General features: G+C 50.1%; 3 protein-coding genes across 4 annotated transcripts; all 3 read left to right on the top strand.

Moving 5' to 3' along the window:
• Positions 1-26,241: 26,241 nt before the first annotated feature.
• Positions 26,242-28,962, top strand: LOC134352702 (gastrula zinc finger protein XlCGF9.1-like). 2 transcript variants are annotated; one of them, XM_063060101.1, is made up of 2 exons: positions 26,242-26,332; positions 26,981-28,962. In XM_063060101.1, the coding sequence occupies exon 2, from the start codon at positions 27,093-27,095 to the stop codon at positions 27,657-27,659; it is 567 nt and encodes a 188-aa protein (XP_062916171.1). In that variant the 5' UTR covers positions 26,242-26,332; positions 26,981-27,092; the 3' UTR covers positions 27,660-28,962. The 2 variants fall into 2 exon arrangements, with proteins under 2 accessions (XP_062916171.1, XP_062916170.1); XM_063060100.1 differs by lacking the exon at positions 26,242-26,332 and adding an exon at positions 26,564-26,746.
• Positions 28,963-36,573: 7,611 nt separating this feature from the next.
• Positions 36,574-45,431, top strand: LOC134352699 (gastrula zinc finger protein XlCGF7.1-like). The gene is made up of 2 exons (XM_063060096.1): positions 36,574-36,701; positions 38,598-45,431. Exon 2 carries the CDS (start codon positions 38,749-38,751, stop codon positions 39,676-39,678), a length of 930 nt encoding a protein of 309 aa, XP_062916166.1. The 5' UTR covers positions 36,574-36,701; positions 38,598-38,748; the 3' UTR covers positions 39,679-45,431.
• A 12,542-nt stretch (positions 45,432-57,973) lies between these two features.
• Positions 57,974-66,744, top strand: LOC134352694 (zinc finger protein 664-like). Its single transcript, XM_063060082.1, has 2 exons — positions 57,974-58,176; positions 58,732-66,744. The coding sequence occupies exon 2, from the start codon at positions 58,840-58,842 to the stop codon at positions 60,247-60,249; it is 1,410 nt and encodes a 469-aa protein (XP_062916152.1). The 5' UTR covers positions 57,974-58,176; positions 58,732-58,839; the 3' UTR covers positions 60,250-66,744.
• The last annotated feature ends 4,717 nt before the right edge of the window (positions 66,745-71,461 follow it).

Genomic DNA, 71,461 nt, shown 5'->3' with positions numbered 1-71,461 from the left:
TTCAAAGACTCCTCATCCCATGTTCTCGATACTTATTGCTTATTTATGTATTATTATTATTTCTTTCTTTCTTCTTGTACTGGCACAGTTTGTGGTCTTTTGGTGAGTTGTTGAACGAGCAAGTTAGTGCGGTCTTTCATTAACTATGGTTATTATTCTAGTATGGATTTATTGAGTATGCCCACAAGTAAATGACCCTCAGGGTTGTATGTGGTGACATTTATGTACTTTAATAATAAATTTAATTCGAACTTTGAACAATAAATATACTTTGAACTTTGAATAATAAATTACTTTGAACAATAAATGTACTTTGAACTTTGAAGAGACCACACTGTTGCTCTACTGAGGTGGTGACGAGGGATCACTGGATGGTTTAATAACCTCATGACTGAAGAGAAATAGCTGCTCCTGAACCCAGGGGAAAGGGACCGCAGGCTTCCGTACCTACTGCCCGAAAATTGTCGCGAAATCATGGTAGGGCCCCATTAGTGGGGGAACTCAGATGATGGACTTTGCCTTTTTGCATCAAGAGGGTGGTAGTTGGACAATGAGGGAAGTAAAAGAGGTGATCAGTTCCTGGAGGCTGATAGTCTTGCGGATGCCTAAGAAAGTGAATATGCTATGGATTATGTGGATCCCAGTAACAAAATCATGTTAACAACAGGAATTCTGCAGATGCTGGAAATTCAAGCAACATACATAAAAGTTGCTGGTGAACGCAGCAGGCCAAGCAGCATCTGTAGGAAGAGGTGCAGTCGACGTTTCAGGCCGAGACCCTTCGTCAGGACTAACTCAGGCCTGAAACGTCAACTGCACCTCTTCCTACAGATGCTGCTTGGCCTGCTGCGTTCACCAGCAACTTTGATGTATGTTGTTTGTAACAAAATCATGTTCATCGTTTATGTGTCATGGAAGTTGTTGTTTAGGGTGGCAATATAGTGCAAGTCATAAATATTTATCTAAGTTATAACCGTGGTGCGTGGTCAAGTGGTTAAGGCATCGGTCTAGTGATCTGAAGGTCGTGAGTTCGAGCCCCAGCCGAGGCAGCGTGTTGTGTCCTTGAGCAAGGCACTTAACCACACATTGCTCTGCGACGACACTGGTGCCAAGCTGTATGGGTCCTAGTGCCCTTCCCTTGGACAACATCGGTGGCATGGAGAGGGGAGACTTGCAGCATGGGCAACTGCCGGTCTTCCATACAACCTTGTCCTGGCCTGCGCCCTGGAAACCTTCCAAGGCACAAATCCATGGTCTCATGATACTAATATATACATATTACTATATAATATATATAAATAACTGTGGCACGGTAGTGTAGCGGTCAGCACAATGGTTTACAGTACAGGCGACCGGGGTTCAATTCCCATCGCTGCCTATAAGGAGTTTGCACGTTCTCCCTGTGACCGCGTCGGCTTCCCGCGGGTCCTCCCACAGTCTAAGGATTGGTGGGCTAGTTGATCATTGTAAATTGTCCCATGATATGGGTTATTAACTTCAAACTTTCTGCATTTTCACTCAAAGAGTTGAACTGCACATGCATATAATGAGAGCTGTATAACTCATCCCCTTCTACCTTAGACCACAAACTTATCAATCATCCCTGCTGTGGACCACTTCTACAAAGAAGGGATCCGTATGCTCCACGACCGCTGGACTAAGTGTGTACATGTAGGAGGGGACTATGTTGAAAAATAAATGTGCTGGGTTTTCTAAAATTGACTCCTTCTGCCTTAGGCCACAAACTTATCAATCACCCCTCGTATGTCCATTGGAGCCTCCTTAGCAGGCTGATCGGAATGCCGTCTGCCAATCAACTGCAGGATCATGAGGAGACCAGGAGAGTCTGCTGGTGATGTAGGTGACAAGCTACGTCAAGCTGTCGACCACCTCCAACCCTGTTCCATGGCGAGGATGGATTTGTGTTCACCCTTCTCCTTCCTTAGTCCAACACGCAACACTTTTGCCTCGTTGAGATGATGATCCAGGGTGTTGTCCTGATCCCTGACAGCAACAAGCTTAACGGCGTTTGTCACCCCACCAAATTCCATGACAAATGTCTATGGGATGTATGGCAGCACCTCTGCCTCCTTACACAATCCCAACACACAGGAGTTGAAAGGTTGTGGACACAGCCTGCTCCATCACGGCCACACCCAGCATAAAGAAATACCCCACCCACTGGAAATTCCCTGCTCCCTCCTCCCTCCCATCAGGCAGAAGCTACAAAAGCCCGCAAGCTCAAAGGGAAGGACAAGGGAACACAAACCGATCCTCATAGAGGGATCAGAATTAGAGAGAGTGAGCAGTTTCAAGGTCCTGGGTGTCGACACCTCTGCGGGTCTAATCTGGACCTAGCATATCGATGCAGCTATAAACAAGGCAAGACAGCGGAGTTTGAGTTTGGAGTTTGAGGAGATTTGGTTTGTCAACCAAAACACTCCAAAACTTCTACAACTGTACCGTGGAGAGCAGTCTGACTGGCCGCATCACTGTCCGGTGAGGGTGGGTGGGGGGAGGGGGAGGGGGAGAGCTACTGCACAGGATCGAAGCACGAAATGGCACACCCTGACGCCTTCACCATCATTTTGGGGGATTTTAACCAGGCCAGCTTGAAAGAGTCTCTAAATAATTACCATCAACAAATCATCTATAGTACCGGAGGAAACAACACACTGGACCACTGTTACACCACCATCAAGAATGCCTACCGTGCTATTCCACAACCACACTTTGGGAAGTCTGATCACCTGGCTGAACTTCTACTCCCTGAATATAGGCAGAGACTGAAGACTGCAGCACCAGTAGTGAGGACCAAGAAGGTATGGACCAGGGAAATACAGGAGTGCTTACAGGACTGCTTTGAATCGGTGGTCTGGACCGTATTCAGGGATTCATATTTGAATCTGGATGAGTATGCCACAGTTGTCACCAACTTCATTAAAACCTGTCTGGATGAGTGTGTGCCTACAAAGACTTACTGTACATTCCCAAACCAAAAGCCACGGATGAACCAGGAGGTGCATCATCTGCTGAAGGCTGGATTTGTGGTATTTAAGTCTCCCGACCCAGGTCTGTACAAAAAAACCAGGTATGACTTGCAGAGGTCTATTTCAAGGGTGAAGAGAGAATTCTGAACAAGGTTGGAGGCAACATCGAATGCACGTCTATTCTGGCTGGGTTGGCAAGACATTACTTCCAACAAAGTGAAACCCAATAGCATGAATAGCAGTGATGCTTCACTACCAAATGAGCTCAACGCCTTCTATGCCTGATTTGAAAGGGAGAATATAACTACAGCTGTGAAGATCCCTGCTGCACCCAGTGACCCTGTGATCTCTGTCTCAGAGACTGATGTCAGACTGTCTTTCAGGAGGGTGAACATTTGCAAGGTGGCAGGCCCTGATAAGGCTGGTAAGGCTCTGAAATCTTGTGCCAACCATCTGGCGGGAGTATTCAAGGACATTTTCAACTTCTCACTGCCACTTGCTTCAAAAAGGCATCAATTATACCAGTGACTAAGAAGAGTCATGTGAGCTGCCTTAATGACTATCGCCCAGTAGTACTCACATCGACAGTGATGAAATGCTTTGAGAGGTTGGTCATGACTAGACTAACTCCTGCCTCAGCCAGGATCTGGACTCACTGCAATTTGCCTATCGCCACAATAGGTCAACGGCAGATGCAATCTTAATGGCTCTTCACACGGCCTGAGACCACCTGGACAACACAAACACCTTTGTCAGGATGCTGTTCATCAACTATAACTCAGCATTCAACACCATCGTTACCACAATCTTGATGATAAGCTACAGAAGCTGGGCCTCTGTACCTCCCTCTGCAATTGATTCTCGACTTCCTAACTGGAAGACCACAGTCTGTGTTATTGATGACAATATCTCCTCCTCGCTGACAATTAACACTGGTGCACCTCAGGGGTGCGTGCTTAGCCTACTGCTCTACTCTCTGTATACCCATGACTGTGTGGCTGGGCATAGCTCAAACACCATCTATAAATTTGCTGATGATAAACCATTATTGGTGGAATCTCAGATGGAGGTGAGGGGGCGTACAGGAGCGAGATTTGCCAACTAGTGGAGTGTTGTCACAGCAACAACCTTTCACTCAACATCAGTAAGATGGAAAAGCTGATTGTGGACTTCAGGAAGGGTAAGACAAAAGAACACATACCTGTTCTCATAGAGAGTTCAGAGGTGGAGAGAGGGAGCAGTTTCAAGTTCCTGGGTGTCAAGATCTCTGAGGATCTGACCTGGTCCCAGCATATCGATTATCATTAGGAGTTTGAAGAGATTTGGTTTGTCACCTAAAACACTCGAAAATGTATACCAATGTGCTGTTGAGAACATTCTGACTGGCTGCATCATGGTCTGGTACGGGAAAGGGCGGGGAGGGTGGTGGCTACTACACAGGACCAAAAGAAGCTACAGAAAGTGGTAAAATTAGTCAGCTCCATCATGGGTACTATTGGAAAATGTAAGTGCATACATTGTATTTTCTACAGTATTACAGTATTTACTATGTAACCACTGTTAGCTCATTAGAAGGTATTCACTATGCAGCCATGACTTTTGACCTGTTCACTATTAATTCATGAGAGAACTAGAACGAAATCAAGTAGAAAGATAACGGTGGCGGGTAACTTGATGAAATTTGTGGCAGTATGTCGATGCAAGACTAATTAAGAAATAACTGTGGTTAGGGATGAGAAGACATATGCTCTAAAAATGTAAACTAGGACGTAATTAAGTTGGGGAGTAAAACAATAGTGGAAAGTCAAGAGCGGATATATTGATGATATGTAATCACAGGCCGATTGGATATGATAATGTAGCTAGATAGGAGAATTGCTATAAAAATGCGATGTACAAAGATCGGCGGACAATCGGCGACTAGTTCACTGACTGTCTCAGCTTTGATTTGCAAATTTGAGTTTAAAACTTCTTAAAGAATTTTGTGCATCTCCTTGTCGTTTGTGAGAAACGAGAAAGCACGACAGTACCAGCCTCCATAGTATCCAAGACATCTTCAAGGAGCGGTGACTTAGGAAGGCGGCGTCCATCATTAAGGACCCCCACCACCCAGGACATGCCCTCTTCTCACTGTTATATCATTAAGGACCCCCATCACCCAGGACATGCCCTCTTCTCACGGTCAGGAAGGAGGTACAGGAGCCTGAAGGCACACACTCAGCGATTCAGAAATAGCTTCTTCCCCTCTGCCATCCGATTCTTAAATGGACGTGGAGTCCATGATAATACCTTACTTTAAAAAAAAGTACATATTATCTCTGTTTTTGCACTGTTTTAATCTATTTAATATACATTTATATTCTTGCTGTAATCGAACTATTCTTTCTGTATTATTATTGGGCTGCTGCTGAAAGTTAACAGATCTCACGATATATGCCGGTGATGTTAAACCTGATTCTGAAGAATATGCCCCCAGGTTCAAACAGGGTTCTAATCGACCCTCATGCCCTCAGTGCCGCGGGTAATGATTTTAAAGCCCACTTTCACCGTATCTCGGCAATGGGTCCCCTCGGTCCTGGTTACGCCCCCTCGGCCACCCCATTGGGCAGACGGCAAGCTGCCAATCAGGAGCTATGGAGACGTCACGGGGGTGGGACGGGCGCTCGGGTCACGTGGGCGGCCGCTCGGGCCAACGGGCAGCGGCGGCGCCTATTTCCCAGTGCCGCGGCCCAGCTGCTCGGCGCTTCGCACCGGATTCTCCCGCGATCCCGCCCCGCCGCCGGGGGCGGCTGCCTGCACCCGAGTGCCGTCGGCCGAGCACGCGCCGGAGCGGGCGACCTCGGGCGGACGTGCGCCCAGACAGCCGAGCATGCGCAGTGGCATCGGATCAACCTACGTTACGTGGCTCGGAGGGCGCTGGCTGATCAGATAGAGCGGTTTCTCATGCCCCGATGACTTGTGGGATGAGAATCCGCCATCCGCCTGCTGCAGAAACCCAAACTTTTCGTCACAGCCTGCGCTGTTTGTCCTTTTGGCTATCTGGGATTTTGCTGAGATAGACTCCCTTTGTACGACCATCGCCACACCAGCGTTGGGACAGAGAGAGTTGAAGCCAAACACTCACACTGAGATCTTGCAGAGTGACTTGACAGCGGCCACCGCCTGATGGGAGAAAAGCCTGACGACGTCCCTGTAGTCAGACCTGCCTTCGAGGGCGGCGAGGCTGTACAGTGGATCGCACCTGCCCGGGAGGGCCAGTTGCCCTGCACGCTATGCGGGAAGGCGTTCGCTAACCAGTCCAAGCTGCGCCGCCACTGGCTGGTCCACACCGACGCACGGCCCTTCATATGCGCCGACTGCGGTAAGGCTTTCAAGAGCGGCTCGCAGCGATCGCGGCACCAGCGGATCCACACCGGCGAGAGAAGCTTCATATGCACCGACTGCGGCAAGGTCTTCGCAAACTGCTCGCTCCTGCAGGCGCACCGGCGCACCCATACCGGCGAGCCGCCCTTCTCCTGCATTGACTGCGGTAAAGCCTTCAGCCACTCCTCGCAGCTGCAAAGGCACCGACGCACCCACACCGGCGAGCGGCCCTTCTCCTGCCCCGAATGCGACAAGACCTTCGGCCACTCGTCGCACCTGCACAGGCACCGGCGCACCCACACCGCCGAGCGGCCCTTCTCATGCCCCGACTGCGGAAAGGCCTTCTTCAGGTCCTCTGACTTGCTGGAGCACCAGAGGGTCCACACTGGGGAGAAGCCCTTCGTCTGCCCCGTATGTGGGAAGGACTTCGCCCGGTTGTCGCAACTCAGGGCCCATCGGCGGATCCACACGGGGGAGAGGCCCTACGCCTGCCCCGACTGCGGGAAGAGGTTTAGCAGGGCTTCCATCTTATTGCAGCACCGGCAGGTCCACACCGAGGAGCGGCCCTTCCCCTGCCCCGACTGCGGCAAGGCCTTCAAGAGCCCCCTGAACCTGAAGCAGCACCATGTGATCCACGCCGGGGAGAGGCCCTTCTCCTGCGCCGTCTGCGGGAAGGCCTTCGCCCGGTACTCCAACCTGCAGGCCCACCGCCGGGTGCACACCAGGGTGAAGAGGTTCGCCTGCCCCGAGTGTGACAAGGCTTTTGCGCACACCTCGAACCTGCTGGCGCACCGGCGCATCCACACCGGCAAGCGGCCCTTCTCCTGCTCCGAGTGCGCCAAGACCTTCATCTACGCCTCGCACCTGGTGGTGCACCGGCGCACCCACACCGGCGAGCGGCCCTTCGCCTGCCCCGACTGCGGCAAGGCCTTCACCCACTCCTCGCACCTGCAGGCGCACCGGCGGATCCACACCGGGGAGAAGCCCTTCGCCTGCCCCGTCTGCGGCAAGTGCTTCACCCAGTCCTCGCAGCTGCAGACCCACCAGCGGACCCACACGGGGGAGAGGCGCTACACCTGCTCCAACTGCGGCAAGGCCTTCGCCCGCTCCAACAACCTGCGGACGCACCAGCGGGTTCACGCCGAGGAGACGCCCTCTCCCGCTCCTTGTACCTGCTGACGCACCACACACCCACCTCAACCAGCGGCCCCGAAGCTTCGCATGCCCCGACTGCGGCACGGCCTTCAACTCCTCCCGGCTCCTGCCCCACCGGGCGGCCACGTCAGGGAGAAAGCCATCGCCTTCCACCATCGCGGTAAGGGGCTTCCTTGGGATGGTCACCGCTCCAGAGCCACCGGCAGACCCGCACGGGTTAGAGGAGTTTTGGCTGTCCCGACTGCGGGAGAAGGTCTTCACTCGGTCCTCCCAACCCTTGGCCCACCAGAAGGTAGGGTCATCATTCGGGCGAGGGTGTGGAGTTTCCTCGGGATTTCCTCTCGGCTGCTAGGCTGTGTTTCCCCCGCATTCCACAGGGGTAGGCCGCACACCCCCGCGGCGTAATGGCTGAGAATAAAACCCGAGGAGGGTGTGGTGTAAAATAGGGCGGGGGGAAGACTGCACATATCACGGATATGTGCCCCGGCCGGCCGTTAGTCAACTTTGTGGGAGGAAGGAGGCGGGATCCCGGTAAACGTGAGGAAGGCACAGGTTACAGAAAGTAGCAGGAGCACAGACCCTTCCGTCCGCATTGTTGTGCCCTCGCCTAATCCCTTCTGCCTCTCTAATGTCCAAATCAAATCCAAGTTTAATTATCATTCAACCATACATGAATACAGCCAAACGAAACAGTGTACCGCTGGGGCAAAGGTGCAAAATATAGACAGCACATGAATCAAGGTAGCAAGCAAAGTAAAACAGTCACGCAAAATACCCCCCCCATACTCTCAAGTCCCAGAGCGACACGTCGTGCAGATTGACCATGCGGTGTGCACACTGCCAGCCAGCTTGTCGTTCCACTGATCGAACACTGGAGGGCAGCAAAGACGGGAGAGGCCAGCCACCGACCCGAGCATGGACGCCGTGCCACGCCACCTCCAGCGGTCCCCGCTCCTGGACCGCAATAGTAGGCAAGCCCACGGCTTGAGGCCCAGTCCGTGCTACAGACGAGGCCACGCGGCGACCCAGCCGCCTGTCGCACCACCAAACGCGGTTAGCAGGCCTGCGGTATCTTGTATTATCACTGACCAACGGGGTCTTGCGACCGCGAGAGAACTGTCCGAGACACTTCCCCACGGTTCCACTGCACACACTAACTCGGATGCCTTCCTGTGGCGGTTCCTCCAGCACCCAATCCAGCTCCTCCGACCCATGAGTAGCTCGCCGATGGGGTAGACTGGCAGGCCCCAAAGTTCTTGGAGTCCAGTACCACCTTTCAATCATTAAAAAGTCATTTAACAAAGGGGGGAAAAAATCACCTTTGGTTGGCCCCCCTGAGAGACTGCTACGTCCACATGCACTGCCATCTTACCGGAAATACCTGGTCTGAACTCCATCCGCCACCTCCCAGCCCAGCTCCGTGTCCTATCGATGCCCTGTTGCATCCGCTACAAACTTCTCTGCTGTTCACAGAAGCACCAGTATTTGTGTCGGCTACCCGCATTTCCTCTTCCCCGTCCAAGTCATGTTTTGGGGTCATCACCCCTGGGTTGCAAACAGGCGGGTGAACGGGTGACTGTCAGGAGAGGGAAAGGAGTTGGGTAGCCCCATCTGTGGGTGCGACAGGGACACCTGGGTGGTATGCTGCCCAGGTGCCAGACACAGGGATGTCTTGGATTGGGGCCATGGTATTCAAAGGGGAGGGTGAACAGCCAGGTAAATTGGTGCACCGACATAGGCGGGAAAGGTGAGCAGGTTCCGAAGAGAGATCTTGGGGAGCTTTGGAAGAAAGTTGAAAAGCAGGAACACTATATAACCATATAACAATTACAGCACGGAAACAGGCCATCTCGGCCCTTCTAGTCCGTGCTGAACTCTTACTCTCACCTAGTCCCACCGACCTGCACTCAGCCCATAACCCTCCATTCCTTTCCTGTCCATATAGCCGTCCAATTTAACTTTAAACGACAACATCGAACCTGCTTCAACCACTTCTGCTGGAAGCTCGTTCCACACAGCCACCACTCCCTGAGTAAAGAAGTTCCCCCCATGTTACCCCTGAACTTTTGTCCACTAGGTTAGTAATCTCTGGGTTGCTGCCTGCATCACACGTCAGTAAGAACAGAATGATTTGGCAGGTGGACATGTGGCTGAGGAATTGGTGCAGACTTGCGGATCATTGGGACCTCTTCTGCGGAAGGTGTGACCTGTATATTAAAAAAAAGGGGGCGGGTTACGCCTGAACCATTGCGGGTGGCATTGCTAGAGTTGTTGGGGAGGGTTCAAACAAATTTGGCTGGGGGGGTGGTGGTGGTGAGAACCAGGGTTATAGTGCTGAGGATAAGGTGGTTGGTTTACAAACGCCAACCACGTTTGGTGGTGCAACAGGTGGTTGGGTCGCCACGTGGCCTCGTTTGTAGCAAGGACTGGGCCTCAAGCCGTGGGCTTGCCCACTATTTCAGGGCAACTTGTCGCAAGGAGAGGCTGGTGACAGGGCAAAGTTGGAATGAGTTGCAGTGTAAAAGGTGGACAACATTGAAATGGGTGAATACAGGACTGAAAGTGTATTTGAATGTGTGCAGTTTATGGAATAAGGTAGATAAACGTAGGCATAGTTACAGGTCGGCCGGTGTGACATTGTGGGCATCACTGAATCATGGCTGAAAGGAGATCATAGCTGGGAGCTTGATATCCAAGGATACACGTTGTATCAAAAGGACAGGATACATGTTGTATCAGAAGGACAGGATACACATTGTATCAAAAGGGTAGGCAAGTAGGCAGAGGGGGGTGGGGTGGCTCTGTTGGTTTTTTAAAAACAAGAAGAAAGCAAATCATTAGAAAGAGGTGACATAGGGTCAGAAGGTGTTGAATCGTTGTGGATAGACTAAGGATCTGCAAGGGTAAAAAGACCCCGACAAGAATTGTATACAGACCCCCAACTAGTAAAGATATGAGATGGAAAATGCAATGTTTTGATGGTCATGGGGAATTTCAATATGTAGGTAGATTTGGAAAGTTGGGTTAGTACCGGATCTCAAGAGGGGAAATTTCTGCAGTGCCTACAAGATGGATTTTGAGATCAACTCTTGGTTGAGCCTGCTAGGGGACCAGCTATTCTGGATTAGGTGTTGTGCAATGAACTGGAGTTGATTAGAGAGCTGAAGGTAAAAGATCTTCAGGGACCAGTGATCATAATATGATGGAATTCACCCTACAGTTTGAGGAGGAGAAGCTCAAGCCAGTTTTATCAGTATTACAATAGGGTAACGGGAATTACAGAGGCATGAGAGAGCAGCTGGCCAGAATTGATTGGAAAAGAACACTGGCAGGGATGATGGCAGAGCAGCTGTGGCTGGAAATTCTGGAGACAATTCAGAAGGTGCAGGATAGATACATCCCAAAGAGGAAGAAGTATTCTAAAGGCAAGATGACACAACCATGGCTGACAAGAGAAGTCAAAGCCAAAGAGATGGGGTGTATAATTGAGCAAAAATTATTGGGAAGCTTCTAAAAACCAACAGAAGGCAACTAAAAAGTCATAAAGAAGGAACAGATGGAAAATGAAGATAAGCTAGCTAATAATAAAGAGGCCAGCAAAAGTTTCTTTGGTTACATAAAGTGAAAAGAGACAAGAATATATATTGGACCGCTGGAAAATGATGCTGGAGAGGTAGTAATGGGGGACAAGGAAATGACGGACCAACTGAATAAGTATTTTTGCATCAGATTTCACTGGGGAAGACATCAGCAGAATACCAGAAGTTCAAAGGTGTCGGGGGGCAGAAGTGTGTGAAGTTGTCATTTCTTGGGAGAAGTTTCTGTGTAAACTGAAGGGTCTGAAGGTAGGTAAGGCACCTAGACCACATGGTCTACAGCCCAGGGTCCTGAGAGAGCAGGCTGAAGAGATTATGGATGCATTAGTGATGATCTTTCACGCTTCTTGTATGGTTCCGGAGGACTGGAAGAATTGCTATTTAAGAAGGGAAAGAGGCTGAAGAAGGAAATGATAGGCCAGTTGGTCTGACCTCCGTGGTTGGGAAGACATTGGAGTCGATTATTAAGGATGAGGTCTCAGGGTACTTGGAGTCACCTGATAAAATAGGCCAAAGTCAGCATGGTCTTCTCAAGGGAAAATCTTGCCTGACAAATCTGTTGGATTCTTTGAAGAAATAACAAGCAGCATAGACAAAGGAGAATCAGTTGAGTTTGTGTACTTGGATTTTCAGAAGGCCTTTGACAAGGTGCCGCACATGAGGCTGCTTAACAAGGTAAGAGCCCATTGGTGTTACAGGAAAGACACTAGCATGGATAAAGTGGCTGATTGGCAGGAGGTAAAGAGTGGGAATAAAGGGAGCCTCTTCTGTTTGGCTGCAGGTGACTGCTGGTGTTCCACGGGGGTCTGTGTTGGGACTGGTTCTTTTTACATTATATATCAATGATTTGGAGGATGGAATTGATGGTTTTGTTGCAAAGTTTGCAGACAATATGACAATAGGTGGAGGGGCAGGTAGTTTTGAGGAAGTAGAGAGGCTACAGAAGGATTTCGACAGATTAGGAGAATGATCAAAGAAATGTCAGATGGAATACAGTGTCGGGAAGTGCACTTTGGTAGAAGAAATGAAAGGGTTGACTTTTTCTAAATGGAGAGAAAATACAAAGCACAGAGGCACAAAGGGACGTGGGAGTCCTTGTGCAGGATTCCCTGAAGGTTAATTTGTAGGTTGAGTCTGAGGTGAGGAAGGCAAATGCAATGTTAGCATTAATTTCAAGAGGACTAGAATATAAAAGCAAGGATGTAATGCTGAGGCTTTATAAAGCACTGGTGAGGCCTCACTTGGAGTATTGTGAGCAGTTTTGTGCCCCTTATCTTAGAAAGGATGTGCTGACATTGGAGAGGGTTCAAAGGAAGTTGGTGGAAGTGATTCTGGCATTTTATTCACTGGAATCTGAAGATCGAGGGGTGACATAATTGAAACCTATCGAATATTGCAAAGACTCGATAGTGGATTTAGAGAGGATGCTTCCTAGGATTGGAGAGTCGAAAACCAGAGGACACAGCCTCAGATTGGAGGGGAGTCCTTTTAGATGAGGTGGAATTTCTTTATCCAGAGGGTGGTGAATGTGTGGAATTTGTTGCCACAGGCAGCTGTTGGAGGCCAGGTTGTTGGGTGTATTTAAGGCAGAGGTTGGTAGATTCATGATTGGTCAGGGTATGAAGGGATACGGGGAGAAAGCAGGAGACTGGGGCTGAGAGGAATATCGGAACAGCCATGATGAAATGGACTCGATGGGCCAAATGGCCTGATTCTGCTCCTATATCAGATGGTCCATTATAAAAATTGCAACAGAATTAGCGGAGAGCAAGTTAATTACTGGCAACATATCGGGAATGCAGCTCCCGTCCCGATCCATCAGTCGTGGTCAGACGTAGTGAATATCCCTCCACACGGACCACTGGCACACTCCTGGGCCACTCTTCCCCCCGCTTCTGACTTTCACCCCTCTCACCCCTTCTCTTCTCCTCCCCTGAGCTCTTCATGGGCTCATCACCTGCCTCGGGCCTTTCCTTCCCTTTGTTCCCTGGTCCGCTGTCTGATCCCCTTGGGTTCCTCCTCCTCCAGTCCGTTACGTCTTCCAACTGTCGTGCCTCACTCCTTCATAACCCATCGCCCATCCCCTCACCTTCCCCAAACCCCCCCCCCGACCACGCCATTTCACTTTGGCTTCTGTCGCTTTCTTTTCTAGCCCCGTGGAAGCTTCTTGGCTCGAAACGTCGACTGTTTATTTCCCTCCCCCCCCCACCCCGGATGCTGCCTGACCTGCTGTGTTCCTCCAGCTTTGTGTGTGTGTGTGTGTGTGTGTGTGTGTCGGAAAGTTTCGAGAGTCTGCATTCTCTGGTGTTTATGAATCCCCGCCAGGTCACCCCACTCGGCCTCCCGACACTCCAGGGAAAACAGTCCCAGACTCTCCAAACCCTTTCTGATGCCAAGCCCCCCCGCCCCAGTAAATCTTCCAGCTTAAACTTGTTCTTGTTGTGAGGTTGGAACTGTATACAGTACTCCCAAGTGCAAACTCTCCAACAGCTTTTTACCATTGTAAAACTAAAGGGTTGGCGAGGGGGGGGGGGTGTTGTGGAGCAAAACAAAATCTAAACTTGTGTGCTGCACACTTTTCTGGTACAGTTGTTGGTGGTTGGTTCTGTCGCCGGATGATTGAAGGGAAGTAGCGGTTTCTGAAGCTGGTGCTTTGTGCCTCGAGGCTTCTGTACCCAGTGCCCGATGGGAGTTGCGAAAACGTGGCATGGAGCCCTGGGTGAGGGACGATGGCCTCGTTTAGATGGGAGAGATGCATTTAAACGCTTTAGATTTCGGCAGCACCGAGAGGGTGGAAAGAATCTGAAAACAGTGACTGGTTCAGGCATCTGAATCAGGTGACTGATGCCAGCTTCAGAGTTAGATTTACCGTCACTGGCATGCTGTATGGCAAGAATTTGATTACTTGGGGCAGTCGTGCGGTGCAAGACAGACATTGCCATCGCTTAGAATGAAGATAAGTCGTGCAAAAGAGGAATAGGCTGAGTCGTACAGGTGGTAGGCTGTTTAGAACGGAGTTGAGGAAAAACTTTTTCACCCGGAGAGTGGTGAATATATGGAATGCTGTGCCCCAGAAGGCTGTGGAGGCCAAGTCTCTGGTTGCTTTCAAAAAAGAGATGGATAAAGATAGCGGAACCAAAGGTTATGGGGATAAGGCAGGAACTGGATACTGATTGTGGATGATCAGCCATGATCACAGTGAATGGTGGTGCTGGCTCGAAGGGCCGAATGGCCTACTCCTGCACCTATTGTCCATTGCCCTGATTGGCGAAAGTGGCTGTCGATCAGCAGCCATGCGCCGGGAGTTAACATCAGAAATAGGAGCAGGAGTAGACACATGAGTCTCTTAAATATCCCCAACGTATCGGTCTTTCACACACCTTTCCCCACTGGCGCTGCCTCCGTCTGGAACTCTCTTGACTTCAGTAAGGCAAAGCACATCACCCTCCACCAACGAACACAACACACCATGTGTGTGGCACGTCTCCTAGAACACCCAGCAGCATGAACCTCGCACCCTCTCTCTTAATCTTTCCTATAATGAGGCAGCAGGAGCTGTACCCAAGATACTCCAAGCATGGTCTAAGGGGAGTTTTATCGAGCTGCAATGCAACTTTGCTGATCCTGAAATAAATCCTCTGACCAATGAAGGCTAAAGCACTATTCGTAGTCAGCCGATCAACTTACACGGCAACTGTAGGGGATCTCTGAATGTAGAGCCAAGACCCCTTTGCTGCTTCCCTGCTAATGATCCTGTGTTTAACCCTGTCCTCTGTCTTCAGATTCGACCGTGCACACCGCATTGCTTTGCATTTTTCTGTCTTAATCTTCATCTGCCATCTCTCAGCCCAGCTCTGCATCTTATCAACGACCTACAACGATCTTCTACACCGTCCACAACACCAACACGTGTGTCACCTGCAAAGCTACAAGCCCACATTTCTCCTTCCTTATCCAAGCCTTGTATAAAAAAAAATCTCCAAAAGCAGGGGTCCCAGAACAGAATGAGTGGAGAGGTGGTGAATTTACTGGCAGCAGATCCGGGGTGAAGCACGTTCAGGGCAACCACTCAGACATAGTGGAGATCCCTACATGCTGTCCATTCAGAAAAACCCTGGGGTCCTGCCCTCCAAATATCCATATTTGCGACCCCTGCCCCGCCCTCCAAGTATCCCATTTGCGACCCCTGCCCCGCCGTTGCGTGGGAACCAACGGCCAAGTGGTGTCCAACGCGCAGGTGATTTAGCGTGGAGCTGGGGCCCGGACGTCTGAGCACGCGCAGCTTTCGACGGGTTCCAGGGGACGCCGGCTGATCAAGCAAGAGAAAATCAGCAGACGCTGTAAATCCGACCAGCACGCCCAAAACGCTGGAGGAGCTCAGCAGGCCAGGCAGCAATGAATCTGGCTTCTGGTGACGAGCGTTGTGGGATGTTCTGTGGACGAGCAGAATTCCTGGGGCTACGTCCAGATCTCTGCTGAATATTCTTGATGCAAGTGTTCTTGAATACTTCGATTTCAGTGCCTGTATTTGCCCCCTGCCCCCTTTAACATTTCAGCTTGGTGTGCCTTTGAGAAGCAGACAAAAGGGAAATTCGCTGGGATGGGAAAGAATTAATTGGATTTGGGGCTCGGGACCAATTTAAAAAGTGAAATTTGATTCGAACCTCGGCACCTTGTTATAAGTTTTGATTTATAACTGAACATTTCCATTCGAATACTTTTTTAAAAAATTGTAGGCGTCAAGCCATCCAGACAGGTCATGCCATACATAGTGGTAAAATAGAATTATGTGCTACAATTACGGAGGAAGGCTATAACGTTTATCACTGTGAATGTAGGCAGATGTAAATAAAAATCCTGCAAATCTCCCAGTGGCCACACATTTTAATTCCACATCCCATTCCCATTCTGACATGTCTATCCACGGCCTCCTCTACTCTAAAGATGAAGCCACACTCAGGTTGGAGGAACAACACCTTATATTCCGTCTGGGTAGCCTCCAACCTGATGGCATGAACATCGACTTCTCTAACTTCCGCTAAGGCCCCACCTCCCCCTCGTACCCCATCTGTTACTCATTTTTATGCACACATTCTTTCTCTCTCTCTCCTTTTTCTCCCTCTGTCCCTCTCACTATTTGCCCATCCTCTGGGTTTCTCCCCCCCTCCTTGTCTTTCTCCCGGACCTCCTGTCCCATGATCCTCTCATATCCCTTTTGCCTATCACCTGTCCAGCTCTTGGCTCCATCCCTCCCCCTCCTGTCTTCTCCTATCATTTTGGATCTCCCCCTCTCCCTCCCACTTTCAAATCTCTTACTAACTCTTCCTTCAGTTAGTCCTGACGAAGGGTCTCGGCCTGAACCGTCGACTGTACCTCTTCCTACAGATGCTGCCTGGCCTGCTGCGTTCACCAGCAACTTTGATGTCTGTTTCTGCAAAGTGAAGCTGCTTTCAAACGTTCATGAAATGAAAAGTTTCTGAATAGCAAAAAAAAATCACTATAAAGAGCAGTAAACAGTAAAGAGTTAAATTAAACCAGTATTTAGTGTGACCAGCCTTTGCCTTTTAAAACTGCATCAGTTCTCTGAGGTACACTGGTGTGCAGTTTTTATTTCATTTTCAAATTTTTATTAATTATTATTGAAAATCAACAACAAAAAAAAAGTTAAAATAATCAAGTCAACATATCAATATGTATAATAAGAGTTAAACTATCAACCAAGCTGAACAGTATATCAGTAATAATAGAAGGTGTGCATTTTAATAGGAAAATCGGCCGGTGGTTGTTCCGAGCATCTGGGAGAACTTGCCACAGCTCTCCTGCAGACTTTGGCGGTCTCGCTTGCTGCCCTCTCTCCAGGTAATCCCAGACAGCCTCGATGATGTTGAGATCAGGGCCGTGTGGAGGCCGTATAAAAGATGTAGTTAACCTCAGACTGTTGCACAGTACTGAAGAAGTTTTCTGTTTGTCTGTTCAGGTATCAGGCACTCTGCTGGGAAAGACTCCCTTCACGTCAGCGTCACAGAGCTCGAACAGTGTGACAGGAGAGAGAAGGCTCCGGCCACACACAGTCGCATCGAGGTCTGGCAGAATGAGTCGAGAGCGCTGGTATCTGACGGACGGTGCCCCCTGCCCGCTGGGAGGAGAGCCCGACGACGCCTTCGCCTCCGAGCACAGCGGGTGTGTACGGAGGGGTGTGTACGTTGCCCGGCACGCTATGCAGTAAGGCCTTCGCCCGCCTCTCACACCCGCAGGCGCACCGGGAGGAGCCCTTTGCCCGCCCTCTCGGTGGGAAGAGCCTCACCCAGTCTTCGCGGCTCCAGAGACTCCAGTGCACCGTGTGGGGGAGAGGCAGGGCCCGGGCTCTGAGCGTGGCGGGGTCTTCGCCTGCTCCCTGAACCCGGGTTCGCGACGAGGAGCTGTCGGTGCCGGAGAGGCAATGCCTTCGCCCACCCCTCGAGCCCGCTGGAGCATCGGCGTGCCCGCGCCGGCGAACGGACCCGTTCCTGCCCCGGCTCCAGGACCACCGGGCGCAGACCACGCCGGGGAGAAGCCCTCCGCCCTCCGCGGGCCGGATCATCGCAGCTCCAGAGGCCAAAGTGTGGACCCTCATGCGACGGAGGTGCTCTGCCTGTCCTGACTGCAGGAGACCCCTCACTCACCGTCGCTGGGTGTGCTCTACAGTCGGGGGTGGGGGGGCGTTGTGTGCTGTGTGTGTGTCAGGATGGGGGGAGAAGTTTGTGTGCTTTCCTGGTGGCCCTGTTCTTCCCCTCAGCTGCGAGTTTTCTCCTGTATTATATTGAGTTTATTCCCCCCTGATAGAATCGTGAGGGGGGTGGGGGTAATGATGCAGGTCCGCGTCAGTTCCTCCTTTGGACTGTGCCTCTGGAAGTGAACTTTGTGGGAATCGGGAGATAGGATCCATCGGAAGACGCAGGATAGATACATTCTAAAGGAAACCATGGCCGACAAGAGAAGTCAAAGCAAAAGAGAGGGGATATAATAGAGCCAAAGCTAGTGGGAAGTTGAGAGGACTGGGACGCTTTTAAGAAGGCAACTGAAAAAGTGATTATGAAGGTTAATACGAAAGTAAAGTAGCCAATAATATTAAAGATGATACCGAATGTTTCTTCAGGTATACGAGGTGAGAGTAGACATCGGACCCCTGGAGAGGTAGTAATGGGGGACAAGGAAATGGCAGTGGAACTGAATATCACGGTTCACTGTGGCAGTCGCAAGTAGTATGCTGGACAGGCGGGAGAAGTGAGTGAAGTTGCCGTCACTAGGGAGAAGGTGCTTGGGAAACTGAAAGGTCTGCAGCTAGATAAATCACTAGGGCCTGAGGACACAGCCTTAGAACTGAGGGACAGCCATCTAGAACGGAGATGAGGAGGGATTTCTTTAGCCAGAGGGTGGTGAATCTGTGGAATTCGTTGGCACAGGCGGCCGTGGAGGCCAAGTCATTCCATGTATTTAAAGCAGAGGTTGATAGATTCTTGTTTGGTCAGGGCATGAAGGGATTCGGGGAGAAGGCGGGAGATTGAGGCTGAGAGGGAAATGGATCAGACATGATGAAATATTGAAGCAGACTTGAGGGGCCAAATGGCCTAATTGGAACATAGAAAATCTACGGCACATTACAGGCCCACAGCATTGTACCGACCGTGTAACCATGAAGCTGCCCACAATTTCCCAACTGCACAGCCCTCCATTTTTCTAAGCTCCATGTACCTGTCTAAGTCTCTTAAAAGACCCTATTGTATCCGCCTCCACCACCGTCACCGGCAGAGCATTCCACACACCCACCACTCTCTGTGTGAGAAACTTCCCTCTGACATCCCCTCTGTACCTACTTCCAAGCATCTTAAAACTAAGCCCCCTCGTGTTAGCCATTCCAGCCCTGGGAAAAAGCCTCTGGCTAGTCACACGATCAATGCCTCTTATACACCTCTATCAGGTCACCTCTCATCCTCCATCGCTCCAAGGGAGAAAAGGCCGAGTTCACTCAGCCTGTTTTCATAAGGCATGCTCCCCAATCCAGGCAACATCCTTGTAAATCTCCTCTGCACCTTTTCTATGGTTTCCACATCCTTCCTGTAGTGAGGCGACCAGAACTGAGCACAGTACTCTGAGTGGGGTCTGACCAGGGTCCTATATAGCTGCAACATTACCTCTCGGCTCTTGATCTCAAGTCTCCCATGTCTCATGGTCTTAAACATGGCTGGCCGTTACGGATTACAGCACTGCTCTGGCCTTTTGGCCCACAATGTTATGCTGTGCCTAATCCCTTTTAAAGTTGTCTGCAGTATCTGCCATCCCTGTGTAAATAAAAACGTTCCCCACACATCTCGTTTGAATTTGCCCCCCCCCCCACCTTAACTCCGTGCCCTCTCGTGTCTGACATTTCACCCTGGGGAAAAACACTCTGGCAGTTCCCTCAATCTGTACCTCATGATCTTCTAACCCTCTGAAGGCCTCCCTGCAGATGATTGTCTATCTGTGCCTCTGATAACCTTAGAAAATTTGAGGTTTCCCTTCGTCGTCCGCTGCTCCAGAATCACAGTCTCCATTGCCGGTATCTGAAACGTCCCAGAGTCAGTTGTGCTTCCGTGCCAAGCATAAAGCCCAGGACAACAGTGACTTACAAGATAATAGTGCAAACAGCAATCAACAGTTAGCATAACGATCACGTGTGCAAACGCCAATAATCAAACTTAAATAAATGTGAACATATGAACAGACTATAAGTAATCTTCAACAGAACGAGGAGAGAAGGAAAGACCATTTAACAGATATTGTGAAGGGATATTTAGGGCATTACACCTGAGTGAGTTTTATTGAGAAAATGGATAGCTACAGGGAAGAAACTTTGGAAATGATGTGTAGTGCCAGTGGTGATGGACTTGTGGAGTCTCCCTAATGGCAATTTGGTGACTGCTAGGGTGGGTGGAGTCAGCAGTAATTTTTCAAGCTCTTCGCTCTGGTGATGAACAGGTCTTTTAATATTGGTAGCTGATCTTCTTCAATGAGTGGGTACTCTCTGCAACCTGGACTTGGAGAGGGTGGAGGCAGCAGGAAACTGAATGGTTAGAGATGGTCACAACACTCAATGCTGGATGAGTAAAAATTCATCAGGATATGCCCTGAGATGTTAAGTTTCCTAAGCTGGTGTAGGAAGAGCAATTTCTCCTGGGCTTTCCTGGTGATGAGTGTAAAGTGCTTGACCCACCTCACCGGTAGACCCAGGAATTTGAATGACTCAGCCACAGACGCAGTCTGACCATTCATTTCCAAGGGGGCGGGGGCAGGTAGGGTATTGTCGGTGGAAATCGATCCTCATTTCCACTGTCTTGTTAGCATTCAGCTCCAAGTTGTTACGAGCACATCGTGCTATGAAACAGTCTACCTCCCTTTGGAAACAGGTCACATCGTTATTAGAGATGAGACTAACTGCACTTGTGTCATCCACAAACTTTAGGATTTTAATGGATTTGTCTGTGGAGGTACTGTCATTCGTATAAACTGAGGGGAGGTGGGATGAAAGAAATGCATCTTTACCACCCCCCTCCCCCCGACTTTCCGCAGGGATTGCTCCCTCCGTGATTTCCTTGTCCATTCGTTCCTCCCCACTCATCTCCCTCCCAGCACTTATCCTGGCAAACAGCCAAAGTGCTTCACCTGTCCTCGGGGTGGAGGAGCTGCACCTTATATTCCATCTGAAGGCATGAATATCAATTGTTCTTTACGGTTTAAAAAAAAAATCCTCTCCCCATCCCCTCTTCTATTCCCCACTCTGGCCTTTCACCTCTTTTTGCCTGCCATCAGTTCCCCCCGGTTCTCTCCTCCTCCTTTCTCCTACGGTCCCCTCTCCTCCTTCTCCAGCCCTTTACCTTTCTGGCCCACCTGGCTTCACCTGTCACCTTTCAGCTAACCTACCTCCCCTCCCCTCCCCCACATTTTTATTCTGGCGTCATCCCCCTTCCATTTCCGTCCTGAAGAAGGGTCTCGGCCTGAATTGTCCACTGCTTATTTCCCTCCACAGACGCTGTCTGCCCTGCTGAGTTCCTCCAGCATTTTGCATGTGTGTTGCTCTGGATTTCCAGCATCTGCAGACTTTCTCCAGTTTATGTTATGCTTATAGGCATTGGATTGGACAATTGGGAGCCCAGCTTTACGTACTGAAGGTTCAAAGGTTCATTTATTAAAGCTTGTATGCAGTACACAACTCTGAGATTCGTCTTCTCCAGATAGCCAAGAAACATAGAAAACCTTGGAAGTCAGTTCAAACAGAAACGGCAGTCGTCGTCCCCCCCGCACAAAAAAAGAAAGACAACATGACCATAAACCACCACACACACACACACACACACAAAACTGGGAAAGTGCACAGTCCAACTCGGTAAACACAGAACCTCATTAAGTTCCTCTGACATCATTGAAAGAAAGAGACGCCGGTGGAACGGGCAGGCCTACCCTCAAGGCACAGCGAGCTGCTACACAGGATCCTACTCGGGCAGCAGAGCGGTCCCGCCAGGCAGTTGGTGCTGAACCCTCGCCTTCCATATTCACCTTGATGTTTCAGTCTTCCTCGGCACTTTAGTCGGTGACAGGGAGACAAACTTTGGCTCATGCCTGCTTCCTGGCAGGAAGTGTGTAACCCACTGACAGGTACTCTAGGGTATGGCTAGTTGGGGTAGTTTACTGTGGTGCAACTCCAGAGCAGTAGCGTTGAATCAACAAACGAGATCCTAACTTGGGTGTTGGGGAGTTCAAATGTTAAAGACTATAATGAAGCCACAAGTTAACTGTATCCTCCATTGAGAGCTTTGCTCCATAAGCAAATTATAGTGGGTCAGGGAGAGGATCAGTAATGGACGTAATTTAGGCCAGTATCAAACATTCAAAGGTTTTCATAACTATTGAAGTCAGAGCAACTGTCCTACAATCATTAAGTCCAGGTGATCTTGTTTTTCTTGGGAACTGAAACAGTTTTGGGAACTTTAAGGCAATCCAGAGGCCTTCATAATTGCGGGGAGGTGTTAAATATCTCAGTGAAGACAGGTACTGGCTGATGTTACCTTATATTCTGTCTGGGTAGCCTCCAACCTGATGGCATGAACATTGACTTCTCTAACTTCTGCTAATGCCTCACCTCCCCCTTGTACCCCATCCGTTATTTATTTATATACACACATTCTTTCTCTCACTCTCCTTTTTCTCCCTCTGTCCCTCTGACTATACCCCTTGCCCATCCTCTGGGTTCCCCCCCCCCTTTTCTTTCTCCCTGGGTCTTCTGTCCCATGATCCTCTCATATCCCTTTTGCCAATCAACTGTCCAGCTCCTGGCTCCATCCCTCCCCCTCCTGTCTTCTCCTATCATTTCAGATCTCCCCCTCCCCCTCCCACTTTCAAATCTCTTACTCACTCTTCCTCCAGTTAGTCCTGACGAAGGGTCTCGGCCTGAAACGTCAACTGTACCTCTTCCTAGAGATGCTGCCTGGCCTGCTGCGTTCACCAGCAACTTTGATGTATGTTATTGGCTGATGTGCACGGTGCCTTAGAGACACCGTCAGGGCCTACAGCTTTCCTAATGTTCTGCCTTCCAAATTTCACGGGAAGTATAGGGTGGGATGGAGGGAGGGGGCAAGGGAGGAAAGGTGAAGTGCGGGGGTGGTGTTGGAGTGGTTGTGGAAGGCAGGGGGAAGTGGGCTCAGCATATCACGGTCAGAGGGAGTGAGAAGAGATAGACGTTGATTGTCCTTATCGAACCAGCAATAAAACTGATTGAGCTGATTGCACGGGGTAGGGGAGGGGGGGGCTTGGAAGCACTTCTGCCAGAAGTTCCAGAGAACGTAACCCATGTTTTTGCAACCTGCCGGTCTCGCTGACGCCCTCCAATCCTCCCAGGGTCCTGATGAACTTCATCCGCACCCTCTGCAGAGCCCCCACGCCCCTCCTGGCAGTCACAGGTTGGGATCTGGACTCTCAGTGACGAGACAGGACTGACTGATAAAGTTCTGGGCTGGGATACTCTGGGACCCGGAGGGTGGGAGAGGTGTTGGTTGTGGGGGCGCCATTGGATTAGCCCTGGACGTTATCTGTGGTGTGTTTTGTCAGTGTTGGCCGTGGGAAGTGGGTGAAAATCTGGGCCATATTATAATGCTGTGGTTAAAAAATAATAAATCAGTGTTCTTTCAATGATACAGTCTGTTTATTCCAAAATTAGAACAGCAGAAGCCCTTTAGCTCACAATGTTGAGCTGACATCGATCAACCTAACACTTCCCTGCCACACAGATCTCCAACTTTCTTTTCTTGTTGCTGGACACGAGTCTCTTAAATATCCCCAACGTATCGGTCTTTCACACACCTTTCCCCACTGGCGCTGCCTCCGTCTGGAACTCTCTTGACTTCACTAAGGCAAAGCACATCACCCTCCACCAACGAACACAACACACCATGTGTGTGGCACGTCTCCTAGAACACCCAGCAGCATGAACCTCGCACCCTCTCTCTTAATCCTTCCTATAATGAGGCAGCAGGAGCTATACCCAAGATACTCCAAGCATGGTCTAAGGGGAGTTTTATAGAGCTGTATTGCTGACCTTGAAATAAATCCTCTGACCACTGAAGGCTAAAGCACTATTCGTAGTCAGCCGATCAACTTACGCGGCAACTGTAGGGGATCTCTGAATGTAGAGCCAAGACCCCTTTGCTGCTTCCCTGCTAATGATCCTGTGTTTAACCCTGTCCTCTGTCTTCAGATTCGACCGTGCACACCGCATCGTTTTGCATTTTTCTGTCTTAATCTTCATCTGCCATCTCTCAGCCCAGCTCTGCATCTTATCAACGACCTACAACGATCTTCTACACCGTCCACAACACCAATACTTGTGTCACCTGCAAAGCTACAAGCCCACATTTCTCCTTCCTTATCCAAGCCTTGTATAAAAAAAAATCTCCAAAAGCAGGGGTCCCAGAACAGAATGAGTGGAGAGGTGGTGAATTTACTGGCAGCAGATCCGGGGTGAAGCACGTTCAGGGCAAACACTCAGACATAGTGGAGATCCCTACACGCTGTCCATTCACAAAAACCTCCCGGGATCCCTCCTCTCTTTCTCTGTTCCCCAAACTGATTCTGTTCTCCCCTGGCCTTATCACCTCCGTCTGGTTCAGAACATATAACCGCCATATGTTGTTTTTGCAGGAGCAGTACCATGCAATGTAGCGAGGTAGTGTTCATGGGTTCAATATCCATTCAGAAATCAGATGGCAGAGGGGAAGAAGCTGTTCCTGAATCGCTGAGTGTGTGCCTTCAGGCTCCTGTACCTCCTTCCTGATGGTGGCAATGATGGGGGTTGTTAATGTGTTAATGATGGACGCCACCTATTTCAGGCATCGTTCCTTGAAGATGTCCTGAATACTGTGACTGAAGGTGGAGCTGACTGAGTTTACAGATTTTTGCCCCCCCCCCTCAGGTGATGTAGTGCACCTGTGGAAACCTGCCAGTGTACCGCATACATGGCGTGTTGTGCTTGTTGGTGGAGCCTTATTGAAGTCAAGAGTGCTCCAGACAGAGGCAGCGCCGGCGGGGAAAGGTGTGTGAAGGAAGAGGCTGGTTCAGTGGTCGCCTTCCCCAAGCCCAGGAAAAGGAATACGCTGTGGGCTTCAGGATCAGATTCACGTTCATTGTTAGAGGTCGTGAATTGTTGTGTTTCGTGGCGTCGCGGTTGCCATCGGTTACAATAAAATATTCTGCAAAAGAGGACTATGGAGAGGGTGTTCATGTTGAAATGAGAAACGGCCTGTGCTGGATGGAGTGGGTCCTCAGTTCCTAACAGTAAGGCCACAGTCAGTCCGTGTGGGCAGCAACGTCTCTAGTTCCATTGTGCTGAGCACTGGCGCTTCCCAAGGATGTGTGTTCATCCCACTGCTGGCGCAGGATCCAGCTCACCTGGGTCATCAAGTTTATGGATGATACAACAGTGGTTGGCCTCATCAAGAACGATGACAAGACGGAATATAGAGAGGAAGTGGAGCGGCTGGTGGATTGGTGTGAGAAGAACAACCTAAGCCTGAACGTGGAGAAGACATTGTGGACTTCAGGAAGGTGCAGACAAACCATCCCCCTCCCGAATACATGGCTGCTCCGTAGAGAGTGTTACGTGCGCCGTTCAGAGGTTTAAAGGTCCAATTTAATGTCAGAGAAATGTATACAATATACATCCTGAAATGTTTTTTCTTTGCAACTATCCACTAAATGAACGACAGTTGAATGTTAGAACCCCAAAGTCCTGCCCCCCAGCTCCCCTCCCTCCCGCGCGTAAGCGGCAGCGAGAAACGATCCCCCCCTCCCCCCAGGTTTCTGGAAGCTCACATCCCCGATGACTTCACCTAGTCCCTTAATATCACCTCCCTGAAAAAAAGGGCCAGCAGCGTCTCCACTTCCGAGAACACCGAGGCAAGCAAGGCTCCCCCCCCCCCCCCGCATTTTAACTGCGTTTTGCAGGAGCACCACTGAGAGGTCCGGATAAAGCTGCTACGGCAGCAGCAGAGCATCGGACCAGAAGTCCCTACAAAGGACTGTGAGAACGGCTGAGGTGATCGTACAACACCCGTCAGGGAGATTTATCAGCAGCGTTGCGTACAAGGATCCCACCCGTCCATCCAGCCTCCTCTTTGACTTTCTACCATCGGGCAGGAGACTCCGATGCATAAAGACAAGAACGGTCAGGGTGGGAGACGGTTTGTATCCTCGGGCCATTCGGCTTCCGAACCCCCTGCCACATCGTGTTCGAACTGTCACTGGTTAATCTGTTCCGAACTTTACAATATTTAATCTAGTTAGTTATTTATGTGTGATTCATCTGTGGATTTAATCCTCACCTTTATAAATTATCACGTTATGTGTACTGCTGTACTTTACACCCTGGTTGTCTGGTTTCTATATACATTATATGGTTATTATCATTAATTGACAATAAACTTGACGGCCCATTGATAACTGAATCGACCCCGGGGTCCAGGTCACGCCCCAATTAGCTGAACAAACAAAGGGGCCGAGTCCTCCCGGCGCTCCGATTGGCCAAGGCGACCGTCCATCAGGAGCCATGCGGCGGGAGTCGCGTGACGTCACGACGCGAGGCCGGGGGCCGCGGTCACGTGGGCGATCGATTCGGCCAACCAACCGGCAGCTGCGGCGGCCGCTTCCCGACCCGCGGCTCATCTGGTCGGTGTTTTCTCCCCAGCCCCCCCCCGGCCAACGGACTCCCACCCCGTTCTCCGCCGGTCGACTCGCGCCCGCTCCGTCCTTGTGAGAGCCTACAATCGGGGGGGGGGGTGTGCACCGCGCAGGCGCAGAGCCTTTGATGTAGAGTGGGTGGGGGGGGCGCCTTGATCGACGGCGCATGCGTAGTGCGGGCGGCGGGTCGGGCGTCACGTGACCCGGAGGGCGCTGGCTGATCAGATAAAGTTGCTTGATGGCGCGGCGCATTGTGGGATATGTGTCCGCAGGAGGCCGGAAGCCCCGGCTCATTGTCAGGTCGTCCTGGGCGCAACTTGTCCCGGGACCTGGGTTTCTGCCGCTCGCCAACCATCCAGCTACACCTGCCTTCCAGAAATATAAAACCTGCCCGGCCGCAAGGTAGTTGGGGAAGGGGCTGTCTGGGTTTGGGACTCGGAACCATTTAAAAAGCAATCTTGGATGCGAACTTCGGCACAGGTTTATCAATACACGCCATAAAGATTCTGTGTGTGCAAACCACCCAGGCAGATCAGGCCAGGCATGAAGTTGTAAAATGGAGCTGTGTGTTACAGTTACAGGAAATTATCAAAAAATTTACCGCTGTCATTTAGACGTGACTTTTTGTCCTTTCAGGTAGGCGGCACTCCGCTGGGAAAGACTCGCTCTGTGTGTGTCCCTCTCCACGCCAGCGCCACAGAGCTTGAGAGAAAGTAGAGGGCAAACGTTCACATCCAGACCTTGCAGAATGAGTGAGGAGAACCAGGATCTGACTGACAACGACCACTGCCTGATTGAGGAGAAGCCCGACGACGTCCTTGTGGACATCCCTGCCGCCGAGTGCGTCAAGACTGTACGGAGGGGCAGACCCGCCGGAGATGGCCCGATGCCCTGCACGCTGTGCGGGAAGGTCTTCCCCTACGAGTCCATGCTGCGGCGCCACTGGCTGGCCCACACCGAGGCCCGGCCCTTCATCTGCGGCATCTGCGGCAGGGCCTACAAGAGCAACCAGGACTGCACGAGGCACCAGCGCATCCACACCGAGGAGAAGAGCGTGGCCTGTCCCGAGTGCGGCAGGGCCTTCACCCACTTCTCGCACCTGCAGGCCCACCGGAGGATCCACACCGGGGAGAAGCCCTTCTCCTGCCCCGTCTGCGGCAAGTGCTTCACCCAGTCCTCGCAGGTCCAGAGACACCGGCGCATTCACACGAAGGAGCGGCGCTTCACCTGCTCCGACTGTGGGGAGGTCTTCGCCCGCTCCAATAACCTGCAGATGCACCGTCGCGTTCACGCCAAGGAGACCAGCTTCGCCTGACGCTGGCCCGGCAACTTATCCGGCCGGCGCGCGCCACGCCAGCGACCGACACTTCTCCCGCGAGGCCCTCACCGTCTCCTCCCAGCTCCTGAGCGCACCAGGCCTGCCTCATCTGCAGGAGGGGCTTCACTGGGTCGTCCCGGCTCTGGACCCTCTGGCATAGAAGCATTCTGAATGACGAGACTGTGGGAGGGCCTAGGCCCAGTCCTCTCACCGCCTGGCCCGCCAGCGGACTCATCCCACCGGGTAGGGTGGACGTGATTCTTATTCGGTTGGGGTGGGCTGACGTCTGCTTCCGTCCACCCTTGGGTCTGTATCTGAGTTTGAGCGCTCCGCCGGTGGCCCTGAAAGCTTCCCCTCGGCTTGTCACTCTGGAGAGGTAAACCGCTCCCCCCCCCCCCCAGTCGTGGTGGATGGACAGGGGTGGAGTCTGAGGGGGTGGGGGGTAGAATATGACGTGGCTGCAAGTGAGTTTCTCACTCCAGCCACGCATACACGGACACCTGCCTCTGCTGGAGAACTTTGTGAGGAGGGTGAGGTGGGACCCGTGATAATGCGGTTGCAGAACGTAGTGGAGTACAGGTTTGCCCCACGGTGTGGTACTGAAGCCCAGTTCCTTCAGTCTGCACAGTGTCCGTATCACCCCGTTCTCTGTACATCCGTGTGGCAATTTCACAGCCTTTTAAAAGTCTTCTGTAGTATCTACCTCCACCTCTACCCCTGGCACCCATGACTGTCTGTGCAAGGAAAACACACCAACTTGCCCCACGTATCTCATTTGGATTTACCCCCTCTCAGCTTAACCCCATGCCCTCTGGTGTTCGACATTTCACCCTGGGGGAAGAGATTGCAGTAATCTGTGCTTCTCTTGATCTTATAAGTCTCTGTCAGGTCGCACTTCGGACGAATATCTCTCATAATCTTATAAACCTCTATCACATCTTCCTTCAGTCTCCGCTGCTCCAAAGAATGTACCCCGGGCTTTTCCGACCTCGGCCCCTCCAATCCCCGCAGGGTCCTGCTGAGCCTCTGCGCCCTCTCCAGAGGCCCCACGTTCCCCCTGCGGCGGGCTGAAAGGCTACAGCCACGCGGTCTTGGCGATGACAGTACGGGACGGGCTGGGGCTCGGAGGGTGGGAGAGGTGTCGGCTGTGGGAGGCGCCGTGGGGACAGCCCGGGACAGAATCTGCTGTGTCGTTTTGTAAATGTTGGTTATGGGAAGTGGGTGAAATTCTAGACCCTATTCTAATGCTGTGGTAAAATAATAAATAAACCAGTGTTCTTTCAAACATGCAGTCCGTTTATTTCACACTTTAACACATAGACCACAGCTCAGGCCCTTCAGCCCATTGACAATATGCTGATATTTTAAATTCAAGTTCACCTTTATTGCCATACACAGGTATACTGAACCCAAAGCAAGGTGCACAACACCGAGCATGTAGCTCAGACACACAGAAAGTGATATTACCATAAATAAATGGACAAGGTATAACAAATACACAGTCTGACACTACTGGTGCCTCGTATGTGACAAGACTTTATGATGATATTCATGTGTGGTGGCAGGGCGTTCAGTAGTCTTAAGGGAAGAAGCTGTTTCCCACCCTAACGGTCTTTGTCCTAATGTGACAGTACTCCTGCCTGATGGTAGGGGGTCCAAGAGATTGTTGGATGGGTGGGAGGGATCATTGACAACACTAAAGTCCCTGATAAATGTCACTGGTGGGTGGAAGAGAGACCCCAGTGATCCTCTCAGCTGCCTTCACAATCCTTTGCGGAGACTCCCAGTCAGATGCCTTGCAATTCCCGTGCCAGACAGTGATGCCGCTGATCAGGACACCCTTGATGGTACTCCTGTAAAAACTGGTTAAAATGGGGGGGTGGGGGGGAGGTGGACCCTCACTCGTCTCGATCTCCTCAGGAAGTGGAGACGCTGCTGTGCTTCTTTGACCAACGAGGTGGAGTTGAGCTGGTCCTTCATGGGTGCTCCCAGAAACGTGGTGCTCCTAACTCTGTCCAGCAAGCCTGCACCTTTCCAAAGTCCACAACCATCACTTTGGTGTGGTTCTCGTTACACAAGAAATGGAGCAGGAGTCGACCATCCGGCCCATCGAGCCTGCTCCGCCGTTCAATAAGACCATGGCTGATCTGGCCATGGACTCATCTCTACCTACCTGCCTTTTCCCCAGAACCCTTAATTCCCCTACTACGCAAAAATCTATCCAACCTTGTCTTAAGTATATTTACTGAGGTAGCCTCCACTGCCTCACTGGGCAGAGAATTCCACGGATTCACCACTCTCTGGGAAAAACAGTTCCTCCTCATCTCCGTCCTAAATCTTCTCCCCCGAATCTTGAGGCTATGCCCCCTAGTTCTAGTCTCACCCACCAGTGGAAACAACTTTCCTGTCTCTGTCTTCTCTATCCCTTTTACCATTTTATATGTTTCTGTAAGATCCCCTCTCATTCTTCTGAATTCCAGCGAGTACAGTCCCAGGCTACTCAATCTCTCCTCATAATCTAACCCCCCCCCCACCACCCACCCAATCTCTGGAATCAACCTGGTGAACCTCCTCTGCACTGTCTCCAAAGCCAGTGTATCCTTCCTCAAGGAAGGAGACCAGAACTGCACACAGCACTCCAGGTGTGGCCTCACCATTACCCTGTATAGTTGCAGCATGACCTCCCTGCTCATAAATTCAATCCCTCTAGCAATGAAGGCCAACGTTCTATTTGCCTTTGTGATAGCCTGCTGCACCTTTTGTGATTCACGCACAAGCACTCCCAAGTCCCTCTGCACAGCAGCATGATGCAATTTTTTACCATTTAAATAATAATCTGCTCTTTCATTTTTCCTGTCAAAGTGGATGACCTTTGCATTTACCAACACTAACCGAGCTGAGGTTGATAAACAGCATCCTGGTGTGTGAGGTATCATTTTCCGGGTGGGACAGGACGGAGTGGGGTGCAGAGGCCATTGCATCATCAGTGGATCGACCGATTTGAGTGGAAAATGAACCGGAAAGGGTTCCATAGATCAGCAAGGTGGATTTTATTGCAATCCATAATCAGCCACTCAAATCACTTGAGGTCAGAACCGCCGGTCGGTGGGGCAGGTTCCCCTCAGCCTCTTGGGCACTGGGATGATGAAGATGCTTGCTGGAACCTCAGTTAACGGGGCTGCAGGGTCCCTCAGCACACGACCAGGTATGTTGTCAGGCCCTGCACCTTCACGTGGTTGACCCTGGCGAGGGTCCTCCTCTCACCAGCGACGGCCAGACAGAGTTCCTGCTCTTCACGGGGGCGCGGCGGGGGGGGGTCGTTCCTCGCCCGCGCGTCATCCTGTGCATCAAAGGGAATGTAAAAGACATTCAGCCCATCAGGAGGTGAGGCAGCACGACCGCTGAAGCACGGGGTGGATGTGCAGCCCGAACGCCCGGCCACATGCGCCTGGTGTCCCTGCTGTCACGGATTCTCCGTGAATAGTCCCATCCCTGCCTTCCTGGTGGCGCAGGGAAGCGCAGCTCTTACTGATGTGATGGCTGTTCTAACCCCGGATCTGAAGGCAGCACCCCAATCTCTCAGCCGTGCCCAGACCTCCACCGTCAGCCATTCTGAACGGCCCGCACGTAGACGTGTTTAATAACACTGACGTCTTCAAAGCGCGTCTCCACGTAGCCAGACACAGCTCTCAGATAGTCATCGACGTTAATGTGACGGTCGTAGGTTGCCACCTCCCTGAACATGTTACTCTAGGCCAATCTACTCTTCAGATAAAAGACCACAAGTTATAGGAGCAGAATTAGGCCATTTAGCCCATCGAGTCTGCTCTGCCATTTCATCATGACTGATCCATTTTACCTCTTGGCCTCAATCTCCCGCCAAATCCCTTCATGCCCTGACTAATCAAGAATTTATCAACCTGTGCCTTAAATATACCTAATGGCCTCCACAGCCACCTGTGGCAATGAATTCCACAGATTCACCACTCTCTGGCTAAAGAAATTCTTCCTCAATTTTGTTCTAAAGGCCACCCTTCGATTTTGAGGCTGTGTCCTCTGGTCTTAGACTCCCCCACCATAGGAAACATCCACTCTATCGAGTCCTTTCAACATTTGATCGGCTTCAATGCGATCCCTCCCTCATTCTTCTGAATTCCAGTTGGCACAGGCCCGGAGCCGTCAAACACTCTTCATTTGACAGGCCTTTCAGTCAGCCCTGGAATCATTTTAGTGAATCTGCTTTGAACCCTTTCCAAAGTCAGCTCATTCCCAAACTTGCTCAAAATACTCCAAGTGAGGCTTCACCAGTGCCTTATGAGGCCTGAACATGGTTTTGTATTCTAGTCCCCTTGAAATGAATGCTGACTTCCTCACCACACACTCAACCTCCAAGTTAACCTTTAGAGAATCTTCCTCAAGGACTCCCAAGTCCCTTTGCACCTCAGATTTTTTGAATTTTCTCTCCATGTAGAAAATAGTCTACCCTTTTATTTCTTCCACCAAAGTGCAATGCCGTACGCTTCCCAAAACTGTATACCATCTGCCACTTCTTTCCCCATTCTTTTAATCTGTCTAAGTCCTTCTGCAGACTCTCTACTTCCTCAAAATTACCTTTCCCTCCGTGTATCTTTGCAAACTTTTCAACAAATCCATTAATTCCGTCATCCAAGTCAGTGACATATAACGTAAGAAGAATCCGTCCCAAAGCAGATCCCTGTGGAACACCACTAGTTACCGGCAGCCATTCGAAAAAGGCTCCCCTTATCCCCATTCTTTGCCTCCTGCCAGTCAGCCACTTTACCCACGCTAGTGTCTTTCCTGTAATACCATGGGCTCTTAACTTGTTACGCAGCCTCATGTGTGGCATCTTGTCAAAGGCCTTCTGAAAATCCAAGAACACAACATCAACTGATTCTCCTTCGTCTATCCTGCTTGATATTTCTTCAAAGAGTTTCAGGTTCCCTGATTGCCTCTTGATTCACCACAAGGTGCAGAAAGAAACAACATCTCGTCCTTCGGCCTTCTTCACTGCAGGGAAAACAACTCCAGCCTGTCCAGCATCTCCTCCTAACAGCAAGCCCTCCATTCCCGGCAACATCTCCGTGAATCTTTTCCTATAGCTTTCCTGTTGCTGTGGAGACCAGAACTGCACTCGGTACTCACCCATATCTTTTACTGTTGTAGATCTCCAGGAAAAGTTGGGGGGGGGGGACAAAAGTGCACACAATATTTCCCTCTCCCTCATGAGACGCTATTCTGGAGTTAAGAAGAAAGCCCTTAACTCCGAGTGGAGCCATCGGAACGCCATCATGAGGCCTTTTTTTTTTTAGCAGGCTTTCTTACTTTTACGAGGTCGAGTTGCTAGCTCGATGCTCAACCCAGCACGGCTGGAGAGCGTGCAAGGGAGCCGGCTGGATTCGAACTCGGGAGCCTCCGCTCTGAAGTCCGGCGCCGATGCCACTATGCCACCATTCTGGAGTTAAGCAGATATTAATTCAGGCAAGAACCAGCCTTCAGTTCTAATTGTAAATTGCAAGCAGTAAATTGAAATTAAAAGCCTGTACAGGGCTTGAGATGTGGTTTGCAAAATGATGACCGTGACACACTTGCATACTTTTCAGCCATATTTAAGGGATTGGCATTGTGTTAATTGCCTTGCAGAGGCCGTGGGTTTAAGGAATTTGCACCATTGTAACATTGTGAAAATTCAGGGAAGTCTGCACTTAGTTTGTCTCAGCAAAGGTATTTGAACATTCATGAGTGTCTCTCACTGTGGATATGCAAGCATCGTCAACCCAAAGTATTGAAGTAAACAATGTCTTTGTAACTACTGAAATTGTAGTAGTAGCAGGCAGCCGTCACTCCTAGGGTTTGTGCCTCTGGTGGATTGTGTCCTCTCCAGGGCACAAGCCTGGGCAGGAAGATTTGAAGAACTGGCTGTTCCACGTCACTGATGTAGTCCAAGGGAAGGGCAAGCGCCGATACAGCTTGGCACCAGTGTCGTCGCAGAGGTTGCCAGAGTGAAGTTGTAAACAACATCAAACTGTCTCAGGGATCCCAGCTGCAGATTTCTTCCTCGGGGTTTACTCCTGAAGCTGTTCCCATGGGTGGGTGTGGCCACAAGGCAGCAGAGGTTTAAAATCAGAGCTTTCCTTCTCCTAGTCGGGCTGCCATCCAAGGCCGACGAGCCCCACCTGCTCGAAGCGACTGGTTTTGAGGTGCCAGTGGTCCGCCTTTGCCCCTTCTCTTGTCAGTAGAAACAGTTCTGCCGGGCCTCGTAGCTAAACCACACGTGAAGGCCGAGAGTTGGACTTGGCTGTCAGAGGCTGTTAGAGTCGCACGCCATTGGGAGCACTTTATAGGTAGTGGGAGCTTATCCTCACCACCAGCCCCAGGCTATGACAGCCCAGGAACCACTGAAATTGTACTGAATCAGCTACTGTTACCTTTGATCATAAGGATGTAAAAACGTGATGTACCTTTGGGTTTGTGAGCGTCTACCAGGAGCACCTCCAGGATGATTTCTGCCTGTCGATGGATAAAGACTTCCACATCACCAGCTCCAGTGCCCCTCCGGTGACTTCGATCACAGTCCCAGTCTCAGTCACAGCTGCATCACGGGCCCACAGCATCAGATGAGAAACACAGACTAAACACAAATGACGTACAGTTTTATTGTAAGAAAGAATGCAATTCGTACTAACATAAACCAGGTCCATTGTCTTGCAAAGTGGCCCCATGTGGGCTGCACTCGGATGGGGAATAGGGTTTTGCTGGTTGGTTCCACGGCCAGATGATTGAAGGGAGGTAGCGGTGCCAGAACCTGGTGCTGTGCGCCTCGAGCCTTCTGTACCCAGTGCCCGGTGGTAGCTGTGGAAACATGGCGTAGCCCCATTGGTGGGGGATGATGGACGTTGCTTTACTGAGGCGAGAGAGTAGCCCCTCCACACCACCTCTTTGGTCAAGAAAATGCAGAGTTGTCTCCATTTCCTGGAAATTCAGGCCGGCGAGGTCCCCAGCCCTGTTATAACAAATTTTTACAGGGGCATCACCGAGAGGGTCTTGACCAGCTGCGTCGCCGTCTGGTACAGGAACTACAAGGCATCTGACCGCAAGTCCCTACAAAAGGTCACGAGGGCTGCTGAGAGGATTATTGAGTCTCTCTTCCACCCATTAAAAATATTTATTAGGAGCACTGCACTCAGAGCCCTCCCATCTATCCAAGATCAATCAGGAGGGATCATAGCATGAGGACAAGAACTGTCATCATCATCGTCATCATCAGGTGCCGTGCCCAGTTTGAGCTTTGACTGCCATGGCCCACACACTCCTGTTTCGGGTCAGTGGATCAATTCATTGGTATTCATTTCCAATTCTCTGGCTGCTGTCTCCATCATCATTTGTCTGTGTCTTCCTCTTGCTTTCTTCCCTTCAATCTTTCCCATAATTACCCTGCATTCTAACTCCTCTTTCCTAATCACATGTCCCATGAAGTTACGTTGCCTTTTCATGATCTCATACATTATTTCTCTTTTTGTGTTTGCTCTGTCCATGACATCCTCATTAGATATTCATTTTGTCCATGATATTCTTTGCATCCTCCTCAAAAACCACATTTCTGCTGCTTCAATTCGTTTCCTCATGTTAGTAGATATTGTCCAACATTCTGAGCCATACAACATAACTGGATAAACGTAACATTTCAGTACTCTGAGGTGGGTTGTCATGCCTAGTTTAGTATTGGTCAGTGTACTCTTCATTCTCGTAAAGGTGCCTTTTGCCATCCCTATTCTTCTTTTAATGTCTAAGTCTCACCTGCCATCTGATGTCACCCAGGTTCCTAAATAGCAAAAGTTCTGTACTTGTTTTATGTCTTCCCCGTTTATTCTCAGCCTGCAGATAGGAATCTCCTTCTTTTTGGATATCACCATACATTGTTTTTTTGCAATTGATAGATAGACCCATTTTTGTACTTTCTTCAAAATGATATCAATTAAGTTTTGTAGTTCTTCCTCCGTACTTGCAATTAACACAGTGTCATCCACATATCTGAAATCATTGATGTTTTCACTGCCAACTTTGATTCCCAAGAACTGTAGGGATGGGAAACAACTTCATCCCCCAGGGCATAGGACTGCTCTGAACTCCCTGCCACCACCCAGGTCTCATCAGATATGAATCAGCGCCGGTAGCATTATGCCGTTTACTTTTCAGCTTGCATTGTATATGCACTGTATTATATGTGGTAGTTTTACTTTATATGTTATGTGTGTGACTTATACGCACTGTGTTGTGCACCTTGGTCCGGTGTCTCGCTTGCAGGTGTACGGGTGAATTTCAAATAGCCCTGAACTTGAACTTTAAGTGTTCCAGATTGAGACAGGGTGCGAAAAGAAGTTAGCTTTTCAGGGGTCTGATAGCCTTCCCGATGCCTGAGAAAGTGAATACATCAGGGGCTTCCCCGTCATCAGAAACAGGCGCATTGTTAATTGTGGCAGCGGTAAAGTGTGAGGCATGAACATTACCACCATGTTTTATATTTAGAAAACATACATATTGTGCAGAAGAGGAATAGCGATCGGCCGTTCAAAATCTGCTGCGGTGGTTTTAATGAGACGTGTGCACGTGGCGGATGGTGGGGATCAATCCCACCGCCAATTCCAGTTCGATAACCGGCTCCGCCTATTTAGGTTTCCTGAATAATCCTCCAACACTTCGAGTGTTTGGTTTGCATTTGCAGCATCTGCACAGTTTCTTTTATTTGTTGCGGATAATCCGCCCATCGACCGTCCTATTTGCGGGATGACGCCTCCGGCTCTCTGGATTGGCGAATGCGACTGTCAATCATGAGCTACGCGCAGGGATTTGCAAGACGTCACTACGTAGGGAAGGCGTTACAGTCACGTGGGAGGCCGGTTCGGCCAACCGACAGCAGAGGCCTCCGCTTCCCGATTGCGCGGCTCATCTGGTCGGCGTTTCCATGCGGATTCCCCCGCCTTCCACCGGTACCCGTTGGCGTCTTCCTTCCCGCCGTTGTGTGTGAGTCTGTAGCGCGGTGTGGTGGGGGGGGGCGTTGTCCTACCGTGTTGGCGGGTGATTTACGGCGGAGTGGGGGGGGGGGTGGTGGTGCCTGTAGTCCGAACATGCGCAGTGCGTTTGATAGGTCTCACGTCACGTGGTGCGGAGGGGCGCACGGATCGGATAGAGCGGTTGCTGGGAAGCGGGGCAGTGTGGGAGAAGTGTCCGGCATCGGCCTTCTGTAGCAGAGCAGAAAACCAAACTCTTCGTCAGGATGTCCGCTGACTGATTAATCTTGAGACAACCTGTCATGAGTACTTGCTTTTCACATCATCAAGCTTTTCAGCACCCCCTTCCCTCTTTAACTTGATAGGCTTTTGAGAAGGATACAGAAATATAAAATTCTCTGGTCTGCAAGGAAGCTGGGAAAGAGCTGTCTGGGTTTGAATCATGTAAGTTCAATATCACTGGCATAGGTCATGAAATGTATTGTTTTGGGGCAGTGATACAGTGCAGTCTATAAATACTTAAACACTATAAATGAAATATATAAAAATAAATTAAATAAGCAGAGAGAGGGAAAATAGAGAGGTTGTGTACGTGGGCCCATTTTCCATTCAGAAATCTGATGGTAGAAGGGAAGAAGCTGTTCCTGAAACACTGAGTGTCTTCACACTCCTGTACTTCCTCCTTGATGAAGGGAGAAGAGGGGATGTCTAGGGTGACAGGGGTCCTTAATGAAGGATGCCATCTTTTTGCGACATTGACTTTCGAAGATGTCTGCTTCCTGAAGTTCACAGTCAATTCCTTGCTCTTAGTGTTGTTGAGTGCAAGGTTGGTGTTGCAACATCACTCAACCAGCTGATCTATCTCCCTGCTGTTCGCCTCCTCGGCATCATCGGAAATTCTGCTAGCAATAGTTATGTTATAGAACATTATAATGAGAAACAGCACAGGAGCACGATTTTGTGCCAGACCAGCTAAAAAGTAAATTTTAAAGAAGACACAAAAACTAGTCCCTCCTACCTACACAGTGTATATATCCCTCCACCTTCCTCACATCCAAACGTCCCTTAAAAACCTCTAATGTATTTGCCTCCACCACCACACCAGGCAGCACATTCCTGACATCCACCACTCTCTGAGTAAAAAACTTACCCCTCATGTATGTCATCGGCAAACTTATAGGTGGTGTTTGAGCCGCGCCTTGCCACACAGCCATGGGGGTAGAGAGAGTAGAGCAGTGGGCTAAGCCTGCATCCTTGGGGTGCACCAGTGCTGATTGTCCGCGAGGAGGAGATGCTCTTTCAGATCCACACTGACTGTGGTCTCCCGGTGAGGGAGCCAAGGGACAGTTTGAGAGGGAGGCGGAGAGGCCCAGGTTTTGGAGCTTGTTGATCAGTACTGAGAGTGTGATGGTGGTTGAATGCTGAGCAGTTATCAATAAAAAGAGGCCTGATGTAGGTACTGCGACTGTCCAGCTGATTCAAGGCCAAGTGAGATTGATTCCACTGAAGACCTATTGTGGCAACAGGCAAATTGCAGGGGTCCAGGTCCTTGCTTAAGCAGGAGTTGATTCTGGCCGTGACCAACCTCTCAAAGCATTTCCTCACAGTAGATGTGGGTGCAACTGAGCGATAGTCATTGAGGCAGCTCACCCTGCTCTTCTTGGGCACTGGTATGATTCTCACTCTTTTGAAACGGATGGGAACCTCTGACTGTGACAGTGAGGGTCTTGGGACTCGGAATATTCAAAAGGTGAACTCCGGCGCAGTGATTTAATACTGCCACTTGTATCGAGATATGTGAATAAGCCATCCAGGCAGATCATGTCAAACAGAACTGCAGTTACAGAGAAAAGCTTTAACACTTACTGCGGCAGACATATATTTAGAAGTCTCCTGTTTGTCCTTCCAGGTATCGGACTCTGCTGAGAAGGAATCACTTTCCCTGTCAGTGGTTCACAGCAGTTCGAGGGGATAGAGAGAGCTGAGGCCAAGCGTTCACGTTTAGACCTTGCAGAGTGACTCGGGAGTGCCAGGGTCTGACTGGCGACAGCCACTGCCTGATGGGAGCGAAGCTCGACGACGTCCTCGCGGATGTCCCCGCCTCCAAGGACGGCGAGGGTGCACCGCGGGGCCGGCCCGACCGCAAGGGCCCGTTGCCCTGCACGCTGTGCGGGAAGGTGTTCGCCTACGAGTCGGTGCTGCGGCGCCACTGGCTGGCCCACACCGAGGCCCGGCCCTTCATCTGCGGCGACTGCGGCAAGGCCTACAAGAGCAACCAGGACTGCACGAGGCACCAGCGCATCCACACCGAGGAGACGAGCGTCACCTGCCCCGAGTGCGGCAAGGCCTTCACCCACGTCTCGCACCTGGAGGCCCACATGCGCACCCACACCGGCGAGCGGCCCTTCCCCTGCCCCGACTGCGGCAAGGCCTTCCGGCACTCCTCCCACATGGAGCGACACCAGCGCACCCACACCGCCGAGCGGCCCTTCGCCTGCCCCGACTGCGGCAAGGGGTTTCGGCACTCCTTCCACCTGCTGAGGCACCGGCGCACCCACGCCGTCAAGCAGCCCTTCGCCTGCCCCGACTGCGGCAAGGCCTTCCGCGACTCCTCGCACCTCCTGGAGCACCAGCGCACCCACACCGGGGAGAAGCCCTTCGCCTGCCCTGTCTGCGGGAAGTGCTTCACCCGGTCGACGCAGCTGCAGGACCACCGGCGGACCCACACGGGGGAGAGGCCCTACGCCTGCCCCGACTGCGGGAAGAGGTTCAGCACGGCTTCCATCTTGCGGCAGCACCGGCAGGTCCACAGCGAGGAGCGGCCCTTCCCCTGCCCCGACTGCGGCAAGGCCTTCAAGAGCCCCCTGAACCTGAAGCAGCACCACGTGATCCACACCGGGGAGAGGCCCTTCTCCTGCCCCGTCTGCGGCAAGGCCTTCGCCCGCCACTGCAATCTGCAGGCCCATCAGCACGTGCACGGCAGCGCGTAGTCTGCAGCGGGTTGTTCTGCCCAGACCTCGCACCTGCTGGGACGCTTGCGAGCCTATACCCTCTCCTCCTGCCCCTCGTGTGGCAAGACCTTCATCTACACACCGGGGAAAGCCCTTCGCCTGCCCCATCTGCGGGAGGTGCTTCACCCAGTCACGGTAGCTCCGGAAGCCCCGTACGTGGTCCTCATTCGGGGGGGGGCACGAGTTCCTCTATTGCCCTGGGCTGCCATTCTGTGTCTGTATGTATGTGGAGTTTGTTCGCTCTCTCGGTGGCCCCACGGGTTTCCCGTTCAGCCTCTCCGGTTTCCTCCCGCGTCCCACGGAGGCGAGGCGTTCCCCGAGCGTGTTGTGGAGGAATAGCGTCCGCGTGGGGCTGGCCGGGTGTTGCAGGGGACGTGACGCGGCTCTCGGCTGCCGCGCGTGCGTGAGCTTGCCCGCCTGCCGGCGACCTCTGTGGGGAGGGCGAGATGGGGTCCGGGTTGACGCGGTCGGCGGGCACGCAGATCTGGAATTCATTCAGATGGCCGGAGAGGCCGAGTGATTGGCTATAGTTAAAACGGAAGGTCGATAGGTTCTGAATGAGCAAGGGTGGGAAAAGTTACGGGAAGAAGGGAGCAGAATGGGGATAATAAATCAGCCGTGATGGAAGGATAGGGCAGACGCGGTGGGATGAATGGCCTAATTATTCACCTTATGGCCTTATGTTGGTCTGATGCCCAATCTCTTCTGCCCGTACAGAATCCATATCCCTCCGTTCCCTGCATATCCTAACTAAGGGCCTCTTGTGCACCTCTGTCAGCTCGCCTGGCAGGGTATTCCACACACCCACAACTGTCTGAGAGAAAAACAATTTGCCTCCCTCGTCTCCTCTGAACCTGCCCCCTCACACCGTAATTCCAGGTTCTGGTGAGAAGGGGGCTCAGGGCCTTGGGCTGTATATGTGGTTTGTTTTCTTTTTGCGTGACTGTTTTTTTTCCTCGTTATTTTGAGTATGCTGTGTATGGTTTGCACCTTGGTTTCAGGGGAACACTCTGTCATTCAGCTGTATCCATTCATGTCCTCTGATATTAGATGTTCCCATCCTTAGAAAAAGGTAAGGATACCGGCTATCCATCTGTGCCTCCCAGAATACTGTAAACTTCTCTCAGGTCTTCCTTTGGTCACTGTTGTTGCGGAGAAACTAACACAAGTTTCTCCAGCCTCTCCTGATAGCTCGCACCCTCTAATCCAGGCAGCGTCCTGGTGAATCTCTTCTGTTTTGTAGAACTGCAACGTTACCGTGCGGCCCTCAACTCGTAAAGGCCAACACACCACGCACCTTGTTAACACCCTGTCATCTTTGAGGCATCCATGGACGCGGACCCCAGGAGCCCTCTGTATCTCCACTCTGCTAAGAGTCCTGCGATTCACCCTGTACCTGTTCTTCCTTCATTCGATATCGCAAAGTGTATCACTTGACAGTTTTCCAGATTGAACTGAACTGCCATTTCTTGGCCCAGTTCCGCATCCTATCAGTGTCCTGTTGTAACATACAACAAAGTTTGTGTTGAAACAAACTTACTAACTCACCCTTCCACTTCCTCGGACAAGTCATGTATAAAAATCACAAAGAGCAGGGGTCCCAGAACAGAATTAGTGGAGAGGGAGTAAATTAGTGGCTACAGATCCAGAGTGAATCTAACTCCACATGTTCACAACACAAAAATCCTGTGGTCAGAAGCTCCCTACACACAGTCCCATCACACACCTCTGGGATCAGACAGAGAGAGGCTCCCTCCTCACCGTCCCATCACACACTCCCAGGGTCAGACACAGAGTGAAGCTCCCTCCACACCGTCCCATCACACACTCCCGGAGTCAGACACAGAGTGAATCTCCCTCCACACCGTCCCATCACACACTCCCAGGGTCAGACACAGAAGCTTCCTGATCCGTGAATTAAAGGTAACAAATTTTGGGTGAAAATCTTACTCACATATCCTACAAATCCTCTTACGCACTCCTACATTAATATGCCCCCCTGTCCGTTTATCCAGCATGCCCAGTCTCTCCTCATGACTCAGACAGAAAAGACACTGGCGATGCTGGAAAACGTGATCACTTTGTTGGATTCACTGGGCAGGTCAGGCAGCATCTACGGAGGGAGATAAACAGCCAATGTTTCGTGCTGAAACCCTTCATCGGGACGGGAAAGGAAGGGAATGTAAGCGAAAATAAAAGGCTGGGGAGGGGGTGTATGTAGGCAGCTGCTAGGTGAGACCAGTTGAGGTGGGTGGGGAGGGAATGACGTGAGAAATTGGGAGGTAATCGACGGAAGAGGTGAAGGATGAGGAGAAGGAATGATTGGAATCGACAGTGGAGAACGTCGGGAACCTGAGGGAGGCAATGGACATGTCATGAGGGTGGGGGAGAAGTGAAGGGGTGAGAGGGCCCCCAGCATGCTAAAATAACACATCCTCCCTCTGGCAAAATTCAGGCTGGAGGAGCAGCACCTCGTATTCCGTCTGGGTGGCCTCCAACCCGATGGCATGAACATCAATTTCTCTAACTTCCAGTAATTTTTCCTCATCCGATCCAATTTTTTTCTCCCAATCAGGTTACCCGCTCAACCCTTCTCCTCTCATCTTCTGTCCTCAGGACCTACCCATCTCCTCCCTCTCACCATTCTCTTCTTTCACTGTACTCCTTGGTCCACTCTCCTCCCCTATTAGATCTTTCTGCAGCCCTTTACCTCTTCCAGCTATCACACCCAGCTTCCTACGGCAACCCACCCATATTCATCCTCGCTCGATCCCACCTGTCACCTCCAGCTTGTGTGCTCTCACTCCACAATCTCATTCACACCTTTCTTTTCCAGTCGCGGCCCAGAGCTTCGACTGTTTATTTCCCTCCACAGATGCTGCCTGACCCACTGAGTTTCTCCGGCATTTCGTGTGTTGCTCACGATTTCCAAATTCTGCAGTTTTTCTCGTGTTAGTGAATCTCTACCATGTCTCCCCTCTGTCTCCTTCACTCCAGGGAAAAGGAGCTCCAATTTTCCCTGTCTCTCTTTCACAGGGGAAGCCCTCTGTGGACCCCCGGTTGTAGACCATCGGTGTGAATTACTTTGTCCCAGCACAGGTATCTGGGAAACACCTCATGCAGATAATGTCACCCAGTGGCAAACAGTGTAAGTATTAGAAAACATTGGGGATTGTTAGGGATGTCAAAGAGACAGTGAAAAAAAAACTAGAATTCGTTCTTCAGCCTTTGATTTCAGTGACAGACAACTTGTTCATCTACAACTCGTTGGTACGTTATTTTAGTTTATAAGAATTGTACTTGTGTTTGGGAACCCTTTGTAGTTTGTAAAGCATTTGTAATTTAGAACTGTACTGTTTTGTAAATCGGAAATCCTCTGTGAGTACTAAATGCTTGCTAAGAACTTTTTGTCTAAATTTAAAAGTGTATAATTAGAAGTAAAATAAACTCTGGTTAAACTACTTCATTAGCTGGAAGTATCTTCCTCGTTGGTAGGGAGGGGGATCCCAGCACTCGAGCAGTGGGTATTGGCAGCTGGACGAGACAGGCAAGTAAGCTTGTCCTTCTGAAAGCAGTATCGTCTCCCTATAGCGAGGGCACCCTTAGGTGTCTATATCAGGCTTAAAACCTTTTGAGTTTAGGACTATGTGAAAGGGAATCCAACAGCATCACACGAGAAGAAAGCAGCGCCACCAGGAAAGGGATGTGAATGAAGGGATTGGTTCCGGAGTCTGATAATCTTCCCAATGCTTCAGGAAGTGACGGATATTTTTGATCATGGCATCAGAATCTGGTTTATTGTCACTGACATATGATTTGTGGCAGCAGTACAGTACAAGAGCATCAACATCACCCCAGGTGACGATAAAATGAAATGAATAGTGGAAAAGGGGTGTTCCTGCATCAACATATAATGTAAAAAGAAACTATGCTGACTACAGCCTGTTTTATCATGTGCCACCAAGTACCCTGAGACCTTAATAGTCAACCCCAACATCTTCCCAACCACTGAGGTCAGACTAACTGGCCTATAGTTTCCTTTCTTCTGCCTCTCTCCCTTCTTGAAGAGTGGAGTGACATTTGCCATTTTCCAGTCCTCCAGAACCATTCCAGAACCTAGTGATCTTTAAAGATTATTACTAATCACTTCACCCTCTTCTCTCAGAACCCTGCAGTGTACATGATCTGGACCAGGTATCTTATCTATCTTCAGACCTTTCAGTTTCCCAAGAACCTTCTTCCTAGTAAAGGCAATTTCACACATTTAATGACCCCTGACATCTGGAACTTCCACCATACTGCTAGTGTCTTCCACAGTGAAGACGGATGCAAAATACTAATTCAGTTCATTTGCCATTTCCTTGTCCCCCATTGCTACCTCTCCAGCATCATTTTCTAGAGGTCCAATATCCACTCTCACCTCTCTTTTACATTTTATGTATCTGAAGAAATGTTTTGTATCCTCTTTAGTATTATTGGCTACATTATTTTCATTTTCCATCTTTACCTTAATGAATTTTTATAGACAATAGGGGCAGGAGTAGGCCATTCGGCCCTAGGAGCCAGCACCGCCATTCACTGTGATCATAGCTGATCATCCACAATCAGTATCCAGTTCCTGCCTTCTCCCCATATCCTTTGACTCCACTATCATTAAGAGCTCTATCTAACTCTTTCTTGAAAGCATCCAGAGAATTGGCCTCCACTGCCTTCTGGGGCAGAGCATTCCACAGATCCACAACTCTCTGGGTGAAAAAGTTTTTCCACAACTCTATTCTAAATGGCCTACCCCTTATTCTTAAGCTGTGGCCTCTGGATCTGGACTCCCCCAACATCGGGAACATGTTTCCTGCCTTTAGCGTGCCCAATCCCTTAATAATCTTATATGTTTCAGTCAGATCCCCTCTCATCCTTTTTAGTTGCTTTCTGCTGGTTTTTGAAAGCTTCCCAACCCTCTAACTTCCCAATAATCTTTGTTCTATTATATGTGCTCACTTTGGCTTTTGACGGTTGTGTCATCTTTCCTTTAGAATATTTCCTTTCTTTTAAGATGTGTATATCCTGTGCCTTCTGAATTGCTTCCAGAAATTCCAGACATTGCTGCTCCGCCCTCATCCCTGCCAGTGTTCTTTCCCAATCAATTCTGACCAACTCTTCTCCATTGCCTCTGTAATTCCCTTTACTCCACTGTAATACTGATACATATGAGTTTAGCTTCCCCTTCTTAAATTCCAGAGTGAATTCGATTGTATTATGATCACTTGCCCCGAAGGGTTCTTTTACCTGAAGCTCTCTAATCAATTCTGATTCATTGCACAACACCCTATCCAGTATAGCTCAAGGGCTCAACCACGACCTACTCTTAAAAAGCCATCATGCAGGCATTCTAGAAAATCCCACTCCTGTAATCTAGCACCAAACTGGTTTTCCCAATCTACCTGCAGATTGAAATCCCCCATCACTATTATAATATTGACCTTTTGGCATGCATTTTCCATCTCCCATTGTAATTTGTAGGCCACATCCTTGCTACTGTTTGGGGTCTGTAAAAAACTCCCATCAGGGTCTTTCTACCCTTGCAGTTCCTTAGCTCTATCTGCAGTGATTCGACACCTTCCAACGCTATGTCATTTGATAATTTTCAACATTCTGCACCCCCCCCCCCATTCTTCTAAATTGCAGCAAAAATAGTCGCTAGCAGTATGATGGAAGCTGCAGGTGTCAGGGGTCAGGACCATTACTGTGGAGAAGGTTCTTGGGAAGCTGAAAGGTCTGAAGGTAGATAAGTCACCTGGACCAGATGGTGAACCCCAGGGTTCTGAAAGAGGTGGCTGAAGAGATTCTGGGGGGCATTAGTAATGATCTTTCATTACTCATTTCATTTTCAAAAATCGCAAATGTCTCCACTCTTCAAGAAGGGAGAGAAGCAGAAGACAGGAAACTATAGGCCAGTTAGTCTGACCTCAGTGGTTGGAAAGGTGTTGGAGTCGATCATTAAGGATGAGGTCTCAGGGTACTTGGAGGGACGTGATAAAATAGGCTATAGGGAAAATTTTGCTGGACAGATCTATTGGAATTCTTTGAAGAAATGACAAGCAGGATATACAAATGAGAACTGATGTGCACTTGGATTTTCAGAAGGCCATTGACAAGGTGCCACACATGAGGCTGCTTAACAAGATAAGAGCCCATGACATTGCAGGAAAGATTCTAGAATGGATAAAGTAGTGGCTGATTGGCAGGAGACAAAGAGTGGGAATAAAGGGAGTCTTTTCTGCTTGGCTGCCTGTAACAAGTGGTGTTCCACAAGGGTGTGTGTCAGGACCAATTCTTTATTAGAAAATAGTCAACATCTTTGTTCTTTCTACCAAAATACATGACCATACACTTCCCGACACTGTGTTCTACTTGCCACTTCTTTGCTCCTTCTCCCAATCTGTCCAAGTCCTTCTACAGACCTCCTGCTTCCTCAACAGGAACGGCCACTCCACCTATCCTCAAATCCTTGCAAAAATATGGCCTCAAAACTATTAACTCTGTCATCCAAATCATTGACCGATAACAAAAAAGCAGTCCCACACTGACCCCTACAGAACACCTCTAGTCACTGGCACCCGACCAGTAAAAGCTCAGTTTATTCCCACTCTTTGTCTCCCGCCAATCAATCAATCAATCAGCCAATCCTCTATCCTTGTTAGTATCTTTCCTGTAAGGCTCTTATCTTGTTAACCAGCCTCATGTGTGGCACCTTGTCAAAATTCAAGTGCACAGCATCCACCGACTCTCCTTTATCTATCCTGCTTGTTACTTCCCGAAAGTATTCCAACAGATGTGTTATTTTTATCCTATTTATTTAGCCTATTTTATTCATGTGCCTTCAAGTACCCTGAGACCTAATCCTTAACAATGGACTCCAACATCTTCCCAACCACTGGGGCCAGGCCTACAGGGCTATAATCTCCTTTCTTCTGCCTCCCTCCCTTTGTGAAGAGTGACATTTGCAATTTTCCACTCCTCTGGAACAATGCCAGAATCTCTTGGTTATTACTAATGGCACCACAATCTCTTCAGCTACCTCTTTCAGATTCCTGGGTCGTAATTCATCCTCCCCAGGTGGCTTTTCCAACTTCAGACCTTTCAGCTTCCCAAGCACCTTCTCCCCAGTAATAGCAACTACACTCACTTCTGCCCCCTGACATTCTCGAACCTCCGGCATGCTGCTAGTGCGTTTCACAGTGATGGCTTAGGAAACGTACTTATTCAGTTCATCCGCAATTTCCTTGTTCCCTGTTACTACCTCTTCTGTGTCATTTTCCAGTGGTCTGATATCCACTCTTGCCTCTGTTTTACTGCTTATAGATCAAATAATAGACTTCTGATATCTTCTTTGATATTATTGGCTAGCTTACCTTTTTGCCCTGAGGAAGGGTCTCGGCCCGAAACATTGACTGTACCTCTTCCTGTAGATGCTGCCTAGCCTGCTGCGTTCACCAGCACTTTTTGTGTGTGTTGCTTACCTTTATATTTCATGTCTTCTTTCTTTATGGCTTTTCTTGTTGATTTTAAAAGCTTCCCAGTCCTCCAACTTCACAGAAAGTTTTGCTTTATAATTTGCCCTTTCTTTTATGTTGTTTTTGACTTCCCCTGTCAGCCACAGTTGTGTCACCCTGCTTCTAGAATACTTCTTCCTTGGGGGGTATCTATCCTGCACCTTCCGATTTCCTCTGAGACACTCCAACCTTTGTTGTTCTGCCATCATCCCTGCCAGTGTCCCCTTCCAATCCATTTTGGCCAACTTTTCTGTCATGCCTCTTATAATTCCTTTTACTCCACAGTAATACTGATACACCTGACTCAGCTTCTCACTCTTAAAGTGCAGGGTGAACTCTATCATATTATGATCACTGTCCTCAAGGTTCACTTCCAAAGGATTTGATTTCTTTTTTTTTAACCAACAGAGCCATGCCACCCTCCCTGCCTACCTGTCTGTACTTTCTATACAATGTGTATCCTTGTATGTTAAACTCCCAACTATAATCTTAGCCACGTGTCTGTGATGCCCGCAACATCGCACCTGCCGATCTCTAACTATGCTACAAGATCATCTACCTTATTCTCTATACCGCGCGCATTCAAATACAACACCTGCAGTCCTGTATTCATCACCCTTTTCGATTTTGCCCCCATGGGGCCGTGGACAATTCTGATTTGATGGAGAATGGACGTGAGAGCGCAGAGGAACATCTGGAGAAATTTCTGAAATGCCCGTCCGCTGCTGTCATTACTGCGTGGTCTGGAATCTTTTGGAGGGTAGGCCTCAAAATCTGCGGCCTTGCTCGCTTTTGGCGACTGAGAAGGAGCTCCAATTGTTCGGACAGAGATGGCGCTCACTACTCGGTGTCGGAGAGCTGATCAGAGCTCAAAGTTTTCGGATGAGTCAGAGTCGGATTGTGGTCGGCATGGCAGGGAGAGTTTTTCTTCCTTCTCCCGTCTGCGTGAGATGTGGGACATTTGAGAAACTTTGAACTTTACTGTGCTCATGGACTTCTTCATCAAGTTATGGTATTGTTGCACTGTTGTAACTATATGTTATAATTATGTGGGTTTTGTTAGTTTTTCAGTCTTGGTCTGTCCTGTGTTTTGTGATATCACACCGGTGGAAATAATGTATCATTTCTTAATGCATGCATTACTAAATGACAATAAAAGAGGACTACATGTCTTCATAATCCTGTTACTCGTCCCACTGACCTGTCATCTGCCTGTCCTTCCTCGCAGCCTCCCTGCACTAACAGATGAAGAATGAAGAACAAGCCCGTTCTCACCGGTTGAGCCAAAGCCTCCCCCCTCCCACGCTGCCGGCCTGCCCCCAAAATGGCCGGCCTGCCCCCACAATGGCCGCCCTGCTTCTCCCCACCTGACTTCCATTTGCCCTTGCTAATGATCTGCGATTCAACTGGGGGCCACCAGAAAAACCCAAAAGCCCGCGAACACTAGTTTTCAAACCGCTGCCCCCACCCTCACCTGTGTGGACCCCCCACCCCCGTCGAGTTGATTTGTGCCGCTGGAAAAAAATCTGTTTTCCCACTTTATGTCACACACAAAAAAAAAATCAGGAAATTGGAATTTTCTGGTACGGTTACAGAGAAAGGCTATGTACTACTGTGAACCTGTGATTTAGGATTCCCCGGGTATCAGTGGCTGCGCTGAGAAAGACTTGCACTGTATGACCCTCTCCCCACCAGCGTCGCAGATGCTTGAGTAGTGAGACAGGACGGAGAAAGCTCACACTAAGATGTTGCAGACTAATGCAGGAGAGCCAGGATCCAACAGACAGCTGACAGAAGGAAAGCCCAGTGATATCCCTGTGGATGTATCTGCCTCCGAGGGGAGCGAGGGTGTGTGGAGCAGACTCATTGACGGGGGGTGAGGCGGAGGGGGCTGCTGACCTGCACAATGTGCGGGCAAGTGTTTGCCCAGCGGTCCTTGCTGCACTGCCACTAGTACGCCCAGGCTGAGACGCGGCCTGACGCCCACCAGGGAGCAGAGGGTCACCCGCCCCGGGCGCGGCAAGACCTTCATCCACTTCTCACGCTTGGAGGTGCACCTGTGGGTCTTCTCCCGCCCCGACTGTGGCAAGGCCTTCCACCAGTCCTCGAGCCCACAGGGACACCGGCACAAACACGGCGTTCCACCAAGGTGAACTGTTCCGCGAGTGTCTGGGTGAGAGACAGAACCAGGGGTTGGGGGAGATGAAGGGGATGTAATGCGACTTTAAATTAGCTTCTCGAGGCCACCGGGCGTACACGGGCACGTGTGTCTGGCAGTGAACTTTGTGAGGAGAGTGAGATGGAATCTGTATAAATCTGGTTGTCGGTCACATAACATAACACAGTACAGAGCATTCGGCCCACAATATAGTCCTGATGCCCAGTCCCTGCTGGCTACGCCTTGTCCACATCCCTCCAATCCCTGCCTAACTTAAGTCCTGTGTTGTAACTCACCACCACCAACCAGGCACCAAGAAATCAAAATCTTGCCACCCACCTCACCTTCGAACTTTTCCCCTCTCGCCCTAACTCCATTGCCTCTCGTATTAGACATTTCCACCCTGCGGAAAATATGCCGGTTATTGTAATCAGATCAACTCCCACCAGCCTCTGCAACTCCAGAGAAAGTAATACATCTGTCCAGCCTCTCACACCCCTCCAACCTCTCCTACCCCTCCAGCCTCTCCTACCCCTCCAGCCTCTCACACCCCTCCAGCCTCTCCTACCCCTCCACCCTCTCCTACCCCTCCAGCCTCTCCTACCCCTCCAGCCTCTCCTATCCCTCCAACCTCTCCTACCCCTCCAGCCTCTCCTACCCCTCCAACCTCTCCTACCCCTCCAAACTCTCCTACCCCTCCAGCCTCTCCTACCCCCCAACCTCTCCTACCCCTCCAAACTCTCCTACCCCTCCAGCCTCTCCTACCCCTCCAGCCTCTAATCCAGGCACCATCCTGGTGGACCTGTTCTGCACCCTCTCCACAGCACTGGCAGTGATAGTTTGGGACCTAGAGGCTGGGAGGGGTGTTGGTTGTGGGAGGTTCTGTTTGAAAAGGCCGGGACAGCATCTGGAGTGGCATTTTTTAAAATGTTAGCTTTGGCAAGAGGCAAAATTCTGGACTGCATCTTAATGCTGTGGCAAAATATACCAGTGTTCTTTCGAATAGACAAGCTGCTCATTGTGAACATAGAACAGTGCAGGCCATTCGGCCCATGATGTTGTGCTGATCTTCTAATATACTCTAAGGTCAATCTCACCCTTCTAATCTACTGTAAGGTTAATCTCACCCTTCGCACCCACAGAGCTCTCCATCTTTCTTTCATCCATGTTGCTATAAAGGTCCCAAATGTATCTGCCTCTACCACCACACCTGACAGTGTATTCCACGCACCCACTACTCTCTCTGCAAAAATACCTCCTCTGATATCTCCCCTATACTTTCCACCAATCACCTTAAAAACACACCCCTTGCATTAGCTATTTCTGTCCTAGAAAGAAAAAAAAGATGCTGGCAGATCACTCAATCTCTGCCTCTTCTCATCTTGTACACCTCTACCAAGTTACCTCTCAGCCTCCCTAGCTCCACAGCGGAAAGCCCAATCTCGCGCAGCCCTTCATCATAAGACATGCCCTGTAATCCAGGCAGTATCCTGGTATATCTCTTCTGCTCCCTCTCTAAAGCTTCCACATCCTTCCTGTAATGAGGCAACCAGAATTGAACACACTGCTCTATGTGCGATCTGACCGGAGTTTTATAGAGCTGCAACATTACCTCACAACTCCTCAATCCCTCAACTAATGAACACACCATAGGACTTCTTAATGCCCTATCAATGTGCACTGCATCTTTGAGGCAGCCATGGCCGTGGACCCCAGGATTTCTCTGTATCTCCGCACTGCTGAGGGTCTGGCCATTGACCCTGTACTCAGCCTTCGTTCGATATTCCAAAGTGTTTCACTTGGCACTTTTCCGGATTGAACTGCATCTGCCACTTCTCGGCCCAATTCCACATCCTATCAACGTCCTGTTGGAACATACGATAGCCTTCGTGTCACCGACGAAGTTACTCACCTTCGACTCCTGGTCAGATCAGCCCTCGATCCCCTGGGTTTCCGACCAGGAGCACACTAGAGTCGGCGATGCTGTCATCTACCTGCCGAACAGAGCCTACTCCCATTTGGATAAGCAGGGCAGCACTGTGAGGATCATGTTTGATTATTCAAGTGTCTTCAGTACCATGCAGCCGTCATTGCTGGGGAAAAGCTCCATTCACTGCAGGTTGGCACTTCCATTGTACCCTGGATAATGGACTATCTGACTGGCAGATCACAGTTTGTGTGGTTTCAGAGCTATGTGTCAGACATGGCTACAAGCAGCACTGGGGCCCCACAGGGGACCATATTGGCTCCCTTCCTGTTTATCCTGTATACCTTGGATTTGAGATACCACGGTGAGTCATGTCATCTGCAGAAATTCTCTGATGACTCAGCAATAGTTGGATGTATAAAGGGAGGACAGGAGGATGAATACAGGGCCCTGAAGGAGGACGTTGTCAAATGGTGCAAGCTGAATCATCTGCAGTTCAACATCCGTAAGACAAAGGAGATGGAGATGGACTTCAGGAAGACTTATCGTGCACTGCTCCCTGTTACTATTGATGTGAGGACGTGGATGTGGTGAGAACCTACAAGTACCTGGGGGTGCACCTGGATGACAGACTTGCCTGGAGCACCAACACGGAGGCCGTGTACAAGAAGGGCCAGAGTTCCCTCGAATTCCTGAGGAGACTGAAGTTCTTTGGAGTATGCAGGCCTCTCCTTCACATGTTCTACCAGTCTGTTGTCGCCAGTACAATCTTCTATGCAGTGCTGTGCTGGGGCAATGGCATCAACACGGGTGATGCCAACAGCCTCAATAAACTGATTGGGAAGGCTGGCTCTGTTACAGGAGTCAAACTGGACACACTGGAGGCTGTGGTAGAACATAGAACCCCATGCAGAATCCTGGCAATTCTGGGCAATGTATCTCACCCTCTGCATGCCACCTTGGCTGAACAGAGGAGCACCTTCAGTACGAGATTAAGACAATAGCGCTGCTCCAATGAGCTCCAGATGAGGCCATTCTTACCCTCGATCGTCAAGCTCTATAATCAGTCAACCTATAACCGGGGAAGTGATGATCCCCTCCTGTTAGACTGTTTGAGGCAACTTATTTTTTAATCTTTCTTATTTCTCTTCTAATATTTGTATATTTGTATATCTGTGCACTTGTAATGCTACTGTGACACTGTAATTTCCTTTGGGATCAATAGAGTATCTGTCTATCTAACTCACCCTTCCACTTCCTCGTCCAAGTCATTTATAAAAATCACAAAGAGCACGGCTCCCAGAACAGAATTAGTGGGAAGGAAGGCAGGGTCCTGGGTGAATCTAACCTCACACGTTCACAACACAAACTCCTGTCGTCAGATATGGTGAAGATCCCTCCACACCATCCCATCATACACTCCCAGGGTCACACCTAGAGTGAAACTCCCTCTACACCGTCCCATCAGACACTCCCGGGGTCAGACACAGAGTGAAACTCTCTCCACACTGTCCCATCACACACTCCCGGGGTCAGACACAGAGTGAAGCTCCCTCCACACCGTCCCATCACACACTCCCAGGGTCACACCTAGAGTGAAACTCCCTCTACACTGTCCCATCACACACTCCCGGGGTCAGACACAGAGTGAAGCTCCCTCCACACCGTCCCATCACACACTCCCGGGGTCAGACACAGAGTGAAGCTCCCTCCACACCGTCCCATCACACACTCCCAGGGTCACACCTAGAGTGAAACTCCCTCCACACTGTCCCATCACACACTCCCGGGGTCAGACACAGAGTGAAGCTCCCTCCACACCGTCCCATCACACACTCCCAGGGTCACACCTAGAGTTAAACTCCCTCCACACTGTCCCATCACACACTCCCGGGGTCAGACACAGAGTGAAACTCCCTCCACATCGTCCCATCACACACTCCCGGGGTCAGACACAGAGTGAAACTCCCTCCACACCGTCCCATTACACACTCTCAGGGTCACACCTAGAGTGAAACTCCCTCCACACCGTCCCATCACACACTCCCGGGGTCAGACACAGAGTGAAGCTCCCTCCACACCGTCCCATCACACACTCCCAGGGTCAGACACAGAGTGAATCTCCATCCACACCGTCCCATCACACACTCCCAGAGTCAGACACAGAGTGAAACTCCCTCCACACCGTCCCATCACACTCCCGGGATCAGACCCGGTCGGGTCCATCGATCCTTATTCCAGGGTTTCTGGTTTTCCCCAGTTTCTGTTGTAGGCACATGATTCTCGTTTTGGGGCTGAGACATAAATACCTCTGCAAACCAGGGATTCCCTGCTGAACTGTTCTCTTCCCCTCCTTGTCTTTTCTCCCCTCGCCTGACTCTCTGCCTGCTCACCTAGCCATTATACCCCACCTGTATCGCTGAAGTTTTACCACCGGAGCAAGACCGGAGCCTTGTTAGGTCAAGATAAAGGACTGTCTTTCGTTGTGTGGAATTGTCTCTCTGTGTCCACGCCTTCACTAGGTGGGTCTGGCCGTTTGCCGCCACCTTGTGTTGGGATCCGTCTCTTCATGTCCAGCGTTCTGTGTATGAGTTCTGGCCCTACGTCCTGTTCCCAAGAGGGCTCCCAGCTCTGTGTTCTGTGCTCCTGTCTCTTCTAGTCCAAGGCTCTGTGCTCCTGAAGGCCCTCGTCCAGTCCGTGTCTAGTCCAGTCCTATCCGAGTCCTGTCCCTGTGCCTTTACCTGCCCTTGTGTCTCGCCCTACCCAGGAATTCCTCACCCAAGCCATGTCCAGTCCTGTAGCCTCGTCTTGTCCTCACCTAGTTCTGGAGTCCGAGCCAGAGTCCTCGCCTAGTTCTGGAGTCCAAGCCGGAGTCAAGTCCCAGGTTTTGGGTCCTTGCCCAGTCTCTGGCTCTGAGTCCATACCCAAGCCTCGAAGTTCCCTAGACTGAGGCCTCAAGACCCCAAGCCTGTCTCCAAGACTCATGCCTCCAAGCCTGTCTCCACGCCTCAAGCCTCAAGACCCCAGCCTCCAGTCCTGCAGTCATGTCATGTCCTTGCCTGGTTCTGGGGCCTGAGCCCGAGGCAAGACCCAGATTCTGGGTCCTTGTCCAGTCTCTGGCTCGGGGTTCAAGCCTGGGCTCCTAGTTCATAGTTCCTTGTCCGGTTTCCCCGTTTCTTGTCCATGTCCTAGCCCAGGTCCTGCATCCTTGTCCGGTTCCTAGTACTTCAGTGTCTGTGTCTTGCATTTGGGTCGGTTCCCAACACCCCCCATTGTGACACAGAGGAGATTTACAAGGATGTTGCCTGGATTGGGGAGCATGCCTTATGAAAACGGGTTGAGTGAACTTGGCCTTTTCTCCTTGGAGCGACGGAGGATGAGAGGTGACCTGACAGAGGTGTATAAGATGATGAAAGACATTGATCATGTGGATAGCCAGAGGCTTTTTCCCAGACAACAGTAATTCTGCAATTGCTGGAAATTCAAGCAACACACATCAAAGTTGCTGGTGAACGCAGCAGGCCAGGCGGCATCTATAGGAAGAGGTACGGTCGACGTTTCGGGCCGAGACCCTTCGTCAGGACTAACTGAAAGAAAAGTTAGTAAGAGATTTGAAAGTGGGAGGGGGAGGGGGAGATCCAAAACTTTTTCCCAGGGCTGGAATGGCTAACATGAGAGGGCACAGTTTTAAGGTGCTTGGAAGTAGGTACAGAGGAGATGTCAGGGGTAAGTTTTTCACACAGAGAGTGGTGAATGCGTGGAATGGGCTGCCGGCAATGGTGGTGGAGGTGGATACGATAGGGTCTCTTAAGAGACTCCTGGATAGGTACATGGAGCTTAGAAAAATAGAGGGCTATGGGTAACCTTAGGTAATTTCTAAAGTAAGTACATGTTCAGCACAGCTTTGTGGGCTGAAGGGCCTGTATTGCGCTGTAGGTTTTCTGTGTTTCTAAATTACAGTAACGTCACAGGCATTGAAAAACGTACCCGCAGCACCATCACAGGCATCTAACAGCAGACGTGCAGTGTTCACAAGCAAAATATAGACTAAACATGAATAATGAACAGTTTTTTACAAGAAAGAATTCAATAAGTGTAAAAAATTGAAAGTCCATTGTAATGCAAAGTGGACACAGTGTTACTGTAGTGAGGGGGCGGTTGGTCCAATAACTCAGTGACTGAAGGGAAAAATCTGTTCCTGAACCCGGTGGTGTAGGATGTCAGGCTTCTGTACGTCCTGTCCGAAGGGAGTCATGAGATGCTGTTGGTAAGAGGTATTAGATGATATACTTTGACTTAAAAGTAACATTAGCAAATTTGCAGATGACACAAAGCTGGGTGGCAGTGTGAAATGTGAGCAGGATGTTATGAGAATGCAGGGTGACTTGGACAGGTTGGGTGAGTGGGCAGATGCATGGCAGATGCAGTTGAATGTGGATAAATGTGAGGTTATCTGGTGGCAAGAACGGGAAGGCAGATTACTATCTGAAAGGTGTTAAGTTAGGAAAAGGGGAAGTACAACGAAATCTAGGTGTCCTTGTTCATCAGTCACTGAAAGTAAGCATGCAGGTACAGCAGGCAGTGAAGAAAGCTAATGGCATGCTGGCCTTTATAACAAGGGGAGTTGAGTATAAGAGCAAAGAGGTCCTTCTGCAGTTGTACAGGGCCCTGGTGAGACCACACCTGGGTTACTGTGTGCAGTTTTGGTGTCCAAATTTGAGGAAGGACATTCTTGCTATTGAGGGAGTGCAGCGTAGGTTCACAAGGTTAATTCCCTGGATGGCGGGATTGTCATATCTTGAAAAATTGGAGTGACTGGGGTTGTATACACTGGAATTTAGAAGGACGAGGGGGGATCTGATTGAAACATATAAGATTATTAAGAGATTGGACACGCTAGAGGCAGGAAACCTGTTCCCGATGTTGGGGGAGTCCAGAACCAGAGGCCACAGTTTAAGAGTAAGGGGTAGACCATTTAGAACAGAGTTGAGGAAAAACTTTTTCACACAGAGGGTTGTGGATCTGTGGAATGCTCTGCCTCAGAAGGCAGTGGAGGCCAATTCTCTGGATTCTTTCAAAAAAGAGGTAGATGGAGCTCGTAAAGATAGCGGAGTGAAGGGATAGGGGGAGAAGGCAGGAATGGGGGACTGATTGTGGATGATCAGCCATGATCACAGTGAATGATGGTGCTGGCTCGAAGGGCTGAATGGCCTACTCCTGTACCTGTTGTCTATTGTCTATTGAGACAAGAGAGAGGTAAAGTTAAGTGTGCAAGTGTGATGGCTATTCACTTTCTAGGGCCCGAGAGGATTATTGCCAAGCACAGCATGACCTTTCCAAAGGGTCAGAGTTGTTTGTGACAAAGTTAACCTTCTAACAAATACTCTTTGCTCAGCTTCTTGTTGTAAACAAGAACCAATCTTCAGTTCATAATATAAATTGCAAACAGCAATCAGTTTGAAGTTAAAAGTACAGCTTTGCAAAATGACAGTGTTACAGAGCACAGGCTGCTAATCCACAGTGGGTGGGGTGGGGAGCTAAGAGATGTGGTTTGCAATGTGATATGACCAATTCTGGTCTGCAACAAAAGACAATGAGGCTGTGTTAATTGGTCCACATTAAACCAAACAGCTACAGCTAAGTTATTTGCACTATTGTCCCCGGTAGCTTTTAGGCCATCTGTGTGAAGTACTTTGTCCCAGCAAAGGTTTCTGGAAAACATAACATGCAGGTAATGTCAGCTAATGGCTAACAGTTTAAATATTAGGAAGCATCGAGGGTTGTTAGGAACAACAAGGAGAATGACAGAAAGAAGAACTAGAATTTGTTCTTCAATCTTCGATTTCTGCGGTGGATGACTCGTTCGTGAGCACTTGGTATGTTCTTTTAGTGCTTATGAATTGTATCAGATCTCATCGGTGGGCCAGAGGTGGGAAGAGTTAGCAGTTTCACACTTGTGTGTTTTGGTATCTTGGATGGCCTGCTGTGGGTCCATGAAGATGGGGCGACAGTGTCCTGGCAGCTTAAGGAGGTTAGGCATGCCACAAATTCGCTGGCGAACCTTGAGGGATATCCTGTTGACAGGTTGCATCTTGGTCTGGTAGGGCAATTCCAACACGGGTAAAGAAGGTGGTGGACACGCAGGGAGCATAATGAAAGATATCCCACCAGAGGGGCCCATCTCTTCCTCCTCTCCCATCGCCTGAAAGCAATTAAGCTCCAGAACAACTTCTACCCCGCTATTATAACAACGGCTCCCGAGCATCACTATATTGTCTGCCTACTAAAGATAACTGCATTCTTATTGCTTTTCTACTGTTCTACCCCAGTGCGCTGCGTTATTATTCAACCTGTTCGCAGACAGGCTTTTCAGCGTACCGTACATGTAAACCAATTCGATTAACTGGCTCCTTTGATGTTCGTTTGGCACCGCCCGCCTACTCAGCTGACCTATCAATCAATGGGTCTTGGTTACGCCCCCTCCGGCTGTCCAAACAGTCGGATGACAAACAGGGAGGGGCCTGAGTCCTCCCGGTGTCCGGAATGGCCAACTCGACTGTCAATCAAGAACCACGCGGAAGGCCTTCTGCAACGTCACAATGAAGGGCGGGCGCTGGGGTCACGTGGGCGATCGGTTCGGCCAACGGGCGGCGTCGGCGCCCGCTTCCCACTTGCGCGGCCCGTCACGGATTGTTGCCCCTCCGCCGGTCCCCGTTAGCGATTCCTGGCCCGCCGTTGGGTGTGAGCCCGCAGCCGGGGGCTGTCCGCCGCGCAGGTTGCCAGGGCGGGTGATTTACACTGGAGCGGGGGGCCCGTACGTCTGAGCATGCGCACTGCCCTCGGTAAGGCAACGTCTCGTGGTGCGGAGGGCGCTGGCTGAGCAGTTAGAGCTGTTTGTTGCGCGTGCTGCATTCTGGGAAAAGTGTCCGCCATGCTCCTTTTTGCAGAGGATTGGAACCCCATGTTCGTCCAGACCTCGGCTGATTGAACTTCATCAACTTGTCCTGAGTACTTTGATTTCATATCATCCGGTTTTTTTAACCCCTGTATTTACTTCCCCCTCCTTTAAATATTACAGCTTGATATGCTTTTGAGCAGAGGACAGGTATAAATTTGCTGGCTACAAGGAAGCTGAAGGAAAAGACTACATGGCTTTGGGACTTGGAACCATTGATAACCATTTATATTGGCTGCGATCTTGGGCATAGTGGTACAGGTTTTGATTTATTATTGTTACTTCTGGAATATGTGAAAAAGGTTGTGTGTTTGTGCCATCTAGACATATCATGCTGTACACGAAGTGTTAAAACAGAATTTTGTTATGCAATTTCAGAGAAAAGCTATAAAATTTACTGCCGTGAACCTATAATTGAGAAGTGTTCTGTTTGTCCTTTCAGGTATCAGTGACTCGGGTGAGAAAGATTTGTTCTGTATGACGCTGTCTACACCGGTGTCACATAGCTTAAGTGGAGCATCAGAGCAGAGAAAGTTAGGGCCAAACATTCATGCCAAGATCTTGCGGAGTGACGTGGGAGTGCTGCGATTCTATCGACAGTAGCCACCACAGAATGGAAGGAAAGCCCCTCGATATCCATGTGGATGTACCTGCATCCGAGGGCGGTGAGGGTGTGCAGAAGAGCAGACCTGATCGCGAGGGCCTGTTGCCCTGCACGCTGTGCGGGAAGGTGTTTGCCTACCAGTCCCTGTTGCGCCGCCACTGGCTGGCCCACACCGAGATCCGGCCCTTCATCTGCAACGTCTGCGGCAAGACCTACAAGAGTCACCAGGACTGCACGCGGCACCAGCGGATCCACACCGAGGAGACGAGCGTCACCTGCCCCGAGTGCGGTAAGGCCTTCACCCACTTCTCGCACCTGCAGGCCCACCTGCGCACCCACACTGGCGAGCGGCCCTTCCCCTGCCCCGACTGCGGCAAGGCCTTCGGCCACTCCTCCCACCTGCAGAGGCACCAACGCACCCACAGCTGCGAGCGGCCCTTCTCCTGCCCCGACTGCGGCAAGACGTTCGGCCACTCCTCACACCTACAGAGGCACCAACGCACCCACAGCTGCCAGCAGCCCTTCTCCTGCCCCGACTGCGGCAAGACGTTCGGCCGCTCTTCGCACCTACAGGCCCACCGGCGCACCCACACCTGCGAGCGGCCTTTTTCCTGCCCCGACTGCGGCAAGACCTTCGTCCAGTCTGCCCACCTCCTGGAGCACCAGCGGGTTCACACCGGAGAGAAGCCCTTCGTCTGCCCTCTCTGTGGGAAGAGCTTCGCCCGGTCGTCACAGCTCCATGCGCACAGGCGGACTCACACAGGGGAGAGGCCCTACCCATGTCCAGACTGTGGGAAGTGCTTTAGCACGGCTTCAATCTTACTTCAGCACCGTCAGGTCCACACCGAGGAGCGGCCCTTCCCCTGCCCCGACTGCGGCAAGGCCTTCAAGAGCCCCGTGCACCTGAAGCAGCACCACGTGATCCACGCCGGGGAGAGGCCCTTCTCCTGCACCGTCTGCGGCAAGGCCTTCGTCCGGTACTCCAACCTGCAGGCGCACCAGCGGCTACACTTGAGGGAGAAGAGGTTCGCCTGCCCCGAGTGTGGCAAGGTCTTCCCCCACACCACGAACCTGCTGGCGCACCGTCGTGCCCACGCCGGCAAGCGGCCGTTCGCCTGCCCCGAGTGCGCCAAGACCTTCGTCTACGCCTCGCACCTGCTGGCCCACCGGCGCACCCACACCGGTGAGCGGCCCTTCTCCTGCCCCGACTGCAGCAAGGCCTTCACCCACTCCTCCCACCTGCAGGCGCACCGGAGGGTCCACACCGGGGAGAAGCCCTTCGCCTGCCCCGTCTGCGGCAAGTGCTTCACATGGTCGTGGCAGATGCAGAACCACCAGCGGACTCACACGGAGTAGAGCGGTGACACTCGTCCCGACGGGGGGAGGGTCGTCTCCTGGTACAGCGGACACTGTGTGTGCTTGTGTGTGTCTGGAGTTTCTGTGTCCGTGGGCTGATCCGATTTCCTCCCACATTCCACAAAGGTAAATTTGTTCCGCGAGTCGGCTGGGGATAGAATCTGGGACTGGGGGAGGTGAAGGGGATGTGACGCTGCTGAAAATTAGTTTCTGGTGGCCGCTGTGCATACACAGACGTGTGGCGGTGAACCTTCTGAGGAGGGTGAGAAGGCATCTGTATAATTGCGGTTGGTGATCACAGAACATGACAGAGTACAGGCCGTACAGGCCATTCAGCCCATGATATTGTATACATGCCCAGTCCCTTGTCCACCTCCCTCCATTCCCTGCCTACCTCACGGCACCTTTAACTCCTCTTGTCTCTGCCACCATCCATGGACCTGCTGCTCAGTGCAAAAAAAGATCTAAACTTTGCCCCACACATCGCCTTTGAATTTGTCCCTTCACACCTCGACTCCATGGCCTCTCCTATCAGACATTTCCATCCTGGGAAAAAGCACCAGCTGTCTATGACTCTCATAATCTGACAAACTTCTATCGGGTTTCCTCTCGGCCTCTGCCGTTCCAGAGAAAGTAACACAGTTTTTTCCAGCCTGTCCTCATAGCTCAGGCCCCCGAATCCAGGCAACATCCAGGTGAACATCTTCCGCACCCTCTCCAAAGTCTCCTCGTCCCTCCTGGGGTGAGCGGACCGCAGTCCGAGTTTCGGGATTTGGACTCGATGACGGTACATTCCAGGCTGGGGTACTCTGGGGCTCGGAGGGTGGGAGAGGTGTTGGTTGTGGGAGGCGCCGTTGGATTGGCCCAGGACGGTATCTGCAGTGTGTTTTGTAAATGTCAGTTGTGGGACATTGGTGAAATTCTGGGCCGTGTTTTCGCGTTGTAAATCAGTGTTCTTTCAGATGCCCATTAGAACATAAACAGAACACAGCAGAGTACAGCACCGGCCCTTCAACTCTGCTGAAATTTGAACCTACTCTAAAACCAATCTGAAATTTCCCCCATTGTTCGTTCATCCTTACTGCTATCAAAGAGAATCGTAAGTGTCCCCAACGTATCTGCCTGAACCAACCCTGACAGCGTGATTCACGATCCCACCAGTCTCTGTGTGAAAAACACCTACTCTGACACCCACCCCAAGTACTTTCTACAATCATCTTAAAATCATGTCCTTTTTTTTTTAGCCATTTGCACTCTGGAACCAGGTCCTTGGCTGTCCACTCTGTGCCTCTTTGCTTATAAGGTCGTAAGAAATAGGAGCATAATTAGATGATTTGGCCCATCAGGTCTGCTCCAGCTTTTCTCGTGGCAGATCCATTTCCCTCCCAGCCCCAATCTCCTGTCTTCTCTCTGTAACTTTTCACACCCTGACTCATCAATCAGCTTAGAGAAACATAAGGACTCGGCCTCCACGGCCGCCTGTGGCAACGGATTCCACAGACTCGCCAGTCTCTGGCTAAAGACTCTCCTCCTCATCTCCGTTCCTAATGGACGGCCCTCTATTCAGAGATCGTTCCCTCTGGTCCTAGACTCCCCCACCACGGGAATCATCCACTCTCTCGGGACCTTTCAACGTTCGATAGGCTTCAATGAGATCCCACCCTCGTACTTCAGAATCCCAGTGAGTACAGGCCCAGAGCCTAAATCACTCCTTGTATGACAAGCCTTTTGTTCCTGGAATCATTTTTGTGAACCTCCATTGAACCCTCTCCAATGTCAGCACGTCTTTTCTTAAATAAAGGACCCAAACCTGCTCACTGTACTCCCAAGTGAGGCCTCACCAGTGCCCTATGAAGCCTCATCATTACATGCTTGCTTTTATGTTCTGGTCCTCTTGAAATGAATGCTAACGTTGCATTTGCCTTCCTCGCCATCGACTCAACCTGCAAATTAATCTTTGGGGAATCCTGCACGAGGACTTCCAAGTCCCTTTGCAGCTCAGAACTTTGAATTTTCTTCCTGACGCTGTATTCCATCTGCCACTTCTTTGCCAATTCTCCTAATCTGTCCAAGTCCTTCTACAGACTCTGTTTCCTCAACACCACCTGCCCCTCCACCTATCTTCATAGTGTCCACAAACTTGGCGACAAAGCCACCAATTCTGTCATCCAAGTCATTGATATATAACGTAAAAAGAGGTGGTCCCAATACCGACCCTGCAGAACACCTCTTGTCACCGGCAGCCAATCAGAAAAGGCTCCTTTTATTCCCACTCTTCACCTCCTGCCAATCAGCCAGTGCTCTGTCTATGCCAGTATCTTTCCTGTAATACCATGGGCTCTTTAAGCAGCCTCATGTACGGCACCTTGTCAAAGGCCTTCTGAAATTCCAAGTAAGCAACATTCACCGACTCTCTTTTGTCTATCTTGATTGTTATTTCTTCAAAGAATTCCAACAGATTTAGACCATAAGACATAGGAGCAGAATTAGGCCATCTGGCCCATCGAGTCTGCTCCACCATTCAATCATGGCTGATCATTTTTTTTCTCTCCTCCTCAACCCTAGTTCCCGGCCTTCTCCCTGTAACCTTTGATGCCATGTCCAATCAAGAACCTATCAATCTCTGCCTTAAACACACCCAACGACCTGGCCTCCACAGCTGCACGTGGTAACAAATTCCACAAATTCACCATTTTTTGGCCAAAGAAATTTCTTCGCATCTCTGTTGTGAAAGGGCGCCCCTCTATTCTGAGGCTGTGCCCTCTTGTCCTGGACTCCCCCACCATGGGAAACATCCTTTCCACATCTACTCTGTCTAGGCCTTTCAACATTTGAAAGGTTTTGATGAGATTCCCCCTCATCCTTCTGAATTCCAGCGAATACAGACCCAGAGCCATCAAACATTCCTCGTATGATAACCCTTTCATTCCTGGAATCATCCTTGTGAACCTCCTCTGGACCCTCTCCAATGCCAGCACGTCTTTTCTAAGATGAGGATCCCAAAACTGTTCACACTACTCAAGGTGAGGCCTCACCAGTGCCTTATAAAGCCTCAGCATCACATCCTCGCTCTTGTATTCTAGACCTCTTGAAATGAATGCTAACATGGCATTTGCCTTCCTCACCACTGACTCAACCTGCATGTTAACCATCAGGGTGTTCTGCACAAAGACTCCCAAGTCCCTTTGCATCTCAGATTCCTGGATTTTCTTCCCATTTAGAAAATATTCCGCACATTTATTTCTACTACCAAAGTGCATGACCATGCATTTTCCAAAATTGTATTTCATTTGCCTCTTTCTTGCCCATTCTCCTAATCTGTCTATGTCCTTCTGCATCCTACCTGTTCCCTCAACACTACCTGCCCCTCCACCAATCTTTGTATCATCTGCAAACTTGGCAACAAAGCCATTTATTCCATCATCTAAATCATTTATATACAGCATAAAAAGAAGTGGTCCCAACACCGACCCCTGTGGAACACCACTAGTTACTGGCAGCCAACCAGAAAAGGATCCTTTTATTCTCACTTGCTGCCTCCGATCAATCAGCCAATGCTCTAACCATGTTTATAACTTTCCTGTAATACCATGGGCTCTTAACTTGGCAAGCAGCCTCATGTGGGCACCTTGTCAAAGGCCTTCTGAAAGTCCAAATATACAACATCCACGACATCCCCTTTATCTATCCTACTTGTAATCTCCTCAAAGAATTCCAACAGTTCTGTCAGGCAGGATTTTCCCTGAAGGAAACCATGCCCACTTTGTACTATCTTGTCCTGGGTCACCAAGTATTCCATCTCCTCGTCCTTAACAATTAACATCCTCCCAACTACTGAGGTCTGGCTAACTGGTCTATAATTTCCTTTCTGCTGCCTTCCTCATTTGTTAAAGAGTGGAGTGACATTTGCAATTTTCCAGTCCTCTGGCACCTTGCCAGAGTCCAACGATTTTTCAAAGGATCATTTCCACTGCCACCACAATCTCTAAAGCTACCTCTTTCAGAACCCTAGGGAGCAGTTCCTCTGATCCAGGTGACTTATCTACCTTTAGGTCTTTCAGATTTTTGAGCACCTTCTCCCTTGTAACAGTAACTGCACCCACTTCTCTTCCTTCACACACTGCAACATCAGCCATACTGCTAGTGTCTTCCACAGTGAAGACTGATGCAAAATACTCATTTAGTTCATCGACCATCTCCTTGTCCCCCATTATTATCTCTCCTGCCTCATTTTCTAGTGGTCCTATAGCCACTCTCATTTCTCTTTTATTTTTAACGTACTTGAAAAAAAATTACTATCCACTTTGATATTATTTGCTAGCTTGCTTTCATATTTCATCTTTTCCCTTCTAATACTTTTTAGTTGCTCTCTACATTTAAAAAAATTTCCCAATCCTCTATCTTCCCACTAATTTTTGCTTCGTTGTATGCCCTTTCTTTTGCTTTTACAATAGCTTTGGGTTCCCTTGTCAGCCACGGTTGTACGATTTTACCATTTGATTATTTCTTCATTTTTGGAATACACATAACCTGCACCTTCCTCATTTTTCCCAGAAACGCACGCCCTTGCCACTCTGCTGACATCCCCGCCAGCTCCTTCCAATTTACTTTGGCCAACTCCTCTCTCATACCACTGTACTTGCCCTCACTCCACTGAAATACTTTATTCCTATCAAATTTCAAGCTGAACTCAATCATATTGTGATCACTGGTTCCTAAGGGTTCTTTTACCTTAAGCTCCCTAATTGCCTCCGGTTCATTACATAATACCTAATCCAGTATAGCTGATCCCCTAGTAGGCTGAACGACAAACTGCTCTAAAAAGCCATCTCCTAGGCATTCAACAAACTCACTCTCTTGAGATCCATTACAATTCTGATTTTCCCAATCCACCTGCATGTTAAAATCTCCCATGACTTCCATAACATTGCCCTTTTGACTCGCCTTTTCTATTTCCTGTTGTAATCTGTGTCCACCTCCCAGCCGCTGTTGGGAGGCCTGTATATAACTGCCATCAATGTCCTTTTACCACTTGTCAGGCAAGATTTTCCCTTGAGGAAACCATGCTGACTTTGGCCTATATTATCATGTGCCTCCAAGTACCCTGTAAACACATCCTTAACGATCAACTCCAACATTTTCCCAACCACTGAAGTCAGGCTAACTGGCTTATAATATCCTTTCTCCTGCCACCCTCCCTTCTTAAAAGGTGGAGTGACATTTGCAATCTTCCAAACCACCAGAACGATGCCAGAATCTACTGATTCTTGAAAGATCACTACTAATGTCTCCACAATCTCTTTAGCCCCTTTTTCAGAAACCTAGGGTGCACACCATCTGGTCCAGGTGACTTATCTACCCTCAGACCTTGCGGTTTCCCAAGCACCTCTGTAGTAATAGCAACTACACTCACTGTTACCCACTGACACTCTTAAACCTCTGGCAGAATGGTAGTGTCTTTAACAGTGAAGCCAGGTACAAAGTACTTAAAACAGTTTGCCCGCTATCTCCTTGTCCCCCATTACTATCTCTGCAGCGTCATTTTCCTACGGTCCAATATCTACTTCCACATCTCTTTTTTTCTTTATGTATCTGAAAAAGCTTTTGGTATGCTCTTTGACACTATTGGCTAGCTTACCTTCATATTTCATCTTCTCCCCCCTTATGACTTTTTTTAGTTGCCTTCTGTTGGTTTTTAAAAATTTTCCAATCCTCTAACTACCCAATAATTTGTGATCTATTACATGCCCTCTCTTTTGCTTTTCTGTTGGCTTTCCCTTCCCTTGTCAGCCACAGTTGCATCATCCTGCCTTTAGAATATTCCATCATCTTTGGGATGCATCTATCCTGCACCTTCCAAATTGCTCCCAGAAACTGCAGTCATTGTTACTCTGCCGTCATCCCTGCTAGTGTTCCCTTCCAATCAATTTTGGCCAGCTCCTCTCTCACGCCTCTGTAATTCTCCCTCTCAAATTGCAGGGTGAATCCTTACCGTTGCCTCCTAGGGTTCCATAACTTAAACTATCTAATCAAATCCAATTCATTGCACAACACCCAATCCTGAATTGCTGATGCCCTAGTGGCTCAACCAGGAGCTGCTCGAAAATGCCATCCCATAGGCATTCTACAAACTCACCCTCTTGGGATTCAGTACCAGCCTGACTTTCTCAACCTACCTGCATATTGAAATCCCCCATGACGATCGTAACATTGCCCTTTTGACATGCATTTTCTATCTCCTGCTGTAATTTGTAGCCCACGTCCTGGCTGTTGTTCGGAGGCTTGTATATAACTCCCATCAGAGTCTTTTTACCCTTGCAGTTTCTTAGATCTATCCACAAAGATTCTACATCTTCCAATCCTACATCACCTCTTTCTAAGGATTTACTTAATTTTTCACCAACAGAGCCACCCCACCCCCTCGTCCTACCTACCCGTTCTTTCAATACAATGTGTACACTTGGAACACATATAAAATTTGCTGGTGAACGCAGCAGGCCAGGCAGCATCTCTAGGAAGAGGTACAGTCGACGTTTTGGGCTGAGACCCTTCGTCAGGACTAACTGAAGGAAGAGTTAATAAGAGATTTGAAAGTGGGAGGGGGAGGGGGAGATCTGAAATGATAGGAGAAGACAGGAGGGGGAGGGATGGAGCCAAGAGCTGGACAGGTGATTGGCAAAAGGGATATGAGAGGATCATGGGACGGGAGGCCTAGGGAGAAAGAAAGGGGGAGGGGGGAACCCAGAGGATGGGCAAGGGGTATAGTCAGAGGGACAGAGGGAGAAAAAGGAGAGAGAGAAAAAGAATGTGTGTATATAAATAAATAACGGATGGGGTACGGGAGGGGGAGGTGGGGCATTAGCGGAAGTTTGAGAAGTCAATGTTCATGCCATCTGGTTGGAGGCTACCCAGACGGAATATAAGGTGTTGTTCCTCCAACCTGAGTGTGGCTTCATCTTGACAGTAGACCTATCAGAATGGGAATGGGACGTGGAATTAAAATGTGTGGCCACTGGGAGATCCTGCTTTCTCTGGCGGACAGAGCGTAGGTGTTCAGCGAAACCATCTCCCAGTCTGCATCATTTCGGATCTCCCCCTCCCCTTCCCACTTTCAAATCTCTTACTAGCTCTTCCTTCAGTTAGTCCTGACGAAGGGTCTCGGCCTGAAACGTCGACTGTACCTCTTCCCAGAGATGCTGCCTGGCCTGCTGCGTTCACCAGCAACTTTGATGTGTGTTGCTCGAAATTGCAGCATCTGCAGATTTCCTCATGTTTGCGTGTACCCTTTGGATGTTATTCTTTTTTCAGCCACGACTCTGATGCCCACAACGTCATACCTGCCATACTTTATATACTGTGTGCATTCAAGTATCACACTTTCAGTCCTCTACCCATCACCTTTTTTTTTGATTTTTGTCCCCATTACACTGCAGTTCATCTGACTGACTTCATTTTTACCCCAACAGCTGCCTGTCAATCCTGACAGTCTCACTACGCACGGCCTCTGCCTGTACCGTATTCCGTATACTGGTCACATTGTCGTTTGTCTGCCTCTTACATTTCAACTCATCCTGTTGACCGCAATTTTGCCCTGTCATCAGCCTCTGCTTTGCTTGGAGTTTCGCTACGCACTGCCTCTGTTTGTAAACCAGCTACCCCATCCTCAGCCCTCTCACTCTGGTTCCCATCCCCTTGCCAAATCAGCTTAGACCCTCCCGAACAGCTCTAGCAAACCTGCCTGCGAGGATATTGGACCCCCTCGGGTTCAGGAGCAACCCGTCCTTTTTGTACAGGTCATACATTCCCCAGGAGAGGCCCCAATGATCTAGAAATCTGAAACCCTGTCCCCTGCACCAATTCTTCAGCTACGCATTCATCTGCCAAATCATCCAATTCTTACCCTCAATGGGACATGGCACAGGCAGCAATCCAAAGATGACTACCCCAGAGGTCCTACTTTTCAGCTTTCTCCCTAACTCCCTACATTCTCTCTTCAGGACCTCCTCGGTTTTCCACCCGATGTCACTGATGCCAATGCAGACTAATATTTCTGATTGTTCACCCCCCTCTTAGAATGTTGTGGACCCGGTCTGAGCCGTTCCAGTTCTTGGCACCTACGAGGCAACGTAGCCTCCAGGTGTCTCTACCGCGTCCAGAGCACGTCGTGTCCACTCCTCCTATGGAGTGTTGGATCATCCCTTCCCTTCTGAGCCACAGCAGACTCCCCCGCCGCCCCCCCAGCACCTCCCCGGTAGGTCCCCTCCCTCGGTGATATCCGCCTGTATCATGTCACCTCTCTTCAGCTCAGCCAACCCTTCCTCACAGGACCTACCTTCCAACCCTGGCAAACCTCCTCTGCACCCTCTCTAAAGCTCCCTCATCCTTTCTGTACTGAGGCGACCAGAACGGAACACAGTGCGCCAAGTCTGGTCCAACCAGAGTTTTATAGAGCCGCAACATTACCTCGCCATCCTGAGCCCAGTTCCCCGACTAGTGAAGGCCATCACACCGCATGGCATCTCAGCCACCCGATCACCTTGCAGGGTAATTTTAGTCATAGTCATACTTTATTGATCCTGGGGGAAATTGGTTTTCATTACAGTTGCACCATAAATAATAAATAGTAATAGAACCATAAATAGTTAAATAGTAATATGTAAATTATCCCAGTAAATTATGAAATAAGTCCAGGACCAGCCTATTGGCTCAGGGTGTCTGACCCTCCAAGGGAGGAGTTGTAAAGTTTGATGGCCACAGGCAGGAATGACTTCCTATATGCTCTGTGTTGCATCTCGGTGGAATGAGTCTCTGGCTGAATGTACTCCTGTGCCCACCCAGTACATTATGTAGTGGATGGGAGACATTGTCCAAGATAGCATGCAATTTGGACAGCATCCTCTTTTCAGACACCACCGTCAGAGAGTCCAGTTCCATCCCCACAACATCACTGGCCTTACGAATGAGTTTGTTGATTCTGTTGGTGTCTGCTACCCTCAGCCTGCTGCCCCAGCACACAACAGCAAACATGATAGCACTGGCCACCACAGACTCGTAGAACATCCTCAGCATCGTCCGGCAGATGTTAAAGGACCTCAGTCTCCTCAGGAGACTTTGCCGTTTCTATGGGCATAGGCTGCAAGCTCCCTCTGTTCCTCACACTGCTGACGATCCGGCCCTTAACCCTGTGCCTGCCTCCATGTTCAACCTGTCAAAGTGAGTCACTTCACACTATTCCAGAATGAACTGCAGCTGCCACTTCTTGGCCCAGCTCTGCATCCTGTCAAAGTCCCGATGTAACCAACAACAGTCTACAGTATCCACAACACCAACCCTCGTGTCATCTGCAAACTTACCAACACATTCTTAAACTCTGTCATCCAAGTCATTTACAAAAATCACAAAGAGCACGAGTCCCGGAACAGAAATAGCAGTCAGAAAGTTAATTACTGACAACAAATCCAGAGTGAACCTCCCTCCAGACCGTCGTATCACACACTCCCAGGGTCAGACACAGAGTGAAACTCCCTCCACACTGCCCCATCACACACTCCCAGGGTCAGACACACAGTGAAACTCCCTCCACACCGTCCCATCACACACTCCCAGGGTCAGACACAGAGTGAAACTCCCTCCACACTGTCCCATCACACACTCCCAGGGTCAGACACAGAGTGAAACTCCCTCCACACTGTCCCATCACACACTCCCAGGGTCAGACACACAGTGAAACTCCCTCCACACCGTCCGATCACACACTCCCAGGGTCAGACACAGAGTGAATCTCCCTCCAAACCGTCCCATTACACACTCCCGGGGTCAGACACAGAGTGAATCTCCCTCCACACCGTCCCATCACACACTCCCAAAGTCAGACACAGAGTGAAACTCCCTCCACACCGTCCCATCACACACTTCCAGGGTCAGACACAGAGTGAAACTCCTTCCACACCGTCTCATCACACACTCCCGGGGTCAGACACAGAGTGAAACTCCCTCCACACCGTCCCATCACACACTCCCAGGGTCAGACACAGAGTGAATCTCCCTCCACACCGTCACATCACACACTCCCAGGGTCAGACACAGAGTGAATCTCCCTCCACACCGTCACATCACACACTCCCGGGGTCAGACACAAAGTGAATCTCCCTCCACACCGTCACATCACACACTCCCGGGATCGGACACAGAGTGAAACTCCCTCCACACCGTCCCATCACACACTCCCGGGGTCGGACACAGAGTGAAGCTCCCTCCACACTGTCCCATCACACACTCCCGGGGTCAGACACAGAGTGAAACTCCCTCCATGCCGTCCCATCACACACTCCCGGGGTCAGACACAGAGTGAAACTCCCTCCACGCCGTCCCATCACACACTCCCGGGGTCAGACACAGAGTGAAACTCCCTCCACACCGTCCCATCACACACTCCCGGGGTCAGACACAGAGTGAAGCTCCCTCTACGCCGTCCCATCACACACTCCCGGGGTCAGACACAGAGTGAAACTCCCTCCACGCCATCCCATCACACACTCCCGGCGTCAGACACAGAGTGAAACTCCCTCCACGCCGTCCCATCACACACTCCCGGGGTCAGATACAGAGTGAAACTCCCTCCACACCGTCCCATCACACACTCCCGGGGTCAGACACAGAGTGAAGCTCCCTCCACACCGTCCCATCACGCACTCCCGGGGTCAGACACAGAGTGAAACTCCCTCCACACCGTCCCATCACACACTCCCGGGGTCAGACACAGAGTGAAGCTCCCTCCACACCGTCCCATCACGCACTCCCGGGGTCAGACACAGAGTGAAACTCCCTCCACACCGTCCCATCACACACTCCCGGGGTCAGACACAGAGTGAAGCTCCCTCCACACCGTCCCATCACACACTCCGCAGGTCAGACATAGAGAGAAGCTCTTTCTACCTGTAGTAATCCAGCTGGTAATATCTTGGAAGAGTTCCACACAGATCCTCCAAAATCCTCATAGACACGCTCACCACAAATGTATGCTCCCCGTCTATCCAGTCTCCTTATAGCTCAGAGACACAAGTGGTTCTGTGGGTGCCAGAAATCTTGAGCAAATGTGCACAGAGTGCTGGAGGAACTCAGCAGCTCAGCAAGCATCTATGGCAGGAAATAAACAGCCAAAGTTTGAGACTGAAACCCTTCATCGGGACTGGAAAGGAAGTGGGCAGTGGTG

Source organism: Mobula hypostoma, chromosome 10, assembly GCF_963921235.1.
Source record: "Mobula hypostoma chromosome 10, sMobHyp1.1, whole genome shotgun sequence".
Lineage (NCBI taxonomy): Eukaryota > Metazoa > Chordata > Chondrichthyes > Myliobatiformes > Myliobatidae > Mobula > Mobula hypostoma.
The sequence above is the reverse complement of the archived record's forward strand: the minus strand, read 5'-3'. Positions and strand labels throughout refer to the sequence as shown.

Excerpts from the sequence above, each read along its gene's own strand:
- LOC134352694 (XM_063060082.1), top strand. The coding sequence starts at position 58,840 with ATGCCAAGATCTTGCGGAGTGACGTGGGAGTGCTGCGATTCTATCGAC.
- LOC134352699 (XM_063060096.1), top strand. The coding sequence starts at position 38,749 with ATGGGAGCGAAGCTCGACGACGTCCTCGCGGATGTCCCCGCCTCCAAG.
- LOC134352702 (XM_063060101.1), top strand. The coding sequence starts at position 27,093 with ATGAGTGAGGAGAACCAGGATCTGACTGACAACGACCACTGCCTGATT.